General features: G+C 49.8%; 2 protein-coding genes and 1 long non-coding RNA gene across 26 annotated transcripts; 2 read left to right on the forward strand and 1 right to left on the reverse strand.

Moving 5' to 3' along the window:
• Window positions 1-17,397: 17,397 nt before the first annotated feature.
• Window positions 17,398-35,499, forward strand: LOC149915412 (uncharacterized). 19 transcript variants are annotated; one of them, XR_016458925.1, is made up of 6 exons: window positions 17,911-18,288; window positions 18,522-19,153; window positions 21,222-21,518; window positions 24,473-27,232; window positions 33,934-34,823; window positions 35,342-35,499. It is a non-coding gene; the product is annotated as an uncharacterized LOC149915412 (long non-coding RNA). The 19 variants fall into 19 exon arrangements; XR_016458927.1 differs by having other exon boundaries at window positions 33,934-34,069; XR_016458928.1 differs by lacking the exon at window positions 35,342-35,499 and adding an exon at window positions 20,063-20,176 and having other exon boundaries at window positions 33,934-35,062.
• Window positions 35,500-35,943: 444 nt separating this feature from the next.
• Window positions 35,944-43,271, reverse strand: LOC149915413 (uncharacterized). Of its 5 annotated transcripts, none has more exons than XR_016458923.1 (4): window positions 37,069-40,069; window positions 36,533-36,580; window positions 36,329-36,418; window positions 35,944-36,075 (listed from the first exon to the last, which is right to left on the reverse strand). XR_016458923.1 is itself a non-coding variant. In XM_090121486.1 (4 exons), the coding sequence occupies exon 1, from the start codon at window positions 43,217-43,219 to the stop codon at window positions 42,449-42,451; it is 771 nt and encodes a 256-aa protein (XP_089977612.1). In that variant the 5' UTR covers window positions 43,220-43,271; the 3' UTR covers window positions 35,944-36,075; window positions 36,329-36,418; window positions 36,533-36,580; window positions 41,763-42,448. The 5 variants fall into 5 exon arrangements, 4 of the variants coding, with proteins under 4 accessions (XP_089977612.1, XP_089977615.1, XP_089977613.1 ...); XM_090121486.1 differs by lacking the exon at window positions 37,069-40,069 and adding an exon at window positions 41,763-43,271; XM_090121489.1 differs by having other exon boundaries at window positions 37,088-40,069.
• Window positions 43,272-43,444: 173 nt separating this feature from the next.
• LOC149915414 (zinc finger CCCH domain-containing protein 11A-like) lies at window positions 43,445-52,746 on the forward strand. 2 transcript variants are annotated; one of them, XR_016458920.1, is made up of 10 exons: window positions 43,445-44,332; window positions 44,801-49,092; window positions 49,670-49,860; window positions 50,149-50,272; window positions 50,697-50,759; window positions 51,006-51,092; window positions 51,384-51,698; window positions 51,799-51,848; window positions 52,029-52,102; window positions 52,560-52,599. XR_016458920.1 is itself a non-coding variant. In XM_090121482.1 (9 exons), the coding sequence occupies exons 3-9, from the start codon at window positions 49,807-49,809 to the stop codon at window positions 52,614-52,616; spliced, it is 774 nt and encodes a 257-aa protein (XP_089977608.1). In that variant the 5' UTR covers window positions 43,465-44,332; window positions 44,801-49,092; window positions 49,670-49,806; the 3' UTR covers window positions 52,617-52,746. The 2 variants fall into 2 exon arrangements, 1 of the variants encoding a protein (XP_089977608.1); XM_090121482.1 differs by lacking the exon at window positions 51,799-51,848 and having other exon boundaries at window positions 43,465-44,332; window positions 52,560-52,746.
• The last annotated feature ends 16,165 nt before the right edge of the window (window positions 52,747-68,911 follow it).

Below are 68,911 nucleotides of genomic sequence, written 5' to 3' on the forward strand. Positions count from 1 at the left end.
CTGCGCGCGCCGCCGGTCCCGTCCTCGGCCGGCCTGCCCTCGCGCGTCTTACGGAGCTCGGCGCGGTGAGGCGTACCGAGCCGCTCTCCTCACCCGTAGCGACGCGCCGCGGAGAGCGGAAGCGTCGTTTCTGCGTCGGGTATTGGAAAGGGCGGTTGATCTGAAGAAGCGCGCTGTGGCGCATCCTTAGAAACAGCTGATGTGAAAAGTAGAAGTTCCGTGCGCACATTAGTAACGTGTTTTAGAAACGCAGTTACCGAGTTACGTGAGAAATCCTTTCTCACAAAGCTGCGGTAGGCTCTAGATGTCCTAAGCGATGTGGGTGTAGTGTTCTGAGCTGGGAAACCCGCTGTGAGGTGGTTCGTTAGGCCAGCAGAAGTGAAACACATTGAACACGCTTTCAAGGAGCCAGGGCCTTTGCACGAAGCAGAGCTGTCCCACTCTGTGGGAACCTCAGGGTGCCGCAGGCGGGCTCCAAGACACTCCCCTCTGTCCTCCTTCCCAGCTTATCTCTGTGCGAGGACAGAGGGATGACCAGAACAGTGACCAGTGTAAAGGGCACAAATGCTAGGGGTAATTAAACAACTAAGAGCTTATGTTTCTGTGCTATCTTGGTGCCTGCCTGTCACGTCCCAACTCCTCACGGAGTGAGACAGTCCGGCCTTGTGTAGAGGCCCTGGCTTCTCTGATGTTTGCTACATCTGTTTTTCTCTTGCTGGCAGTTTCTTATCTAACAGAACAACTCTACAGTATGTTTTCTAATCCCTAACACACTATACTCGCATTGTTTGGACCATTTAACAACTATTCAGTTTTGCAAGAAAGAATTAATCACATAATTCAGTAATAATGTTTTAAAACATACCGCTAACATATACGGTATTTTACTTCTTAGATCACTATTTCTAAGGATAAGTTACAGAATACAAATGCATGATGTTCTACTTCTTCAAACCAGCTGCTCTTATTAATGTCAAATGCAGAAACAACATTCCATTTCCACAATTCCCCCCTCTTTTTCTTTCAAAGTGTTGATTTCTGCAATTCCCTTTTTTTTCTTTTTTCTTTTTTTCTTTTTTTAAAGGTACGATTCTAAAAACTTCTTCATTTTCTTCATTCTCCATTTCGTCTAATATCATCATTTTATCCGAGTGCGGTGGTGGTTCCACTGCTGTTTGCTTAGGCAGCGCAGTTTCTGTTAATCGCTGCACCAATCCCCCCACGCAGGGGATAATACAGCAACCGACGGCCGTCAGGACTCCTGCTGCCACAGTCAAAGAAGTAAATAAGGACACAATCATCCCTTTCCATTTGCCAAACCAGGACTCCAAACACCCAGTGAGGGAATTACCTATTCCTGAGTTTTCTGCTAATTCACTGGCAAGAGTAGTAAGCCCCCGTAATGCTCTAGTTATTGTGCTAGCTGGGGCTGTGTTATTTGCGATAAAGGTACAGCATTGGGTGCCCAACATCACACACACACACCCTTTTTCAGCTAATATCATGTCTAGGGCGATCCTATTCTCCCAGGCCATCCTGCTTGTAGCATCCAATTGTTCTGCAATTCCCTTTATTGCCTCCTTTGTATAGTTTATAAATCTCTGCTGATTGTAATAGATGTAGTTTATACAATCTACATTTTTGTTAATTGTCACCCACCAGAATAGAGATTCAAATCCTGCAGCAATTGATTTCTAGCCTTAAATTCATCAGGGACACCTCTGGGCACCCCAATTGAGTCTTTATATATTGTATCATCATCAAATGGGGCCCCTAGGCTCCTTCTGTTCCTTTTGCGAATGTGTGATAGATCCTTCTCAAATGCCAGAGTGAACGGTATAGCCAGTTGAACAAGTGCACAGGTACCTCCCCAATGAGATGGGAGAGTGGACCGTAAGATCTTCCCACCGCAATGCCACCAGAGATCCGCTCTGGGGATTCCCAGCCTTGAATAGTTCCCCGCCAAATCCTTCGTAACATCCAAGGTTCCACTGCACAGTGAGAAATTCCCTATAGGCCTGATAGCCCTCACACCCTGCCTTGAGAGACAAGCTGTATGGCCATAGAGAATGCAGGAGGGATTTTGTCATCTATCTCTGATATCCGGGGAAACAACAGGGAGAGTGATTTTCAGGCTTCATTTTCCCAGGCTGTTTTCTCCTGGTACAGGGCAACCATACATTGCATCCCTTGGGAATCCTTGGTCCACCCCGGAGGAAGGGGTACTACCTGAGCTACATGCCATCCCAATGCACAAGCATTGTTGGAGCTCGGCGGGAGACAAACACACGACCACAGAATTGATCAGAAAGTCTCAACTTTAATCAGAAGGTTGCGTGCATTTATGTTGGCACTAATGAAGCTCATACACATTGCAAAGCCCGAGCTCCTGATAGGCTCTTCAGCTACTTGTTGCCCCAGCCCTTCTTTGTACTTTTTGTGATTAGACCATGCCATTCATCTTTCTTATTTCTACATTCTCCTACCTTCCTACACATCCTGTTAGTTTGCTCAAGGACTCTCTCCTCGTTAGCCTTGTTTACATCCTGTTACATTGCTCAAGGACTCTCGTCTCATTAGCCGAATACTGTCTGTGTGGCCTTTCTCAGCCAGCCAGGTCTCAATCACGCTCTCCACACCCACATTGTTCAGAACATTGAAAATCTACTGCAGTTTTGTGAGGAAGAATTTGTTAGGTAATTCAGTAATTATGTTTCTAAAACATGCCGCTAACATATACAGTATTTTACTTCTTAGATCAACAAGGATAAGTTACAGAATACAAATGCATTATGTTCTACTTCTTCAAACCAATTGCTACTTTTTAATATCAAATGCAGAACCAACATTCCCTTCCCTTCCCTTCCTTTCCCTTCTCCCCTTTTTTTCCCTTCTTCCCTTTTTTCCCCCTTTTTCCATTTCCCTCCCCCCTCTCCCTCCCTCTCTCCTTCCCTCCCTTCCTCCCTTTCTTCCCATTCCTCCCTCCCTCGCTCCCTCCCTATCAGCCTGGCTCTCACGCTGTTGTCCAGATGCCCGTCTTCCTTTTCCCACACCTCCATGCTCTGCCCACATCCCCCTGTTTGGCTGCATCTCCCTGCGGATGTCCCACCCCACAGCCCCACTCACAGCCGCCATCCCCGGAGCTCTGCCCTCCCCCAGTCGCTCCCCCACCTCCCCAGGAGATCCCTGAGGGCTCTCCGTTCCCCCCCCACCCTTCTTCGCCCCCCGCTGCCCCTCGAGCCCCACTCGGGCTTCAGGCCGTGCGTGCAGGCCGCGCTGCCACGGCGACAGCGCGCCCTCCCTCCTTGCGGCGCGGGAAGCCGTCCCCGCGGCGACAGCGCATGCGCGGCGGCGTCTCCATAGCGACAGCGCCCCGGCGCGGCCGTTGCTCGAGCGACGCGCCGTCCCCGCTCCCCGCGGAGTGACGTCATCACGCGGCGACGCGAGGACGCGGCCACGCGGAAGCGGAGCGGGGCCCCGCGCTGCTCCAGCGCCGCGGCGCAGCCCCGGGACTCCGAGCGCCGCCTCAGCTTCTGCGAGTGGGTGTTCGGGAGCGGCGGGGGCACCGGGGCTGGGGCCGTCCTGTCTTGGCCTCGTGGGTCCTCTGCTGCTCAGGGCCTCTGCTCGGCGGCGGGAGATGCCCTGTGCCCCCCGCCCTTCCCCCCCACCCACGGTGTTTCACTGCCTTCCCCCCACCCCCCCCCCCACCCCCGCCGCGGGTCGCCCACAACCTCCCGAGTCCCTCAGTCTGACCGCTGGGCTTACGCTCTCCCCCCCCGTTCCCCGCCTCCACTTCCCCCATTCTCATCGCTGGAGTCATTTTCCACCCGTCCCCTCAGTTCCTCCGTCACTGTCTGCCCCTGTTCCCCATTCTGACCCCCAGGCTTCCGTGTCTGTCTCTCACTGATCCCTTGTGTCCCCATACTCTCCCCCGACCCCCCCAAATCTTCCCATTTTCTCCCCTAGATTCATCCCCCTCCCCCGTCCGTTCTATCTGACCCCCAGAATTCCCTGTCCCCTCAAGTTCCCCTGCTCCAATTCCCCCATTCACATCATAGAATCTCCTACCATTCCCCAGTCCCCTCTGTTTGCACCCCCGCAGGGTCCCCTGTCTTCCCTTCCTCCCCCTGCTTCTGACCCCATTTTCTGACCCCTACAGTCCCCTGTACCCCCATGCCCTCCTCCCTGCCCTCTGGAGTGCATTCCCCTATGTTGACCCCAATTTCCCCCAACTGGACCCCCTTTACGTCCCATAGAAGCCCCCCCACGACCTCCAGTTCTCCCTTCCCACCCCTCCCTCCACCCCCAGAACCCCTTTCCACTCATGTGGTCTGCCTCTCCTCTTTACCCCCCCCCCAACTAGCACTCTCTCCTCCCAGACCCCCTTTACACCCCACAGAAGCTCCACACAACTCTCCAGTTTCCCTCTTCCACCTCTCCCTCCATCCCCAGCCTCACTAGCTCATTTCTCCCCCTCCCACCCCCCGCTGAACCCTCCTTATCCTCCCTTGGAATCATGCAGAAGGATCTGCAGGAGAAGTCCTAGAGAGGTTTGGGTGCATCCAGGGGGTTCAGGACTCAACCCGAAGAGTCTGGAGATGTCGCAGGTGGGTTTTGGGTGTCCAGAGAGTCCCCAGGTTGATCCCGTGGGCCCCTGGAAGGATCTGTGAGCTCCTACTATGTGTCCAGGAGCACTGAGAAGTCCCTGGGCTGATCTGAAGATGGTCCCAGTTGAGTCTGGTACGGTCCAGAGAGTCCTCATGAGGGTCTGAGTGATCCTGGAGTCATCCAGAAGGTCTGGGGATGTCCCAGAGAGGATTTGGCGGGTCTGGGGAGTTCTCATGTTGATCCATGGGGTCCGTGGGTTCATCCAGAAGGGTCTGGAGATGTCCCAGAAGGACCCCTGTAGGGTCCAGGGGGTCCCACGTGTGCCCAGGACATCCTCGGAGGCATTCAGAAGCAGCTTGAGGACTTCCCAGGGGAAGTGAGGACACCGCATCATGGTGTCACATCCCCAAACTTGGGGACACTCCCAGAGCGTGAAGTTGGGGACAGCCCTATGTCATCCCCACAGTGGCACACCCAAAAGCTGCGAACAAACCTGTGTCACCCCAATGGTGTCCCACCCCGAAGTTGAGGACACCCCTACAGTGTCACGCCATGAAGCTGGGGACACCTCTCTGTCACTCGAACGGTGTCACACCCCAGCGTTGGGGCACCCCCACAGAGTCAAACCCCAGGGCCCCATCCAATCTAACCTTGAGCACCTCCAGGGATGCACGGGGCATCCACAAGCTCTCTGGGCAGCTGTTCCAGCACCTCACTACTCTCATAGGAAAGAACTTCCCCCGGACATCCAACCTAAATCTTCCCTGCCTCAACTTCAAACCATTTCCCCTTGTCCTGCTGTTATCTCCCCTTTCAAAGAGTGGACTCCTCCTGTTTGTAGGCTCCCTTTAGGTACTGAAAGGCTGCAATGAGCTCACCTTGCAGCCTTCTTTTCTCCAGGCTGAACAAGCCCAGCTCCCTCAGCCTGTCTTTGCAGCCCCCTGATCATCTTTGTGGCTCTCCTCTGGACCCTCTCCAACAGCTCTGTGTCTTTCTTGTCCTGGGGGCTTCAGGCCTGCACACAGTACTGCAGATGGGGCCTCGCAAGTGCAGAGTAGAGAGGGACAATCACCTCCCTGTCCCTGCTGGCCACCCCTCTTCTGATGGAGCCCAGGATCCCATTTGCTTTCCGAGCTGCAGGAGCAAGCAGCACTTGATGTGGGATTTGGATGTGGGATTGGGATTGAGATTAAGAATGGCACTGGGTTACGGACGTGGGATTGGGAGGTGGGACTGGGATATGGGATCGGGATTGGGATGTGGCTCGGGGTTGAGATTAAGATGTGGGATTGGGATGTGGGATATAGGATTAGTGATACGGGATTGGGATTGGAGATTGAGATTACGATGTGGGATGTAAAGAAATGTGCTCTGTTCACAGATGGATTGTGTCCTGTTGTGGGGAAGCGTTGCAGACAGAAAGCTGCTGTGTGGAGCCCCACATGACGAGCTGCAGAGGCCGCTGAAGGAAAAGGAGAATCAAGGCAATGTGCAGAGGTAAAGGCTGTTCAGCTGGCCTCAGATGCTGCTGAACGGGAGAGGTGGCCAGTGCTCCATCTTTACACGACTCATGGATGGTGGCAAGCGCCTTATGGGGGTGGTTCCAGCAGTGGGAAGAAAACAACTGGCGGCCCAAATAGGGCTAAATCTATTTGGGTTGCTGAGCTGTGGAAAGACATTGCTGCCCAAACAAAGAATACGGGTGTAAAGGTGTGCCATGGCGATGCTCATGTGCTCAGCAGTCGGGCCAATGAAGGACAACAAAACAACCGTCAGGAAGATCAAGCTGCCAAAATTGAGGCTTCGTTTATTTTCCCTTGCTTTGCTTTGGTTTGCTCTTTTGTTCTTCCTTTTCACCTCTGCTTCACATTGCTTTGCATTGCTTTCTAGTTTTCTTTCTTTGCTTTGCTTTACTTTCTACTCTGCTTGTTCCCGCTTCTTCCCTTTGCTTTTGTTTTATCTTTTTTTTTAGTTTTTTAAATTTACTTTATGTTCTGTTGAGTCCTTTTTCCTTTTCTGACTCGTTTAACTCAAGCCTGTTCCCGTGCTTTCCTTCTGTGCTTGGCGCTGTTGCAGTTCTGTCTCAATGTCACGAGTACCTTTGCATTCCTTTGCACTGCTTTTTAGTTTTCTTTCTTTGCTTTGTTTTCCTTTCAGCTTTGCTGGTTCTCTTTCCTTTGCTTTTTTATTTTTTTCTCACTGTTTTTTCATTTACTCTTTTTAGCTTTAGTTAGGTTTTTTTTTTCTTTCCCTTTCTCTGTTTGAATGCTTTACTTTGCCATGATATTGCATTCTATGGTTTTGATTTTTCTTTGCATGTCTTTTTTTTTTTCTGTGCTTTTCTTCTGCTCTTTTTTTATTGCTTTATTTTTCTTTGTTTTTTAACCAAACATTTGTTTTGTTTGTTTCTTTTGTATTGTTTTGCTTTGGATGTTGTTGCTTTGCTTTGCTTTTTTTTCTCTTATATTTTTACTAAAACATTTTAACATTTCTTTTATGTTGATTTGGATGTTGTTGGTTTTCTTTGCTTTTTTTTCCCGTTATTTTTCCTTACTGCGTTTTTCTCTTTGCTTTCCACTGTTTTCTTCATTTTGTCATTTTTTTTTCTTTGCATTTCTTTCTTCCCATTATTGTTCTTTTTCTATGAGAATTCCTTTTCATCTTCCTTCTTTTCAAAAGATTTTTCTGTGCTATCTTTCACTTTGATTACTTTTTACTTTCTGTTCCTTTTTTTTGTTTTTCCATTCCCTTGGTTTCCTCTTTTGATTTTCATTCCAAATTTGCTCATTGTTTTTTAGTTTTCTTTCTTTGCTTTGCTTTCCTTGGCTTTCTTGTTTGCTCCTTCTCTTTTTTTTCCTTTGCTCTGATTTTTTTTTTTTTAATATATATATTTTTAACCTTGATTAAATTTTTTAGATTTCTTCCTTTCCTTCTTTCTCCCCTTCCTTGTCCCCATGCCTGCCTGCTTCCTCTTACATTGCCTTTACTTACCTGACATTAGTCCTCTGGATTCTTCATTTTTATCTTTCTTTCTTCTGTTGGTTGGTGTGGGTTCTTTTTGTTTCCGTTCCTTGTCTCTTTTTCCGCTGGGTCGCATTGGTTTGCTCTCGTTTGTTCACTTGATTTCGTTTTCTTTACTGCTTTTTTGCTTAGGTTTCCAACGTTTATTTTCATTTTTATTTTCATTTTTATTTTCATTTTTATTTTCATTTTTATTTTCATTTTTATTTTCATTTTTATTTTTATTTTTATTTTTATTTTCCTTTGGTTTGCTTTCCGTTTTGTTGTTCTTTCTTTTCCTTGGCTTTTTGGTTTTCTTGTTTTGCTTTGCTTTTCCTACTTTCTACTTTGCTTCTTCCCTTTTATTCTCTTTGCTCCCCTTTTTAATGTATTTGGCTTTTTTTTTTTTTTTTGCGTTCTCATTTAGCTGTTGTTTGCTGGCATTTTTTTTTCCCCGTCTTTGTCTGTATAAATCCTTTCATTTGCCATTGTATATTGTTGTCTTTGCTTTTTTTTTGTTTTTCCCTTTTTGGGTTTGCTTTGGATATTTTTGTTTCTTTTTTAGTTGTTGGATTTTTCTTTTTTATTATTGTTTTTCCTTTTTATCTTTTTTTCTCTTTACTGTGTCATTTTTGCCCATTTCTTTTTGCATTTCTTTTTTTTATGCTTAGTTCTTTTTTTTCCTGTTTGTTTTTTCATTTTGTTTTTTTTTTTTCTTCATTTTGTGTGTGTGTTGTATGGTAATTTTTGTATTGTGTGTTTTATTGTAACTTTTGTATTTGTGGTGTGCATTGTTGGTATTTGTATTCTGTTTTTTTTTTTTGTTTTTGGTTTTTGATTTGTGATTTGTGCTCATTCTGGTTTCTTATTTTCTGTATTTGTGGTTTTTGTTTCGTTCCTTTTTGCTTTTTTGTTTCTATTTTATGCTTGTTTATTTTTTGCTTTTTCCTTTTTTCGTTTTTACATCTTTTTGGTTTTTTGTGCTTGTGTGTTTTTTGTGCTTTTGTTTTTTGCTTTTCTGTTTTTTATGATTAATTTTTGCTTTTCTTTTTAATTTTTTTCTGTTTATGTGTGGTTTTTGTTTTATGCTTGTGTGTTTTTGTTGCAATTTTTGTATGTTTGGTGTTTAGTTTGGGGTTTTTTTAATTTATGTTGGTTTTGCTTTTTATTTTCTTGGGTTTTTTTGTTTTTGTGTGTGTTTTTCTTTTTGTGCTTTTGTTGTTGTTGTTGTTGTTTTTTTTAATATATCATTGTGTGTGTGTGTGTGTGTTTTCATTTTTTGTCCTTTTGTTCTTTTACATGTTTTGCCTGATTTGTCTCTTTTTGTATTCTGGGTTTTTTTTGAACCGTTATTTGTTCTTTTTTTTTTAGGTTTTCTGTTTTCTTCCCTTCTTCTTTTTTCTTTGCCTTTTTATTTAGTTTTTACTTTTCTGTTTTGGTTTGCTTTCTTTTGTTGTTGCTTAGTTTTCTTACCTGTTGTTTTTTTTCCTTTGCTTTCCACTGTTCTCTTCACTTGGGTTGGATTTTCATGGCAGTTTCTTCCTTTCCATTTCTTTTCTCTTTTTCCTGAATATTCCTTTTCATTTTATTCTTTTTTCCATTGCTTTGCTCTCCTTTGCTCTTGGTTTTCCTTCCTACCTTTCCTTTGCATGGCCTTTCATTCTGCTTGCTTTACTTAGTTCTCTTTTATTCCCTTTCTTTTTCTTTTCTGTTTCTTTTTCCGTTTACTTCCTCTTGCATTAGTTTGCTTATTTTTTTTTGTTTGAATCCTTTGCTTTGCCATGATACAGCATTGTATGTCTTTGCCTTTTCTTTCCATTCCCTTTCGTAGTTTTGCTTTGATTTTTCTTAGTCTTTTTTTTCTCCTGCCTGTTTTTCTTTCGTTTTGTTAGTTATTATTTATTTTCTGTTGGGTATTTTGTTCCCTTGGATGTCATAGGCTTTGTTTGCTTTTTTTTCCACTTAGTTTTCCTACTGCTTTCTACTTTGCTGCTTCTCTTTTATTCCTGTTTGTTTTCTTTTTTCTTTTTCCTTTTTTTTCCCATGTACTCTCCTTAAATTTGTTAGCTTTTTTATTGTCTCAAGTGTTTCCTTGAATTCTTTGCTTTGCCATATTCTTGCAGTCTATGCCTTAGCTTTTTGTTTGTCCTTTTTTCCCTTGGTTTACTTTGCTACTTTTCTTTTCCTTTTCACATTTGTTTACTGCTCCTTTGGCTTTGCTTTCTGCTGTTTCTTTTCCTTTGTTGTTGATTCTTTTTCTTTCCAGACCATGCCTTTGCATTATTTTTTTCTGTTCTAGAAGTATTGCTTTTCTTTTCTCCTCTTTTCAATGTAGTTTTTTTTGCATTCCATGAGCTCCTCTTTTTTTTTTTCTCATTACATTCTTCCTCCTTCCTTGTCCCCGTGCCTGCCTGCTTCCTCTTACATTGCCTTTACTTACCTGACATTAGTCCTCTGGATTCTTCATTTTTATCTTTCCTTTGCTGACTTGTTTAACTCAAGCCAGCTCCCTCTGCTTTCCTCCTCTGCTTGGTGCTTCCTCAATGGCTCAGCTGGCTTCCCGCCTCCTGGGTGTCCTTGCCTCATGCCTCGACATGGACTGGAGGCTTTCATCAGATGGCCGGCACATCCGTGCCCGGTAGCTACCCTTACCTCCTCCTCGGCATGACCACGAGCGCCTTCCCTTCCTCCAGAGAGATGGTTTGTCCTCATTAGCAGCTGCGGACTCCTGCACGGGCGCTAGCTGAGAAAGTGCATCTCTGGTGGAGGTCGCAGCATGCCCAGTAGCTACCCTTTCCTCCTCCCAGGCACGGATGGTTTGCTTCTGGCTGCACCACAGTCTCTTGTCATCTTTGCCCTGCCATCCAATTGAGGAGCAGATTTCTTTGCTCTTCTGTTGGTTGGTGTGGGTTCTTTTTGTTTCCGTTTCTTGTCTCTTTTTCCGCTGGGTCGCATTGGTTTGCTCTCGTTTGTTCACTTGATTTCGTTTTCTTTACTGCTTCTTTGCTTAGGTTTCCAAAGTTTATTTCATTTTTATTTTTATTTTTATTTTTACTTTTATTTTTATTTTTATTTTATTTTTTCCTTTGGTTTGCTTTCCGTTTTGTTGTTCTTTCTTTTCCTTGGCTTTTTGGTTTTCTTGTTTTGCTTTGCTTTTCCTACTTTCTACTTTGCTTCTTCCCTTTTATTCTCTTTGCTCCCCTTTTTAATGTATTTGGCTTTTTTTTTTTTTTTTTTTGCGTTCTCATTTAGCTGTTGTTTGCTGGCATTTTTTTTTCCCCGTCTTTGTCTGTATAAATCCTTTTATTCGCCATTGTATATTGTTGTCTTTGCTTTTTTTTGGTTTTTCCCTTTTTGGGTTTGCTTTGGATATTTTTGTTTCTTTTTTTGTTGTTGGATTTTTCTTTTTTATTATTGTTTTTCCTTTTTATCTTTTTTTCTCTTTACTGTGTCATTTTTGCCCATTTCTTTTTGCATTTCTTTTTTTTATGCTTAGTTCTTTTTTTTCCTGTTTGTTTTTTCATTTTGTTTTTTTTTTTTCTTCATTTTGTGTGTGTGTTGTATGGTAATTTTTGTATTGTGTGTTTTATTGTAACTTTTGTATTTGTGGTGTGCATTGTTGGTATTTGTATTCTGTTTTTTTTTTTTGTTTTTGGTTTTTGATTTGTGATTTGTGCTCATTCTGGTTTCTTATTTTCTGTATTTGTGGTTTTTGTTTCGTTCCTTTTTGCTTTTTTGTTTCTATTTTATGCTTGTTTATTTTTTGCTTTTTTCTTTTTTCGTTTTTACATCTTTTTGGTTTTTTGTGCTTGTGTGTTTTTTGTGCTTTTGTTTTTTGCTTTTCTGTTTTTTATGATTAATTTTTTTGCTTTTCTTTTTAATTTTTTTCTGTTTATGTGTGGTTTTTGTTTTATGCTTGTGTGTTTTTGTTGCAATTTTTGTATGTTTGGTGTTTAGTTTCGGGTTTTTTTAATTTATGTTGGTTTTGCTTTTTATTTTCTTGGGTTTTTTTGTTTTTGTGTGTGTTTTTCTTTTTGTGCTTTTGTTGTTGTTGTTTTTTTTTTTTTTTTAATATCTCATTGTGTGTGTGTGTGTGTGTTTTCATTTTTTGTCCTTTTATTCTTTTACATGTTTTGCCTGATTTGTCTCTTTTTGTATTCTGGGTTTTTTTTGAACCGTTGTTTGTTCTTTTTTTTTTTTAGGTTTTCTGTTTTCTTCCCTTCTTCTTTTTTCTTTGCCTTTTTATTTAGTTTTTACTTTTCTGTTTTGGTTTGCTTTCTTTTGTTGTTGCTTAGTTTTCTTACCTGTTGTTTTTTTTCCTTTGCTTTCCACTGTTCTCTTCACTTGGGTTGGATTTTCATGGCAGTTTCTTCCTTTCCATTTCTTTTCTCTTTTTCCTGAATATTCCTTTTCATTTTATTCTTTTTTCCATTGCTTTGCTCTCCTTTGCTCTTGGTTTTCCTTCCTACCTTTCCTTTGCATGGCCTTTCATTCTGCTTGCTTTACTTAGTTCTCTTTTATTCCCTTTCTTTTTCTTTTCTGTTTCTTTTTCCGTTTACTTCCTCTTGCATTAGTTTGCTTATTTTTTTTTGTTTGAATCCTTTGCTTTGCCATGATACAGCATTGTATGTCTTTGCCTTTTCTTTCCATTCCCTTTCGTAGTTTTGCTTTGATTTTTCTTAGTCTTTTTTTTCTCCTGCCTGTTTTTCTTTCGTTTTGTTAGTTATTATTTATTTTCTGTTGGGTATTTTGTTCCCTTGGATGTCATAGGCTTTGTTTGCTTTTTTTTCCCTCAGTTTTTCCTACTGCTTTCCAATGTTTTCTCTACTTTTGTTGATTTCTTCCTTGCAGTTTCTTTCTTTCCATCGTTTTTTTTCCTATGAATATTGCTACGAATTTCTGTGGATCTGGTAACTCTTATACATGCCAGAAATGTGTCACCCTTAACACTTATCACTAACACAAAATGGCAACCACTAGCCACATCCAAAAAAGGTAGATCTTGTGCCTAATGCAAAAGGGTATCCCTGAATCCTAAACCCCAATCCAAACCTCGAAGGGCAACCATTAAACCAAACCAAAAATGGGTACCCATCACTCTTACCGCTTCTCCAACACGGTAACCCTTTACCCTTCCGTAACGGCACAACCCCGAACCCAAACTGATAACAAGCCTAACCCCAGAGAGAAACCGGTAACACAAACCCCAAACCGTTTGCCTTAACGCTTCGCCCTCAGCCAAAAGGGTGACCTTTAAAGCTGACCCGAATGCAGAACACTTGACACGTAACCCTGAAGCAGAACCCCATCTGGGAAGCCCTAAGCCGAAAGCCGAACCCAAGAGGGTAACTCAGCACTCACCAATCACACAAACGGTAACACTTCGCCACAACCCAGAGCGGGATGAGGCTGAGCTTCTCTGCTGCCGGGGCTGCTCTGAGGCACAGGGCACGGCGAGCGGCTGCGGGCAGCGCAGCTCACAGAGGAGGTGCCTGCACCCAGCTGCCTTGGGCAGGGCCCTCCGTCCTCATGGAAACGCACTGTGACAGCATAAAGGCTCCAGGGGCCCGGCTGATGTCATCTGTGCTGTGACGTGCTCTGTGCTGGTGCTCTGCCTGGCCTGGAGCCAATGCCTCCAGCTTGTAGTTTCATGGTGTCTTAGTGTTTCTTGTGTGTTATTTTCTGTTTGCTTTTTGTTTTTTCTTTTTCTTTTTTTTTTTTTTTGTCAGTTGTCATCTCTGCTTTGCCATGACATTAAATCCTGTTTCTTTGGTGTTCTGTTGGTTGTGTTTCTTTATATTTTGGGATATGGATATGGGATCAATTTGGGATAGGATACGGGGGTATGGACTTGGGATTAGATGTGCACATGGAATGAATATGGTCTGGGATATGGATAGAGGATGAGATACGGGATGGGAAAAGGGGAGATGGTTATGGGATGGGCTGTAGATATGGGATGGATTTGGGATATGGGTATGGGATGGAGATGAGGGTCTGTATATGTGTTATACATATACATATGTATAAAACATATATATATATATATATTGCCCCCACCCCATGGGAACAGTGTGGTCTGTGGTGGGGGACACACAGAAGGGGCCCCCCAGCTTTGGAATGTGACACCATGGGGGGATGTGGGGGCGCCCCCAGCTGTGGGACTGTCCCCAACTCTGGGGTGTGACACTGTCAAGGTGACATAAAAGTGTCCCCAACTTTGGGGTTCAACACTGTGGCAGTGTCCCCAGTGCTGGGGTGTGACACCATTGGAGTGACAGAGAGGTGTCCCCAACTACATGGTGTGACACTGTGGGGGTGTCCTCAACTTTGGGGTGTGACACCATTGGGGTGACACAGATTTGTTCGCAGCTTTGGGGTGTGACACTGTGGGGATGACATAGGGGAGTCCCCAACTTCAGGGCGTCACACTCTGGAGGCATCCCCAACTTTGGGGATGTGACACCGTGATGCGGTGTCCCCACTTCCCCTGGAAAGTCTTCAAGCTGCTCATGGTGTCCCCAACTTCGACAGAATGTCCCCAGGGGGGTCCTTTTGTCCCCTCTGCGTGAGGATGACACCCAATGACAATGACACCCCGTCAGAGCTGTTCCACACTGATGTCACCCCTAGTCCCCTCTGGTGGTGGCACAGAGTTCACCCCTGTGTGCATCCCTGTCCTCGTGACAGACGATGGTGACAGCTCCAGAGGGCGCCGGTGTCACTGGGTCCGGCTGTAGGCAGGCCTGGAGGGGTGACAAAGGACAGTGTGAGACTCAGTGACAGCACGGTGACTGTGTGGGGCCACCTGTGCCTGCCCCCATGTGGTGGTCAGAGCACAGGGAATGCTGTCACCCGAGAGATGGTGACACACAAGTGATGGTGATACAAAAGTGATGGTGACAAAAGTGACAGCCAGTGATGGGGACACTGTGCCACAGCTGTTCCACACTGAGGTCACATGCAGTCACCTTTTTAACAGTGTCACCAGAGTGATGGTAACACCCAATGACAGAGACAACAGTGACACCCAATGATGGTGACACCCCAAGGACAGTGACACTCAGTGGTACCCAGCAATGGTGACAACAGAGACACCCAAAAGCAGTGACACCCAATGATAGCGACACCTGAAGACAGTCACAATGGTGACACCCAGTGATGGTGACAGCTGTTGACGGTGAGACCCAATGACACCTGGAGGCACCCAATGACGGTGACATTCAAAGATGGTGATAACGGTGACACCCAAGTGATGCCGACACCCAATGACACCCAATGACGGTGACAGCAGTCACCCTGTGCCCCTCTGGGTCATCTCCAGACCCTTCCAGTAGACAACAGGTCCCTTGGAACCCACCTAAGGACCCCCCAGACCCTACAAGTCCTCTCAGGAACATCCTCAGATCCTTCTGAATCCCTCTGAGGATGTCCTGGACACACCTGGGACTCCCTGGACCCCACAGGATCCTTCTGGGACATCTCCAGACCCTTCTGGATGAATCCACAGACCCCATGGATCAACATGAGGACTCCCCGGACCCGCCAAGTCCTCTCTGGAACATCCCCAAACCATTCTGGATGACTCCAGGACCATTCAGACCCTCATGAGGACTCCCTGCACCGTACCAGACTCTACTGGGACATCTTCAGATCAGACCAGTGTCTCACTCCGATTTATAGGAGGGAGAGGAGGTTCTTTTAATATCTGTATACCCGGCGTGAGATTAAGAAACAACGGTTCAAATGTTGGTCCGACCAGTTTATTACAGATCTTAATTAGGGAGATGGGGAAGGGGAGGACGGACGCTATTATGAATTAGGGTAATGGGGAAGGAAAGGAGGGCGATAGAAAAGGTAGGAAAGAAGAAGCAAGGAGTCTTTATAGGAAGAAAGAGGGACATAGTCACCACCATGGATCCAGCGTGGTTCGTAGTTCAGCCTTTGATCTTCAGTAGTGGTGGGTCATCAGGCATTGTTGTTGATGGCGACGACGACAACGGTGACCATGGTGATGATGGCCCTTTTTCAATGCTTTCAAAGTGGTCGAGTCAGCTGTCTTTGGAGTGACAGCTCAAATCCAAAGTGGTTGAGTCAGCTCTCCTTGGAGTGGCAGTTTCTGGCTCTGGGATCTCAGCAGAAATTCCTTTGTTCCCACCTTCTGGGCCTTGCCAGCAGATAAGAGGGAGCAGGGATGCCCATCTGCATCCTGTTTTTCACAGGACACGATGGTATCGTTCCCCAATTTTCCCATACAAGGTTGGAGCTATTTAGTCACAGGCCAGATCTTCCGCCAGTAAGCACTTCTGAGCACTCTCTTCCAGAGGTAAGCAACTCTGGAGGAAGGGGCTTTCAAATGTTCCCAGAGGGATGTCAATTGTCACACGGTAGCACCCATCTCTTGCCTCCTCAACAAATCAATCAGAGTCTTATCACAAGAAATACCTCAGGAAGCAAGCTTTGAGCCAAAAAACAAAGAAAGATTCTCACAACCAGAGACTTCTCAGTGCTCCTGGACTCCTAGTGGGAGCTTACAGATCTTTCCAGGGGCCCATGGGATCAACCTGGGGACTCTCTGGATGCCCCAGTACCACTCTGGGATAACTCCAGACCCTTCTGGATGAGTCTGGAACCCCCTGGATGCCCCCAGACCTCTCCAGGACTTCTCCTGCAGATCCTTTTGCATGATTCCAACAGGGGATAAGGGGGGTTCAGCAGGGGGTGGGAGGGGGGGAAATGAGCTAGTGAGGCTTCTGTGGGGTGGAAAGGGGGTCTGGGGATGGAGGGAGAGGTGGAAGAGGGAAACTGGAGAGTTGTGTGGAGCTTCTGTGGGGTGTAAAGGGGGTCTGGGAGGAGAGAGTGCTAGTTGGGGGGGGGGTAAAGAGGAGAGGCAGACCACATGAGTGGAAAGGGGTTCTGGGGGTGGAGGGAGGGGTGGGAAGGGAGAACTGGAGGTCGTGGGGGGGCTTCTATGGGACGTAAAGGGGGTCCAGTTGGGGGAAATTGGGGTCAACATAGGGGAATGCACTCCAGAGGGCAGGGAGGAGGGCATGGGGGTACAGGGGACTGTAGGGGTCAGAAAATGGGGTCAGAAGCAGGGGGAGGAAGGGAAGACAGGGGACCCTGCGGGGGTGCAAACAGAGGGGACTGGGGAATGGTAGGAGATTCTATGATGTGAATGGGGGAATTGGAGCAGGGGAACTTGAGGGGACAGGGAATTCTGGGGGTCAGATAGAACGGACGGGGGAGGGGGATGAATCTAGGGGAGAAAATGGGAAGATTTGGGGGGGTCGGGGGAGAGTATGGGGACACAAGGGATCAGTGAGAGACAGACACGGAAGCCTGGGGGTCAGAATGGGGAACAGGGGCAGACAGTGACGGAGGAACTGAGGGGACGGGTGGAAAATGACTCCAGCGATGAGAATGGGGGAAGTGGAGGCGGGGAACGGGGGGGGAGAGTGTAAGCCCAGCGGTCAGACTGAGGGACTCGGGAGGTTGTGGGCGACCCGCGGCGGGGGTGGGGGGGGGGGTGGGGGGAAGGCAGTGAAACACCGTGGGTGGGGGGGAAGGGCGGGGGGCACAGGGCATCTCCCGCCGCCGAGCAGAGGCCCTGAGCAGCAGAGGACCCACGAGGCCAAGACAGGACGGCCCCAGCCCCGGTGCCCCCGCCGCTCCCGAACACCCACTCGCAGAAGCTGAGGCGGCGCTCGGAGTCCCGGGGCTGCGCCGCGGCGCTGGAGCAGCGCGGGGCCCCGCTCCGCTTCCGCGTGGCCGCGTCCTCGCGTCGCCGCGTGATGACGTCACTCCGCGGGGAGCGGGGACGGCGCGTCGCTCGAGCAACGGCCGCGCCGGGGCGCTGTCGCTATGGAGACGCCGCCGCGCATGCGCTGTCGCCGCGGGGACGGCTTCCCGCGCCGCAAGGAGGGAGGGCGCGCTGTCGCCGTGGCAGCGCGGCCTGCACGCACGGCCTGAAGCCCGAGTGGGGCTCGAGGGGCAGCGGGGGGCGAAGAAGGGTGGGGGGGGAACGGAGAGCCCTCAGGGATCTCCTGGGGAGGTGGGGGAGCGACTGGGGGAGGGCAGAGCTCCGGGGATGGCGGCTGTGAGTGGGGCTGTGGGGTGGGACATCCGCAGGGAGATGCAGCCAAACAGGGGGATGTGGGCAGAGCATGGAGGTGTGGGAAAAGGAAGACGGGCATCTGGACAACAGCGTGAGAGCCAGGCTGATAGGGAGGGAGCAAGGGAGGGAGGAATGGGAAGAAAGGGAGGGAGGGAGGGAGGGAGGGAGGGAGGGAGGGAGGGAGGGAGGGAAATGGAAAAAGGGGAAAAAAAGGGGACAAGGGAAAAGAAGGAAAGGAAAGGAAGAAGGAGAGAGGGGAAGAGGGGCAGAAAGGAAGAAGAAAAGGGAAAAAGTCCAGAGCTTGGTCTGGGTGGTATTGCAATGTAGAAGGGCTTCAGGTATCTTGTTAGGTGCACAAGAAGGAGTTCATGCAGCAATAAATGATATTGTTGTGTTCATGTAGGTCACAGTGGTAGAATTGAAGCAGATGGAGATAAGATATGGCACCAAAGTGAAATACTGCACAACATAAGACGATGTGAGCTGAAACCAACGTGACTTCCTGGCTTCCCAAATTGCACTGGTTTAAGAAGTTATTTGTGGGGATGGTGTGTGTAATCGCTGTATGTATGCATCCTTCCTTGTAGTGTGATTGGACTGTGGAGATGTATCTCTAAGTATGAAAGGTCAAAGGTGGTGAGGATTAGGATGTGAACATCGTAATCCTCAAAGGAAAAGGGGGGATTGATGTGGGGTGCTCTGTTCAGCAGTAGGGATTAGCACATCAGTTTAAGAACCAGTGTATGAGTTTAGCAAAAGGAATCCATGAGTGATCGTTCTCAAACTTTCATTTCAGCTTTAGTGGGAGAACAGCCTCGTTCCTCCTCAATAACTTTCCACAAATGAATACTTCTACCTTTTGCCTCCATGACTGTGCCTCACGAGAAGCACCAGAGTCCCAGTAGAATACTTTTATCTTTTGCCTCAACACGCGCGAGGACATTTTCCTCAGGTCCCACGTACACTGCTAGGAAAAAGTGGCTCACTATGGCCTTATCAGCCGCTCCGCTCGGCAGCCAGTAACGTCTGAGTGCGAAAACACAATGTGCTGATGGAACTGCATGTTAAGCTCTGCAAATTGCCACAGCGCTGCGTTCCTGCCAGGGCTGCTGTCTGTGTGCAGGGATAGGATTAGGAAAGCCAAGGCACAGGTGGAGCTGAACTTGGTGTGGGATGTGAAAAATAACAAGAAGGGGTTCTACAGGTACGCAGGCAGAAGACAGGCCAAGGAGAGCGTTCCCCCTCTGATAAATGAGGACAGAGAACTGGCTTCCTCAGACATGGAAAAAGCTGAGCTGAGGTGCTCAATAAGTGTCTTGCTTCGGTCTTCATTGGTGGTCAGGCTCCTCCTCATGCCTGCCAGGACCTGAAGAGAGGAAAGTGGGACTAAAGAAGGCTTCTCTGAGAGCTGCCGCTGCACGTGCAGAGGTGAGTCCTTGGTGAACACAGACACGGCTCTTGTTCTTCTCAGCGCCTCCGTCTGTCAGAAGTGAAAGAGATTGCAGAGTCCCAAGGGAAATGGTGTCCTGTTACTACACTCACTTTGTTTCTTTCCAGTCCTCACACCTTCTTCTACTGTCGTCTTCTGCAGTTCCTTCTTCACTGTCCTCTCTCCTCTTTCTTCATGTGATCTTCTTTTACTGTTCTCTTCATAGCACGATCTGCTCTTCTTTACTGCTCTTTTCGTTTTCTGCTCTTCTGTACTCACTTCTCTTCTGCTCTTCTCATTTGCCACTTTCCTCTCTTACCGTCTCTTGTACTTCTGCCAGACTTCCTTTCTCGCTTTTCCTCTTCAGCTTCTCTCCAACTTCTGCTTTTGTCTTCTCTGTATACGCTCTGTATACGCTAATACCTCTTTTGCTTTTCTCCTTGTCTGCTTGTTTTTCTTACCTACATCCTTTTTCTTCTTCTCTGCTCTTCTTTCTTTCTTGTCTGTTTTCCTTCTGCTCTTATCCTTCTCAGCGTCTCTTCCCTTTATTCTCTCCGCTACTGCTCATCTCTTTTGCTGTCTTGCCTGTATCCTATTGTGCTTTTCATCTTCTGCGCTTCTTCCTTACCGGTATCCTTAATTTTATCCTCTCTTCTGTTCTTTTTCTCTTCTTCTCCGTGTCCAATGCCTGCATCGCAACTCTGTCAGAATTAGTTTTGGGGTGGAAAAAGGTACCCAGATACATAGGTTTGTACAGTGGAACCTCTTACACTTTGCCTGAAAGGTGATCCAAAGGAGCCCTCAGGAACCAAGACCACAAAGGAGCTGCTTTTGAATGGAGAATTTTCCAGAGTTCCTTCCAGTCGTTGCTCAGAGGAACTGAGGTTTTTATCCTTGTATCTCTGCAGAAAAGCAGGGTGGAGGGAACACATATGGTGAGGTGCTCGGGTGAAATTGCCCTCCTTGCACAAACAGCCTGTTTGTGTCCATGTGATGCACGGTGAAGAGAAGCCTGCTGTTCTGTGAGTAAGCCTGCCAAAAGGGAGTTCTGGCCTTTTTGGCAAGTCTCTGAGGTGAGGTCTTTAGACAGGCTGGTTGTTTTGCAGGGGAAATGCCATTTCAGCTGTTTGTTGCCACGCTTGGTTGGTGCTTGTATGAAAAACATTCATCATCTAGACAAGCAGTGCTCTAGCACCAGGGAAGGGAAAAACCTCATGTACATCCAGTCTTCTCCATGAGCCTTATGTTGCCTTTCCACAGAGTCTCTAAATGCCTGTGGAAATCACGGGGGGGTGGGGGGGGCAAGGGGATGGGGAAGAGATGAGGGGCAGTTTGTGCGCATCCTGTGCCCACGGAGCAGGTATTACCTACAAAGAGCTAGGAACCCTTCACGGCATCCTGGACTTGTTTACTTTCCTTGTTTGAGCGTGATGGTTTTGTAGGTACTTTGTGCATTTTAAGTAACTGTCAACTCTGCTGAGACAACAGGCGTCCTAGAGAGAGCCTCGCCGTTCCCTTTTTGTTCGGGCTGTTTTATTCCCTCCTGAGATTAAAAGGGACTGTGGTCTTGCTTAGCAAAGGGAAGCGTGTGCATGCTTCCAAAGCAAAGGCAGGTAGGTGCGTGCTTGCTTAGCAAAGGCAGGTAGAGGCATGTGATGCGAAGGCAGATGGTTGCTTGTGAAGCCATGTCAGGTGGTGTGTGCGCTTCAGTGCTGGTGGGTCAGAGTTGAAGATGCACGAGCTGTGTGACAGCTCTGAGAGTGGGATGGCCAAGGAAGAAGCCTATGGTCCTAGCCCCCTGGGGAGAGAGTGAGATCACTAAAGGGAGGGAGGATTCTTAGACTCTGAGGGGTCTAGAAAGGGAGCTGAAAGGTTTGGGGCTCCCTTGCTGTGCTCTGCGCAGGCTGTGGCAGTGCTGGGGTTTATTTTGGAGTCAGTCTGAAAACAAAATGAGACAAGGGGGTTTTCTGTGCAGTTTGAAGCCCTGCAACTCTGCTGCCGGGGCTGCAGCCCAGGGTAGGCACCCTGTCCCCACAACTGCTGACCACGTTCTTTCCTTCTCTGCAGTGACCACGTCCAGCCCTACGAAGACACTTTACATCATGTCGGACACCAAAGTGTCTGCGCTGACCACGTCTGTGATGGGTGAGGCTACCTCAGTCCCTCTCAAACTGCCAGGCATCCAACCTTCCTCCTCCGCCAGCTCTCCTCCTAGCCCTGTCACCTTTGCCACCTCCCCATGTTGTGTCGTGTCATGGAGATCTGTGGTGCTGGGGCAGGCCTGAACTCCCCTCCCTGACAGCAGACGCGTTTCTGAAATCTCTGCTCATTTCCTCATCCTGCTGGCTCATTCTGTATTTACAGGTTTGTGTCCTTTACTTTTCTTGGGTAATTTAGGACTGGTTTAAAGCAGCTGTATTTGCTATTGCCTTTGTCTGCAGTTACCCTTGTGGGTGATGGTGATGGGATATACCCTTTTGGGTTAGGTTTTTATGGAAGGGGAAATGGTGGAATCACCATCCCCAGAGGTGTTCAAGGAGTGTTTAGGTGTTGTACCGAGGGATGTGATTTAGTGGGAAATGTTGGACTAGATGATCTTAGATGCTGTTTCCAACCGTGGTGATCCTATGATCCTAAGGTTTACACTTGTGGATTGTGATGAAGTGTTAGTGTTTAGTGCTAGAGCTAAGTGCTGAGGGTAACCCTTTGGGGTTAGGGTTTCATGTTACTGTTTTCTGTTAGGTTTAAAGGTTAAGGCTTAACACTTGATGTTAGTGATGGTGGGGGTGTGCCCACCTGGTTGGGGGTTTATGGCTTGTCCTTTTTGTTAGGGACAACAGCAGCACTTTTGAGATGGGAATGAGGGTTAAGCGTTAGCATTTTGGATTAGGGCTGAGGAGTATCTTTTGGGGTGAGTGTTAAGGATTAGCCTTTTAGGTTAAGGTAAAGGGTTAAGGGTTGTCCTGTGGAGTTAATGCTAAGGGATGCTGTAGTGTAAATGCTGAGACATGGCTTGAAACCTGATTTTTCACCTGGTAGAAAGGCAGGGCCAACCCAGAGCATGCAATGTTCCAGAATGACAGAAGGGGTGGAGCCAGGATCCACCCCTTCCCAGCCCTCATTGAAGGGTTGGCAGTGTAGGCAAAGGAGATCCCTGCCTACCTGAATCCTTCTGAAGATAAGCAGCTTCTTGCCTTGATTTCTGTGCCCACGGCTGTTGCCTTTGAGCAAATTCTCCCTTGCTGCAGCCTTGGACCTTGCTCCTCTGCTGTCATGGCATGAGGCCTGGCCTCATGGGGCGCAACCCTGCTGACTGATAGATGTGTTGGTTTGGTTGGGGGTGGATGCCGTAGCTAATGGCAAAACCATTTCCTTAGTGCAACTAAGGAGGTAAGTGAGAAAACAAGAGAGTCTTGAGAGGAAAGAGTGACTGATGGCAGCGCTGTACTGGAAGCAATAGAGAGGCTGACAGTGGCTGTCGGTGGCAGTAGAGCGATCCGAGTCTGTGTCTAAATGGTTCTTAGAGCTGTGTCTGTTCCTTGGAGAGGCCAAACAGTGTGGAGGTACTTGTACTCACAGTTGTTTGACTTAGGAATGAAGTGTTTCTCAGCTCATGCACCTGACAGCGTTGTGTTTGCTTGTGCAGCTTTGCTTTGTGCATTGTAGAGCTGTCAGACAGATGTGGATTCATTTGCCACTCACTCAGCAGGAATGAGACTAGTAATACTTTCTGTAAATGCATTTCAGTTGAAAAAATGAGTTTGTTTTGGCTGTAGAAATGGTGTATTGGAGGGATTTTGGTGGATGTGGGCTAACAGGATAAGGATTCTATTGGCAACTGCTTTCTGTGACATGGAAAGGCTGTACTTTATTTTAGGGATGGAGCATGGGATTCTATTGACTCTTATTGAGAAAGGGGGAAATGGAAAGCCTCTGTGGGTAAGAATGTTTTGTGAGCTGTATTTTGGGTACTTTCATCTAAATAGGACTGTGTGAAAGGGTGTGTGTGATGGAGGAGAGAGAAAAGTGCCTCGTGTTGACTGTAAGGAAGGCATAACGTTAGAGCAGTGGAAAGGCAAATTTAAGAAACTGTGCTTGAAAACTTGAAGTTAGTGGCTGGCTGTGCTAAAATCTTCTTCCAAAGAGTTGCTCTTCAAGTATTTCCTGCTTTCTCTCTGTGAGAAACTGACGCCAGTGGCCTTCCACTGCAGCATGGCCGTGCGGAAAGGCTGGGGAAGAAGACAGAGCTGGAGAAAGCACCAAAGAGAGGTACAGATACATAACAGGCATCTGGACTTGATGCACTGTCTTTCTGCCCAGGCTTTCTGTTTCTTCATTGCTGGGACAGTTCTCTGCAGTTTGCATCCCAGCTTTCTCCCAAGTCCTGGCTGCACAAAAATGCAAGCATTCAGAGGAAAAGGAAAAAGCAGAGGAGTGGGCTTCTGAGAAAAGAGTTGAGGGGGAGCGTGAGGAGCTTGAGGCAGAGTTTCAGAAAAGTGGTGCTTTCACTTAGGATTGCTCTGAGATTTCCTTGCCCTGGGTTATGATTGAGTGTAGCTATTGGTTTCTTGGTTCCTGTGTATGCATTGTTGGTAGACAGATTAGTGTGTGGAAAACACAGCTGAGAATCCGGGACATGGTAATGTACCAAATGGACTGAACTACTGGAAGGATTGTGGGAATGAGAAGAGAACCTGGATTTCTCTTGCACAACAAGCCTGTATCAGTTGTGTCTCCTTTCACTGAGCTGAACGCATGGTGTGTGTGAAGTCTTCTGATGGGAAACCCACGGTCCCACAAAGTGGGCGTGGAAACGAAATGGAGCTGAGGTGCATCTGTGTGCTGAGTCATACTGCTGAGGACAGAGAGGAGCCCCAGCTGAAAAAGCAGCTTTGGTAAGAATAGTGGTGAAAGTAGGAGTGGGTATGGAAGGTTTAGACTGCTCTTGGAGGAAAGGTGAAAGTTTCAAATGTTCTGCAGATTCAGTATGCCTTTGTGTGCCACATCTGCCTGCCCTGTCAGCACTATGTCAGGCTTTTTTTCCTTTCCTTTTTAAGGTAGGAAAAACAGTTTCTGGCTAGGAGAAGAAGAAATGCAAGTCTTCCCTGCATTGCTCCTTGGGCAGTGGGTGCTGATGAGCAGTCCTTGTATGAGAATAATGTATTGTCATTTGATCTGTCTTTCCATTCCTTCAGCAACTGGGGTGTTGATGCAGCTGCACGTATCTCCTGTTTTGTCCTGCTTTGTGTAAAAGAATAGTATAGTATGCAATCTCTGTGTGAAATTTTCTTAAAGTATTTTACTTTATTTGCCCCTAGGAAGCAATGGCTTGGAAATGATGGCAGTGTCACCCAGCAGCCCACACAGTGACCTGATGTCTCATTGCTTGCGTCTGTTAACAACCACCACGATGAGAAAACAACGTTTGCATGGATTCTGTGCTGACTGTGTCAGTACAGCCCTTAGGAGTGGTGTGGACATGGCATGGCAGGGAGAAGGGAATTCCCTTCTGATGGGAAAGTGCCCGAGGAGTGTTGACATCCCGTGTGTTGGTGCCCCATGCCCACCCCATGCCCCACGCACTTCTGAATGAGCAGCACAGCTTTTGTGTCATTCAGCCACCTGTGGCAGAGCAGATCAGGCTTTCTGCAGGCGTCAGCAATCATCCCATTGCTTTCTGCCTTATAAGGAGTTGAAAACCTTTTCATTTTGGAATCCTACTTCCAAGCTTAACCACCTCCAGTGAAGCAGATGTCATTTTTCTTGTATCCTTCAATTCTGAGTCCATATTCTCCCAAAAGCAAAAGAGTTTGGAGGTAACCACCAATAGTTAAGTGAGTGATTTCAGTATGTATTTCTGATCGTGACAATTACTTCAGTTTAGAGGTCACAGTTAATGTACTGTGCCTGTTTTAATTCTGACCAAGGTTGTAGTTGTAGCTGACTTCCCAAGGCTGCAGTACGTGGTGGTGACACAGCCGTGGGCTTCTGCATTTGCATTAATCCCACATTTCCTTGCAGGTCAGCTTGTGCTGGAAGTGGACGGTATCAGAGTGTGAGTGAAGGTCAGTGCAGGAGCAGCTGTTGATGGGAGTCCAGGCTAATGAACTCTGGAGCATCTCCCAGTACGGTACCGGAGGAGGCAGGAATGATGTTAAGGAGCTCCTCAGCAGGAAGGTGGCTCATCCAAATGCTTGCTGACAGTTTGAAAGCCCAGACCCTTCCAGCCTCCACCTCAGAGGCAACATCTCCTTTGTCCGATCATGCAGCACCTGAGCAAGAGGGGGACCTGAGCTGGCTACACAAGAGTCATCTTAACTTCTTTGTTATTTTACTTCAGATAACTCCATTGGGTGACCCTGCTGTTGGTTTCTTAAAATTTGGATAACGTCTGATGGAGGCCCAGAAGTGTTGTGGGCACTCACAGAGGTCACAACTGTTGCTAGGGTGGGAGCGTTTGTCCCACAGCTGGTGAGCAGAGCTGGTGCTGCACGCAGAGACTGGGCTCTGGGCCTTCCTTGAGAGAGATCGCCCTGTGAGAACCCGTCAGAAGCACTGCTGCAGCACGTGCATGAGCTGGGCACAGCTCAGGCTGAGCAGGCCGAGTGGGTGAACTGGGTTTGGTGCTGGGTGGTTGCTGGGAGGTGTCTCAGAAGAAAAGCTGGGCTGGGGTGGGCCCGCTGTGTCAGCCCTTGTCCCAGCTGGTGGTGAGAGCAGGGTGGAGGCTGATGGGTGCTGCCCACTGTCACTGCTGCTCTTACCATGTGGCACAGCAGTGCTCTGGTGTGTGAGCTGGGAGGGAGGAGGACAGCCACTGTGCCTGGCTAAGGCAGAGCTGAGGTCTGTTGATCACGTGGATCGTACCAGTGCAGCTATTGCGGCTGCAGTAGGGGTGGAAGACAAAGGGAGTTTTCTTCATGACAGCAACACCATCCACTTGCTTCAAGGTGTGTAAATGTTGAGGAGATGGAGAACACTTGCTGTCAGAAATCATGGCAGCTGTACAGAATCTAGTTGTATTTTGGGGATGGTTCTTGTAACCAGTTGATTTTAAGACACTGTCCTACTCAAGAGTCTAAAGTGCGTGATAGAAGAAAGCTGGGAAAATGCTTCTCCTTACTATTTTTCACTTGCAGATTCTTTCTTTAGGGATTCTTTCCAAAAGGAGATTTTGGGGATTGAGGCAGTTGAAGAAAGAGTGAAGCCAGGGGGCAGTCCCTGTGGAGAGGACCCCAGGAACTGAGCTTCCCCACCACTGTCTCAATGAGAAGACAGACGCAGTTCCCATTCCTGCTCTGCATATGGAAAAGTATGGCTGGATTTATTTGTTTGGGTTTTCTTCCTTTCTCTCATTTTGAAGGGGAAAAGCTGGAGCAGGGGGAGCACTACTGGTCCTTTGTTGCCTCCATAACCGGTTGGATTCTGCATGTGCTGCAACAGGACAGCATTGCCAGGCTCCTTAACCTGCTGGGGCAGGGTGGGAGCAAAGAGCGTGAACTGCCCTCCTGCCAGCTGCACCTAGTTATGGTTTGTCAGGTCCCTGCTGCCCTGAATTTCACCTGAAAGGTTTGTTCTAGCTGCTTGCAGTAGTAAAATTTAGGGAAGAAATGGAAGTCAAGAGCTAAGGCTCTGCACAATAACTTTGCGTGGATTGAACTGTGGCACCTGAAGACTGTTTCCTGAATAATGCTGGCATTTTGCAGGTGTGTTGGTTTAACCCACTGAACTGATGTCTGTGAGCGCCAGTCTTCTCCACCTGAATAGTAAGAAAGCTGGGATATGCCCAGAAATTGCAGCAGTTGCTGTGAATACTCTCCCAAATGTTTGTTTCCTTTAGTGGTAGCTAATGACTCAGCACTGTGATATCCTGTCTCTGGCACGATCTGGAACGCTGCATCTCTTTGCAGATGTTGGGTGCCCATTTCCATGGACCCTCCTTTCTTTCTCTCCTCAGAAGCAGCACAGTGCGGTTCCCTGCGTTAGGGAGCAGCAGCCAGCAGGCTGCCAGAATGCCAGCTGGGCCTTGCAGCGCGCAAAGGGACGTGTTGGGGATGGACCATCCTTAGCACCATGCAAAAGTGAGTGTCTTCAGTCCTCTGTCATGAAGTATGGAAGAATGCATTTTAAGTATTACTTCTGAGCGGGTGCAGGACTGTAGGGATGTCAGGTAACCATGGTGGAAGCACTGGGGAGGCCAACAGCGGCAGCTGATGGCAGCAGTGTGACAGAAGGCCGTGTATAAGTGGTGGTGCTCAGAGCTGAGTGCATTCCTGAGAAAGGCACTCTTGAATTTATGGCGTTTTCTTTCACCTAGTGATATGTAGAAAGTTAGTGAAGAAAGGAACAACAAGAACAAAAATACCCTACTGCAAGGGCAACTGCATTTGGATATTTACAGCATGCTAGAGCGTTATGTGAGAACCAAGAACTCCGTGACCTGTAGGATGCAATGTCTTCTGAGAGATTATTGGAGGACTTTGTGGACGGAGATGTGTTTAGCTCACTCTGCATCATCTACACTGCCTAAGGAAGTTACACTGCAGTAAGAAAACCATGCTCTCTGAAAGCACAGTTTCCCATTGAGAAGAATTATTTGGCTGACCACCTTGGGGTCAAACTATAAAGTGGATTACAGGGCAAGTACAAGGGGCGAGACAAAAACGCCTAAGGCATGGTTTATTACTTCTCAAAGTAGAAATTAAGAAAGGGTTAGCTGAACTTCTCCCTGGAAATGCCTGTTAGTTTTGCTGGAATCCTTAGTGACTAATTCAGACAGACATCTGTGCTGCAAATGTCTGTAACTGTATGGATGAAGTTTATGATCTGCACGTCCTGTAAAGCTATAGCTACATTGTCTTTGATTTTTACTTAAAAGATTGCAATGTCTTACCTATGCTATATGAATTGCAAAGCTTGCCTGCAAGCTGGATCATCCAGCAGCTTTCACACTCTCCCTTTGTGGAAATGTAATCAACTCATTCAATAGTGGGATCATGAATGAGTCCAATGAGAAGGCAGCATCAACAGTGAAAGTTTGACTATAAACTGAAATAATGAATTACCATGGTTGAAGCTGAACCAGTAGTCCAGTAATAGTTCTATGAAGTCTCAACACCTACCAGATACTTTCTAATGAATTTAAAAGATTCTTAATGCTAACTTCATACTGCATGAGTTGGTTCCTTTACACAGGTTGGTTCTTCCTTAACTTATTCCATACAGGTTTTAGTATCACTCTAGGGATTTTTTTGATAGAAAAGGACTTCTTGAAGGTTATCACTTGTACATTATGCTTTTACATAATGTACAGTGTGGATTTGTTCCTAAGAAAATTGCATGAACAAAACGAGGAACAAATAAACTTTCATTTATTTCTTTCAAATTTTTTTTTTTTAAATATGTATTTGCTGACCAACTTCCACACGGAGCTTTTGATCTCCTTGTTACAGCATGTAGATCATGGGATTAGTCAAGGGAAGACAACAGTATGGAAAAGAAAGGTTTCCCAATGGAAACCTTTGCCATTGGGACAGCCTCAGAGGGTAGGACATATATGTAGACAGCTGGGCCAAGCATGACAAAAACTACGATGATGTGGGAAATGCAGGTGGAGGTTATTTTGTTCTTTGTTTTGGTGTGTCTGGAGCTTCAGCAAGAGGATTATGTAAGAGATGAGGAGAAGTGCAAAGCACATGACAATGACAACTCCATTGTTGAGGAACATCAGAAGTTCCGCTGTGTAAGGTCAGCACAGGCCAAGTTCGCCAACTGACGCACATCACAGACAAAGTCGTCCAGGACGTTGGGGCCACAGAAGGGGAGCTTGATGGTGAGAGCAAATAGAATGATGCCATGAATGAAGCCACCGCCCCACGAAGCTCCAGCCAGGGCACAGCATACAGTCCTGTTCACAAGCATGGTGTAGTGGAGAGGCTTGCAAATAGCAACGTAACGGTCACAGGCTATGGCCAACAGCAGGAAAGCTGCTGCTGCTCCCAGGAAGTGAAGAAACAAAGGCTGGGTCAATCAGGCCTTGTAGGAGTTGATCTTAGGATTTGAGAAAAAGTCAGCCAGCATTTTGGGTGGGGTCATAGAACAGTAGCAGATATCCAAGAATGCCAGATTAGCCAGGAAAAAAATGCATGGGTGATCCCAGCTGGGAATCCCCCTGAATTGTGAGAATGATAAGGATGTTGCTTGGGAGAATTATGATGTAGAACAGGAGGAAGAAGAAGAAGGGAATTGACTGGACTTTGTGGGATTGAGACAATCCTAGCAGAATAAACTCTCTAACTACAGTTTTCATGCTCCATTTTGACTCTTGCAAGCCCTGAAAAACAGACAGCAATAAACACACAATGTCAATATGTTGCAATATTTAAGCAACTTAGGCTACGCTTAGGCTACTGAAAATGCACATCCTGTGACCATTACCTGGTTTTATGGAGGACCACATCCCTGTATGTAAAGGAACATCAGATTTATTGGGCCATACCATACGGCAGGCCGCCATTAACCATTTTATTATTGAATGGTTTTCATCATTATATTGATTACCTGCATATAATCTCTGTCTAAGAGCAGGATGGACGGTCATTGTGGCCAATTTGGCTATTTCCAGGCTATTCACCAGAACACTTTCTGCCCCAGAATCCCATAGTCTTAATAACCAAGCCGGCACACTTTCTCTAGGTTTCTGCCTGAATCGTTGGACTAAGTCCATCAGTTCTGTTGCCGTGTACGGTTGGGCTGTTACGTGCAAGTGGGTTTGAGCGGGGGGCCACTGATCAGGCGGCACCCCTGCTGGTCTGTCCTGTACCTTTTTTGTTTTTTGAGATATAACAGGACGGACTTCTAGTGCGTCCGTCAAAATTGGGGATTCAAGATCCGATTTAGATGGTTTATTTTCCTGATCAACACAGTCCGTTGATTCAGGAGCCTGGTCATTGTTTGTTGAAATACTACGAACTTGACCTATTGGAAGACGTAGAATTGGTTTTTTTTCCTGTTAATAGGCCAAGTTCCTGTTCTAACTTTTCAATACGATCTTTTAAAAGTTCATTTTCATTCACTGAAGTATTATTCCTTATTTTGGCATTGTTTAAAGCATTTAATAGTGGCCATGCCACTGTAGAAGCAGCTAATTGTCTTTCTCTAGTGACTAATATATCTTTGACTAGTCCCTGAAAGTAATCCACTAGGCGATATGGGGAAACGTTTCCCACAACACTTAGGGGACCCCATTTTTCAATGATAGTTGCCAATTCATAATAAGGGGATCCCGCAAATCCTGGGATCTGCCCTGGAATTATCTTATCTAGGGGGGTAGTGTTCTCCCCCTTGAACCATTTACAGAAATTCCAAAGAAAGGACATAGTGTAAGTTTCAGTATATTCGGCTTGCCTGCCTGGCTTGCCAAGTGTATAATCAATGAAAGTTATATAAAGGAATATTATATAATTTAATAATATTAAGATGTTATAGTAATGAAATAAACAAGAGAGTTAGGCACAGCGAGACAAAGAGAATAAATAGAAGGCTCACCCGTGTCGTGGGCTCGCTCAGGAAAGACCAGTGGAGTAGATCTTCCAAAGAGAGAGAGAGAGATCCTTCCCCACTGGTAGTCAGCTCTTGAATGGGTCTAGGAGAGTTGCAGCCAGGCTCCACCCCTTCCTGCAGCACAGGTGAATTCCTTTCACCTGTGCTCCCAGGGCTGCCTCATTGCTCGCCTCAGGTGACTAATCAGAGGTTCAGGCCGTGACTCAGCAGTTCCCATACACTGAAGTAATCTACCTGGACTTGTGCAAGGCTTTGATATGGTCTCACTCCACATCCTTATCTCTGATTTGGAGATACGTGGATTTGAAAAGTGGATTAGTAGCTGGCTGTATGATTGCAGCCTGAGGGTTGTGGTCAGCAGCTCTGTGTCCAGGTGGAGGCTAACAATAAGTGGTTATATTAAGGAATCCCTCAGGGTTCCATCTTGGGACTGCTGTTTTTAATATCTTTGTTGGTGATCAAATAAATTCTTCACTGTGGGGGCTGTCAGGCACAGGAAGAGGTCCCCCAGAAAGGTTTTGGATTGCCCCATCCTTTGAGGCATTCAGGGCCAGGGTGGATGTGGCTCTGGGCAACCTGATCTACTGCATGACAACCCTTCCCATGGCAGAGAGGTTGGAACTGTATGATCTTTAATATCTCTCCAACCTAAACCAGTCTATGATTCTCTGAATCTAACTCAGTTCAGTTGGTCAATCTGGGACCCAAATAAATATCTGTATAAACATGCCAAGGCACCCTAACAGCCTAACACAAGTGCACGTGGCTGGCACAGGATGGATCCCCTTCCACCCCAGTGCAAGGAGAAAGGATGAGGAAAAGCAGATAGGTTCTCAACGCCTTTTTTACATCTGTCTTTAATAGTCAGGCCCGTTATTCTCAGGGTACTCAGCCCCCTGAACTGGAAGACAGGGTGGGGAGCAGAATAAACCCTCCACAATTCAGAATAAAACAGCACGTGACCTGCTGCTCCACCCGGGCTGTCACACATCCGTGGGATTGGACTGGATCCACCTGAGGGTACTGAGGGAGTTGGTGGACGTGGCATCCTAGCAGCCCTAATCAATCAGGGAGTTCCCAGGTGACTGAATACTTGCTAATGTGGTGCCCATCTACGAGAAGGATCATCCTGATGTCCTCCTATGACTACATACCCACCTGGTGGATGAGATGCTGTGGGTGGAAGCTACCTGGACTGGAGCAAAGCCTCTGACACCGCCTCCTGTAGCATTCTCCTGGAGAAGCTGGCAGTCCATGGCTGGGATGGGTACACTCTTTGCTGAGTAAAAAACTGCTAGGAGGGCCAGGCCCAGAGAGATCCAGATGGAGTCCAGTTCTGAGAGGCGTTCCTCAGGGGTCGGCGCTGCAGCCTGTCCTGTTCAGTGTATTCACTGACGAGTCGGATGAGGGAATTGGGTGCACCCTCAGTAAGTTTGCAGATGACACCAAGTTAGGAGGAAGCGTCCCACAGACGGACTGAGATAGGCTGAATGACTGGGCTGACTGCAACTGCATGAGCTTTAAGAACGTCAAGAGCTGAGTGCTGCTTTTCGGCTACAGAAACCCCAGGCACCGTCACTACAGGCTTGGGGCAGAGCGGCTGTAAGGCTGCACGGACGAAAAGGGTCTGGGGTGCTGGTGACAGCCGGCAGTGCCCTCCAGTGGCCAAGGAGCCCAATGGCAGCCTGAAATGGGGCAGTCAGGAGCGGGGATGCGATCGTCGCTGTGATTTGCCAGTGGCCCCAGGGGATCTAAATTGCTAGCGGTTGTCCTTGTCCCATCAACTGCAGCCCAGCCCAGCCCAGCCGCTCCCTACAAGAAGACATGGCGGCCCTGGAGTGTATCCACAGAGGGGCACCAAAGCTAGGAGGGGTCTGGAGCGCAAGACTTAACGGGGAGTGGGAGAGGGAGCTGGGATGGTTCCGTGTGGAGAAGAGGAGGCTCAGGGCAGACCTTATCGCTCCGTCCAGCTACCTGGAGGGAGGTTACAGTGAGATGGGACCTCTTCTCCCAGGTAAATAGCAATAGGACTACGGGGAATGGCCTCACATTGCACCATGGGAGGTTCAGATTGGATAGTAAGAAAAGTTTCTCCCAGAAGGGGTGGCGAGGCATTGGCACAGGCTGCCCAGGGAAGCGGTGGAGTCTCTGGAGGTGCGTAAGGAAAGGGTAGCTGTGGTACTTCAGGACAGGGTTTGTTGGGCAGTGTTGGTGGCAGGTGGATGGTTAGACTGGATGAGCTTTCCAACCTTAATGATTCCGTGATTCTCCTCTCAGTACCTTACGTTCGCAGAAGTAGCACTAAATATACTGTGGATCTTTCTAAAGTGCAGAAGGTTACAGTGAGCTGTGTCTGTTCCATAATGTTCTTCCATTGGCTCTGGAGCATCGTTCTCCAATTGATGTGGATCCAGGGTGGATCCAGGGTGTCCCTTAAGGAGACCTGCATAGGCAGGAAGAGCAGTTGCTTAATCTGACACTGCATGGACAACGTGACTGCCCATCTCCCCAGCCCTGTCTGCTTAATGCCACCTGGCACTTGCCTTGCTTTTCCTTACATCAGACTTCTCTTCTAAAGTCTGCACTGAATGTTTCAGATCCTTTGTAGCAGCTGCCACCTGCTCTCCTCAGAGGACACGGGTGCAGAAGGGTTTCTCTTACGTTTAAACAAAGAACAGTAAGCGTAACAAAGCGTAACACAGGTTACCAAGAAATAGAACGTACTCCTCAGCTGTATGCCTCCACTGAAGTTCTCCTTCCCAAAAGATGACTGTACAAGAAATATGTCACGTACATAGGTAGGAAATGATAAATATTAATATGAAAGGCATATTAATTAAACAGTTAGCTGGCTAAGGACACAGTGAGACAAACTGCTAAGGAGGGACAAACATTAGCTCCCTGAAACTCAAAGAACTGCACTCATTAAAAGGGCTATAAATGATCAGAGATTAAGGGGAGAGGAAATTGGGATAACAATAGAAACTGCAAAGGTTGAGACAGGCAGCTGGAAAGGTGGCTTCCAACGTGGTCAGCCTAATCAGGGCAGGTGGAAATACCTGTAAAATGAGGGCAGTTACATGCACAGAATGAGAGAGAGTTGTCAGTGCAAGAACAGCGGAAGATTGGTATTTCTTTCCATACTGTGAATATCCATCCTGAAAGGTCACGTTTTCTCATGATAGAAATTCCACTTATTGTGTGCGTGTTTCACTGACAGGATTGAACCAGGGCAGCTCATGAGGAGGTGCTGAGTGTTTGAAAAACACTGAAGATGACTTCAGGTTTTCAAGCAGAGCTCCACCGTGTGACCACAAGCAGCCGGTGCCATCTCGAGAGGCCCTGGTGTTCCTGAGGTACCTGCCTGGGACTAACAGTTGTCAGAGAGAACCTGCAGGAGACCAGAGCCCTTTGGGACTGCAGATGGAGCCTGGAAGGAGAGCCCCAAGGGATCTGATTGCTAGCAGTTGTCTTTGTCCCTGTACTGCAGCCCAGCCCGGCACTAAATCCTCCCCCCCACAATAAGACAGTGGATCGCTGGGGATGATCCACAGTTGAAGTGGCCACTGGAATCCAAGAAACTCTTCCTGGTTCTTAGTAGATATCCAGATATCCGCGAAACGTCCTGGATTATCTGTGGCAAACTCAGACTGAAAGAGTCGAGTGCAGGTCACGCCAAGTAACTGTGGTAGAATCCATTATTTGGGGAGAACATCTCCTTCCAGCTAGGGAAGTTAAGTGGAACAGTGTGAAAAGATCCATCCGGCCAATCCTCTGAGTAAGGGAAAATCAAATGTATTGTGCTATAGTGGCAGAAGGCAAACATTATTGGACTGTGCCTCAATTTACTAAAAGCTGTCTAATCCACTTAACCCATGAGCAAAAACAAATGGTCTAAGCGGAGTGAAGGACACTGATTTGTGACGTAACATGAGGAAGACAGTAGATTGCTGATGTAAGAACTGTCATGCTTGTGCCCTGACCAGTGCTGATTATGCTGGAGTAAAAGCCTCAGGCCAGCACCAGTGTACCGAAGGCCCAGGGGAATGACTGCAGATTGACTTTGCAGGACTCCAGCCCACGACAGCTCAGAGCAACAAATGCATCTTGGTATTAGTTCCTTTTTGCAACGGGGCAGTAGCCATTTATCCCTTCACAAATGCCAGTGCTGAGAAACCAAAGGCTCTACAATATCGTTCATATAACTCTATGTGTAGAGAAAATGGCTTTGATCCAAAAAGCTAATAGTATAGACAGATAACAGAGAAGGCAGAATACCAGAAGGCATGCCACAACAGCAAAACGACACATCAGTGACAATGAGCTTGTCTTTCTCTGTTTATTTCAAATGTGTTTTTTTCTCTCTTCTGCATTGATTGCCATATTGTAGAAAGGATTGAAGGGAATAAAAAGCTAAATATATTAGAATATATAGAATATATAGATAGATAGATAATATATAGATATAGATAGATAATATAGATAATATAGATAATATAGATAGATAATATAGATAATATATAGAATATATATATTAGTCAGGAAGAAAATGAATGTAAGCAACCTCAAAAACACTTCTTTATTTTTTGCATAAGCTTGACTTAGTAAAAGGTGCTCCTTTTCTGTAGGTATGAAACAACGGATACACCAGGAAATTTTGGCTGACCTCCCCAGATCACAGCCTTTAAAGGGATCATTAATTGCAATGGAGAAAGATTTTGGTGGGCTACATCAAGGGGAAAATGAAAAAGCTTTGTTAGGATTATAAAGCACCAGGACTACAGCACCCTCTTATGGCTTCAATTCAAATGCACTGGGTGCCCTGCCACTGGCTGGGAGGGCGGGTAGAAGGCAAGGCCAAGTGAGGAGGAATTGAAGGAAGAATGGAGGGAGGGATGGAGGGAAGAAGAGATGGAGGGAGAGGGAAGCAGAGGGCAGGGGCTGCAGCTGCCCCACAGGGAGAGTGCAGGAGGGACAGAATGCATCCAAACGGCACCAAAAGGAGTCAGAAATTGTGCTGAGGGCTCCAGAGGACACTGGGTGCTACCTCTGGTGGGCTGTCCCCCCCAGCGTCACTCAGTGCCATCTCCTCGACTTCAGTACTGTGTTCAACCCACTGGATATCACAGAATCGTGGAATAATGGAGTTACTGCAGGGATAATGGGTACACATGGACAAAAGGACAAAGGGACTGATGGATGCAAGAATAGAGGGACACACAGACGCAGGAGCTTTGCTGGCGGTGTTTATTGGTGTTTCTTTATGGGAAAACAGACTGTGTTCTTTCAAAGATCTGGTGGCGATATGCAGGGATGATCAAGTCCTTATGGAACATGGTGGGGACAGCACCAGTGTTTCATCCTGAAAGTCAAAGTGCAGGCGGTGACCTTATGGTCACTTTATTTGGTCTGTATGGCACCAGAACCCTTTGTGTTCTTTGGGTGACCTTATGGGGTCCTTATGGTACCACGACGATCACCTGCACCTTACAGGGATGGCACTGTTCTTCTTGGATCCTTTTTGATCTCCTCCACACCTCCCAGTCCAGAGGGATTTGGGGTCCCCCCACAGCCCAGGACCCTGCAGGATACAGGGGTCCCCCAGTGTCACTCACCTTGATAGGAAGATTCACAACCACGGGATCTGGGAGCGCCAGCAGAGGGGGAAGGGAATGGGAGTTCCGCTTTCCTCGTAGCAACTTAAGCTGCAGTGGGAGAAATGATGAGATCCCAGTGGGCACCAGAACCTCCTCAAAAACCACTGAGGACCTGGGGCTCCCCAAATGGGAGGCACCTCCTGAGGGCACCGTAGTACTCACTCCTAAATCAAAAGCTCCGCTTGCTCCCACCTCGAAGTCATCCAGGAGCTGAGGAAGGAGGATGAGGGACAGTTTGGGTTGGAGTTAATAGGAAAGCATATGGCAGCGGGTGATGCCTTCGCAACAACCCCATATGGCCTCCCCTTGGTCTTAAAGGGAAAATCCCTACTGGTTCCCACAGACCCAATTGCTTCCACATGTCATCTGGAGTCCCTGGAATGTGGGGATCGGCTGGGGGTGGAGACCAGAAGGTGGAGATCCAAAGAAGGAAACAAGGGGACCCAAGAAGGGGGGCCGAGAGGATCCAAGGAGAGGGGACAGAGGGGACCTAAAGAGGAAACCCAAAGAGAAGAAACCAAGAAGACCCAAAGAAAGGGAATCAATAGGACTCACAAAGAGGAAACCAAGTGAACCCAGGGACCCAAAGAGAAGGAACCAAAGGAACCCAAAGCGAGCAAACCAAGGGGACAGAGGGGACCCAAAGAGCAGGAAGCAAGGGAACCCAAGGAGAAAGTGGTTGCGAGCCAGCCCGTTACCAAGAACCCGTCTGCACACCCTAGCCTGTGCCTGGAGGCACATGGAGGCGAGGAGCAGGAGCACGATGACAGTAACTGCTTTCATCTTCCACTGTACGCTGGGAGCTGGGTGAGGCTGCAAGAAGCCAGGACTGCATTTATTCTCTTGGGACCCCCCTCACGTTCCCAAATGCCCCTGGGCTTGGCAGAGTCCCCTGGCACAGGCTGAGCCTGGCATGCAGCCAGCCCCTACCTTGGCTCCAGGGCATGGGAAGGAGCCAGGGATCAGGGGAAGGGCACTAAGTGCTGGGAACCCAATGGCACCAAGCCCCAAAGGGGGGAATCCTAATATCATGCCCGAATCCCAGAGTCCTATTGTCCTAGAATCCCGGAAGAACTAAGTTGGAGAAGACCTCTAAGAACATCAAGCCCAACCAAGGATGTGCCATGCCATTGTCCCCACACCTACTCCCCAGCACCACAAGCCCGGGGCCCAGCAGGGTGACATGATGCAGATATGGTGACATGTCACAGGCTGTGGGTTTAGCGGTGGAATTGGCAGCACTGAGTTAATGGTTGGATGACCTGAGAGGTCTTTTCCAAGTTAAAAGAAGCCATGATTCCATGCTCAGCTGCTGGCTGAGCAGCCTGAGAACCTCGGACCCCATCACACTTTACGTTTCAGCATTGTACAGTCACAAAGAACTCAGGATTCCTTTTTAGATATCATCAAACCAGCAAAGAGGGTTTTCCTGAGTGGAACCTTTAATGTGAAGTTACTACCAAGTATCACCCACCTGCTTTGCCTTTATCTTAAAAACAGTCTTCACCTCACCTAAGTGTGATGTCAGTCTGTATTTAAATACAGCAAATAACACAGCACTGATAAGCTCCCTGACAAACGCTGCAGAGCAGAAGCAGCCCAAAGGAAACTCTTCCAGCTGACTGCTCTCTGGGCAATTTCCAAAGCAGACATTCAAGTGATCTTTTCAGAGCACAGCAGCTCTCTTATCTATGGGAAACGTCCCACAAGGCCGTGACCAGCTATCCATTCTGCCAGACATAACACTTAAAATTAGCACACCGCTTTTCCTTGAGGAACCGTTGAGCCATTTACAGTTCTGAGCCATTTATCAGTGTTTTATTATTTCTTTTCATCTGGATAAAACAAGAGTCACTTTCTTTGAAGCCATGACAGGAGGCTGGACCATCACGGGAACAAAACCAGTAGGACACCTTTTGTTCTGCTGAAACTCAGGCACACAGCCCAGTGACTCCAAACCCCAACACAAATTTTTGATTGCCTGGCTGCGTGTCCTAAGGACAAATTGTCCTCATGGACAGAGGCAGCACTACTGCCGTTTCAGATTCACGATGCAGATTTCTGGATGTAACGTGGTGACTCCTGATGTTGGTTATGAGCAGAAAATACATGACGTGTCTCCTGATGAGACTGTAGGGGTCTTGTCACACCCAAGTGACTCCTTGACTTTATAGTTCTACGATACTGTGATTCTGTGATTCTGTGGTTCCATGATTTGTTCATTCTATGAGTCTAAGACCCCACGATTCTGAGATTTCAAAGATCTAAAAGTCATGGTCTTTGGGTTTTGCAGCAGTAAATGACAAGGAAACCCAGCTGCCACTGCCAGATTTTTATTCACTCCCGATCTCCTGCTTGGCAACAAGGGCGCTGAGTGGACACTGCCAGGGACGCGTGTCTTTGTTGTCCTGTATTCTGATGTCCCTGTCACCCACCTGCTTCTATGTGTCCCCCTGTCCTCATGTCAACACGATGTCCCCGTGTCACCATGATGTCCCCACTGTCCATGTCCCCATTGGCCTCTCACTTCTCAGTGTCCCCAGATGTCATGTTCCTAGGGCCCCAAGGGATCGGTCTCTCACCTTGGTGCCTCACAGGACTTAAGAGGACTCTGGCATACCTACTTGGACAAATCCTTGATATAGGGACCATCTCCAGGTGGTCCTGGAAGACAGAAGGCAAGTACCAGATGCTTGATTTGGTGGCTTGGGGCTCGGTGCCATTGGGTTCCCAGCACTCAGTGCCTGTCCCCTGATCCACGGCTCCTTCCCATGCCCTGGGGCCGAAGTACGAGCTGGCTGCAGACCAGGCTCAGCCTGTGCCAGGGGACTCTGCCAAGCCCAGGGGCATTTGGGAAGTTATTCAAGAGTTAAATAACTACGGCTGAAAAAAGGACCTGGGCTCATGGTCCTTTTTTCAAGCTGAGCCTTGCTGCCAACTCCTCTTCTCAAGTCCCCTCATCTCGCCTCACCTCCTGTCTTGTCTTGCCTTTTGTTTCGCCCCTTCTGGTGCCCCCTTCTGTCCTCCCCTCATCACATCTCACCTTTCATCTTGCCCTATCTGGTGTCCCCTTCTGGAATCCCTATCTGGTGTCATCTCATCTCACTTCTTATTGACCCCCTTCTGTTGTCCCATTCTGGCACCCCCTTCTCCCATCCCCTTCTCATCCCCCTTTGTCTCCTCTAGCCTTTTGTCTTACCTCTTTTGGATTCTCCTTCTGGCATCCCCTCATCTCACCTCACCTCTTTTGCCATCCTCTTCTGGCCTCCCCTTACCTCGTCTAGCTTCTTGTCTTGCCCCTTCTGGCTTTTTTTGTATTCCAGCAATACCAGAAGACATTCATTTTGTATTTTTTGTCACTGATGACACACTCCCTGGTGGTTCTCTCAGTCAGAAGGCAGCATCCAGAGATGCTGGAGGAATACGCTCTGAGGCACGTGATTTGATGTCCAGGAGCTGACCTTGATGCCCCTTGTCTCGTCTGAAGCTTCTCTCCTCCTACCCTGTGGGTTCTGTGATCCAGCAGGGATCATGCAGGGACACACACACAGCAGCAGTGGGAACCCAGAGTCCTTTCAGAGGAGATCCAATTCTGTCATGGCCTACTAACGGGGCAAAAAAGGTGACTCTCACATCCAGCGTGTTCTGATGGTAATAATGAAACTTAATGGTGCACGATTCCATGACTTGCACAAGGGGCAACGGGAAGGGAAGGGAAGAGAAAGAAACTGGTGGGAGATGCCACAAGGTAATGGAAGAGAAAGGAGACCAGGAGGAGACACCCCATGGGAAGGGAAAGGATGGAAATGGGAGAGATGACATAAGGGAAGGGAAGGCATGGGAAGGCAACTGTGGGGAAATGCCGTATAGGAAGGGAGGGCGACAGGGGAAATTGTGTAAGGGAAGAGAAGGGAATGGGATTGGGACTGGGAGAATTTGCCACATGGGAAGGGAAGAGAAGGAAACCAGGGTGAGACATTACAAGGGAAGGGGACCAGGGGGAAAGGCTGGAACGAAAGGGAAGGGGACCGGTATGAGATGCCGCAAGGGAAGAGAAGGGAAGGAAACCGGGGTGATGATGCAAGGGAAGGGAAGGAGACCAGAGGGAGATGCGGGAAGGGAAGGGGACTGGGGGGAAACGCCGCAAGGGAGGGGAAGGGAAGGAAACTGGTGGGAGATGCTGCAAGGTAACGGCAGGGGACGGGAATGGGGCAGGGGAGAGACACCGCAAGGGAGCTGAAGGGAAGGGGAACGAGAAGAGAGCCGGCGGCGCCGGCGCTGACCAATGAGAGGGAGGCCGGTGGCGGGGCGGCGCCGGCGCTGACCAATGAGAGGCCGGGCCTTCGCCGTCGCCCCGCGCCGATGGCGGCCGGCTCAGCCTGCGTGCCGCCGTTCCCCACGGCTGAAGCGGCGGCCGGGCGAGGCTCAGAGCTGGCGGGCCTCTACCCGGAGGGACCGCGTGCAGCACGGCAGGTTCGGCTGCTCAGTGTGCGAGGCCGGGAAAGCTCGCGGGCTGCGGCTCCAGGGCGGGCAGAGGAAGTCACAGCGCCGGTGCTGCTGGAACCCGCGTGCTGTCATGCTGCATTTCCACGAGGACGGCGGGCCCTCCCCGAGGAGCCGAGGGCGGCTTTGCTGCTGTGTTCGTTACCCGATGAAGCCCGACGCAGAGGGGCTGGGCAGACAGTCTTGCTAAAGAGGCCCGTGCTAGAGCAGGATTGACAGCACGACTCCTTTCGTTCCCCTTGAGCCCTGGCCAGGCTGCGGGGAGAAAGCCACGAGGAGAAAGAGGGCAGCGGCTGTCCCCCCGCACCGCTCCGTACGTTGGTTTATTCCGTGCGAGAAAGGCTGGAGCTGCTTGCAGCGGCTCTGGACGCCTCACCGTGGGATGGATGCATTGCTGTGCAACTTGCCCATGGCTGGGAGAGGTTCTCCAGATCCTCATTGCAAACGAAGCTCCGCAGTGACTGCGGGTCTGGGTGATGGTAAAGTACTGGGGCAGTTGGTGAGGCACCTGAGCTCACGTGGCAATGAGGGATCGGGAGGGGGAGGGGGCAGGCAGGTGAACCCCGGGGGTCAGAACGGGGGAGGCACAGACAGGAGGGGTGGAAGAGGACTACAGTGATCAGAATGGAGGAACTGAAAGGGGGAAAAAGGGGAGGGGAGGCGCAACCCCGGGGGTCACACAGAGCAACGGGGGAGGTTGTGGGCGACCAGTGGCAGGGGGAGGGGAGGAGGGCAGTGAAATACACGGGGTGGGGGAGGCGGGGAAACACAGGGCAGCTGCCCCCGCCGAGCGGAAGCCCCGAGCGCCACAGAGACCCCGCGGGGCCAACGCAGAGCGGCACGTGGCCCCCAGCCCCCTTAACCCCGGGGCCCCCCCCGGAACACCCACCTGTAGAAGCTGAGGCGGCGCTCGGAGCCCCGGGGTGTCCCGCCCCACTTCCGCCTCCTCCTCAGTCGCGGGGCTGATGACGTCACTCAGCGGGGACGGCGCGGCGCCACAGCGACGGAGCGGCGCACGCGCTGAGGCGCTGTCGCCATGGGGACGCCATCACGCATGCGCTGTCGTCACGAGGATGGCTTCACGCGCTGCAATGAGGGAGGGCGCACCGTCGCCACGGCATCAGATGGAAAACGGCGCTTGGAGACTGCAGCTGCGGGGCAGCAGCTCAGCACAGCGCTGCCGATGACTGGAGCCGAACGAGGAGCGAAGGCGCTGGCCGGACTCCGTGCCGGGCTCGAACGCGCCTCGATCCGCGCGATCGCTCCCTCTCTTCCGGGGCTGCTCGGCTCAGCCAGGAGCCGCTCCCGGACACCGGGCGGGTCCCGCCTCTCGCGGTCAGCCGCCGCTTCTCGCAGCCCGGCAGCGCCTCGCCGCAACGACGGAGGACGGCTCGGTTCCTCCTCCGAGGGCAGCCGGATTCTGACGGGGGACGGACGGGATGGTGCCCCCGCGCCGCCTTCCCCTGACCGCCCGGCGTCCCTGAGGCACGGGGAGGGCGGCGGCGGGGACGCGGGGCGGCGGACCGCCGCTTTCCCCGCGCGGAGCCCCGCGGCTCCTCCATCCCGCCGTCGCCATCAGCATCTCCATGGCGGCGGCCCCGCGTCCGCAGCCGCCATTGGCGGAGAGCCCGCGCTCGGCCCCGCCTCCTCCGCTCTGCCATTGGTCGGTGCGCCGAACGGGGCGGGCGCTCCGCGCGGGGTCCTTTCTGTCCGCGGGCGCGCCGTCATTGCGACATCACCGCGCGCATCCCCGTGGCCCCGGCCCCGCTGCCCTCGCGATGCCTGCCGTCGTGCGCCCGCTCCGCTTCCGGGCCCCGGCTGCGGCTGCGGGAGGAGAAGGGCGGGGATGTGGGGGACCTCAGCGGGGCCGGGCCCGCGCCGCCCCGCCCCGCTCCGTGCGGGCCTTCCGGGAGAGCAGCGAGCGCGGGCTGGCGGCCGCCGGCAGGTGGGGGAGCGGGGCGTCCGGGCGGGCGGCGCGGCCCGGCGGTGGCGTGGGGAACCCGCTGGAGACGAGCGGCTCCGGGGCACCTTGACGTTCCGCTCCAGGCGGTCGCGGTGCCGGCCCGAGGCCGGCGCTGTGCGGGGCGGGGCTGAGCGCAGGGCGATCGCCTCCTGCTCCTGCTGCCTTCGCTGCTGCCGGTAAAGCGGGCTTCTCGGCCGCCTGCACAAGGCGCGCTGCTGGCTCGCGTTCAGCCGAGCGTCGGCCCGCAGCTCCAGAGCCTTTTCCTCCACGCGGCCTTCCGGCCGCTCTGCCCCAAGCCTGCAGCGGTGCCTGGGCTTGTTGTGAACAAAGTGCGGGACCCGGCATTGAGTGGTGTTGAACCTCGTGCCGTTGGCATCAGCCATCGATCGGCCTGTCTGTAGCCCTTTGCAGGGTCCTTAGGCAGATTATAGGAGGATGCCGTAGCTGAGGGGCGATGGGAGACAGGGAGGGGAGCATCCTGCCCTGCCACTGGCAGCCCGGGGACCACGTGCTGTGGGTGCCGGCACGAAGCTCCTCCATCCGTCAGCACGGGAGCTGCGGTTCTGGCTGCAGCGGCAGGAACTCAGCGCAGCCCTGCAGAGAGCGGTCCGGCAGCACAAGAAGAAGATGACGGCCGTGGAGTGCGAGAGCCTCAGCAGCGTCTGCAGCCCGCGAGGAGCTGAGCGGGGCTGGGAAGAGGAAGCTGTGGGAGTCCTGGGGGGGACGCGCAATGACAGCATCAGTGGCAGAATCATCTGCTTCCTCCTCCGCTCCTGATACCGTGCGCTGGTTTTCTTTGAGAAGCCAGTGCAGAACCAGACTCCACTGTCACATCTGTGGGGTTCCACAGAACACACAGACATGGGGTAAGTTTAGGTTGGATATCAGGACAAACTTCTCTACAGGAAGGTTCTTAAGCACTGGAATGGGCTGCCCAGGGAGTTGGTTGAGTCACCATCCCCAAACGTGTTTAAAAACCGTTTGGATGTGGTGCTCCGGGACATGATTTAGAGGAGGGTTGTTAGAGTTGGGGTACTTCAGGTTGTGGTTGGACTCGATGCTCTTGAAGGTCTTTTCCAACGTGAACGATTCTGTGATTCTACAGGGACACAGTGTGTTGGATTGCTGTTTGTTGCAGAACACCAGCACAGGGCAGGACTGGGGACTGGGAAGATCACAGAAGATCACAGAAAAACCAAGGTTAGAGAAGACCTACAAGATCATCCAGTCCAATCATCCACCTATCACCAATAGTTCTCACTAAACCATATCCCTCAACACAAAATCCGAATGTTCCTTGAACAACTCCAGGGTTGGTGACTCTACCACCTCCCTGGGCAGCCCATTCCACTGCCTGACCACTCTTTGAGAGAAGTAGTATTTCCTAACGTCCAGCCTAAATCTCCCCTGGTGCAGCTTGAAGCATTCCCTCTAGTTCTGTCACCAGTTACACGAGAGAAGAGGCCGAAGCCCAGCTCACTACAGCCTCCCTTCAGGTAGTTATAGAGAGCAATATGGTCTGCCCTGAGCCTCCTCTTCTCCACAATGAACACTCCCAGCTCCTTCAGCCCCCACCCATCAGGCCTGTGCTCCAGACCCCTCACCAGCTGTGTTGCCCTTCTTGGAACACGCTTTGGGGGCATCCTCCGGTGGGTTCAGATGGTCCTGTAGTCTTCTGGAAGGGTCTGGAAATGTTCCTGAAGTGTCTTGGGGTGTCTAGTGGATCCTGGACTCATCCAGAAGGGTCTAGAGATGTCCCAGAGGGTTTGTTGGGGTGACCAGAGGGTGCCCAGGGTTTCCTGGAGTGTTCCAGAGTTCTCGAATGGGGATTTTGAGGACAACCTCACATAGTGACATGTTCTTATGCTGCTTTGTCCCCATGGGATCGTCCCCAAAAATATCTGTTTCCATTAAAATAAATACTATGTCAATTTTGTTGTATTTTTTTCGCCACTTCCTTTCAGAAATGGATGGTTCTCGCTAAATCTCCGTGCAAAGCTCCACAGAAACAACTCCCCACAGGCCACCAGGTGACACCAGGACAACCGTCAGCAGTGTCGGCACCGGGACAACCACCTGTCCCCGAAGTTCTCACTGTCACTGTAACCGTGGAACCTGGGGCCATACCAACCCGTCTACCTCGAGAACCCCATCAGCGTCCTACAGCTCCTGGAGCCTGGTGACGCTGTCACCCTGGCTGTCCATGACTGTCCCAAGCTGTCCCCCCTGCCTTGGTGGCACAACTGCAGCATGGTGACATCCTCATTGAAGAGGTGACGAGGAGGATTACAGGGAGGGAGCGGGGGACAGTTGGGGGACACATGGGGTGTGACATGGGGTTGGTGGTATCATCGTTGGTGGTACTATCATTGGGTGTCACCTTCACTGGATGCCATTGGGTGTCACTGAGTGTCACTGTCTTCAGGTGACACCATGACACAAGGTGACCTCGATGTGGAACAGCCATGACGCAGTGTCCCCATCCCTGGCTGTCACTGTTGTTATCGTCATCTGGTGTCACCATCACTTGTGTGTCACCATGTCTTGGATGACACTATTCCCTGTACACTGAGCACCACACAGAGGGTGGGACTCGACTGTCATCCGGCCCCGCAAGCCCTGCGTTGTCACCATGCTGTCACTGAGCCTCTTGCTGTCCTTTGTCACCCCTCCAGGTCTGCCTACAGTTGGCCTCTTGTGAGGTTCAGATATGCTATGTGGATCAGGCTTTGTTTTTAAAGTCCTCGGTGGCTGCTTGCTTTGTACTGCTGGCTGTTGTTTTGATAGGAGCAAGAGAAGTCTTGTGTGCTAAGAAGAACCTGGTGGTGGAGGGGAAAAAAGTCCTCAGGGTTTGGATGCTTCCGTGTGTTACGAGTGATGGTGATACCACTGCTCGATCAGTTTGAGTGCATGAAACAAGTCTGCAATCTTTTATTAATGGAGTAATGTGAAAGGAGTCCTATGGATTTGAGAGTTGACTTTAAGTCTGTGGGCATTTTCCAGGAGCTGGGGTAAGGGATGAGGCAAGGAAAGTTGTGGTAAGAGGATGAGGTGTAGGAATAAGAACAGCTTCCATTGATATCAACTCCCGCGGTTACTTTTTGACTTGGAATGCATGCTTTTTTTAATAAAGAACAAACTCATTGTGCAGCTTTTGAATGAATTCATTCACACCTGTTACTGTTTGGTGTTCTTCTCTACATGGAACTGCAATTGAAATGGAGACTCCTGGTCTGATTGCCAGCCCCCTCCCGCATGCTCAGATCAGCCAAGTTTGCAAGGCCTGGCTCTTGGTGCCCAGTTGTGCCCAAGGTCAGAGAGTTGGCTCTTCTCGGCTTTGAGATGTGTTTTCCAGTTGCATGTTGTGTTATTTCTGTTGCGTTGACCTCTTGAGCTACAGCCCCAACTGGGGATCCAAGTAAACTAACACAGCAGGAATGGTTGAGGTATATGTGAACTTGGATTGGAAATGCAATGCCAAGGACTGCACAAATGTGGGACAGTTCTGTCAGTGTAAGGAAAGGCATCTGCTGGCTGAGTGCTTTGCTGGGTAGGCATCACCCTGCTGAAGAGTAGGCAGCTGTTGTCTTTGCAGAAGCCACATCCATGGGGATTGGAAAGCTTTTTCTGCCTTCCAGCTCTTGGCTGTTGATCTGAGAGCGGAGGTTCTTGCCTGGAAAGAACCACCAGCAGAAAGGATCCCATGCATGGCTTCTGAGCCCTTTCAGATAAACCAGCTGGATTAACGTGGCCTGTGACCTTGGTTTGGAGTTAAGCCAGCAGGCTTTGCCCAAAGCAGAATGACCTGTGGGCACAGCGTCCAGCAGGTAGAAGTGACCAACAGCTGGAGACAGCAGCAGCTTGAGCAGCGCTCTTGAGGGAAATCCTCACTGGGAACAAAGGCCCAGAAGAAGAGAGTAGCTTGTCCCTGTGTTCACATAGTAAGGTTTTCCTTTCTCACCTGACTGTTACCTCTCAGGTGGTGCCTACAGCTGTGTGATGTGCTCTGCAGGAATTGCTAATGTTTTGCATTTAACCTTGTCTTTCATCTTCTTTTAAAGCTTAGAGGCAACCTTAATTTCTACAGTCCTGAGCTTTGTGCCACAAGAGCTCTCCAGTTTCTACCTGTGATGTGAGACTGTATTGTGTCTACTCTATGTCAGGCTCTTCTTCTCTTTTCATTTTAAGCTAGGAAAATTCATTTCTGGGCCAGGAGAAGAAGAAATGCAACAATCTTCCCTGCACTGCTCAGTTTGCCTGAGTTGCCAAGTGCTCCTCATTTTTCTTGTATCCTTCAATTCCAAGTTCATATTTTCCCAAAAACAAAAGAATTCAAAAGTAACCACCTACAGTTAAGTAAGCGATTTCAGTATTTATTTCTGATTGTGGCAATTACTTCAGTTCAGAAGTCATGCTTAATTTACGGTGCCTGTTTTAATTTTAACAAAGTTTGCAGTTGCAGCTGACTTCCCAAGGCTGCAGCACATGGTGGTGGCACAGCCTTGGGCTTCTGCATTTGTGCTAATCCTCTGTCTTGCAGGTCAGCTGGTGCTAGAAGTGGACGGCATCCCAGTGTGAATGAAGGTTTGTGTAGGAGCAGCTGCTGATGGGAGGAAGGAAGTGCAGGCTAATGGACTCTGAAGCATCTCCCAGTACGGTACCAGGGGAGGCAGTAGTGATGTTGGGGGGCAGTTGCAGAAGAACACGAGGAGCTCCTCAGCAGGAAGCTACAAACCCTGCAGAAAGCTGCAGGAGACTCAGAGCACGTGTGGATGCCCAGGAGGAAATGGAGGCCCAGTATTTGAGCAGCGCCTGGCCATGGAGTGCTTTCCAGTCCAAATGCTTAAAGCCACAGTCCAGTTAGAGAGGCTGACACACGTCCTGGGGCCTAAAGATGCTGCTAGAGAAGCCAGGACTGGCCCTGAGGCCTAAAAACAGAGCCAGAGAGACTGGCAGTGGCCACAGGACCTGAAGCCACAGCCAGAGTGGCCAGCACCAACTCTGGGGCATAAAGCCACAGCCCCAGCCAGAGAGGCTGGCACAAGTCCTGGGGTATAAAGCCACAGCCAGAGAGGTCTGCGCTGGCCCTGAAGTCTGAAGCCCCAGCCAGAGAGCCCAGCACCAGCCCTGGGCCATAATGCCACAGTTATAGCCACAGAGGCCAGCACCAGACCAGATGGGGCTTAAAGCCACATCTACAGCCGAACAGGCTGGCACCAGCTGTGGAGCCTAAAGCCAAATCCTGAAAGGTCGGCACCAGCCCCTGCGCCTGAAGCACAGCCAGAGAAGCCGGAACCAGGCCAAGGGCCTAAAGACAAAGCCACAGCTGGAGAGGCCTGCACTGGCCCCAGGTCCTAAAGCCACAACCACAGCCAGAGAGGCTGGCACCACTGCTGTGGCCTAAAGCCGAAGCTGGAGAAGCCGGCACTGTCCCCAGGACTTCAATCCACAGCCTGAAAGGCTGACACCGGCTCCAGGGCCTAAAGCCAGGCACAAGAGGCCAGCACCAGCTTCGGGTCTAAACCACAGCCACAAAGGCCTACGCCGGCCCCGGGGCCTGAAGGTGCAGCCACAGCCCGAGAGGCCGGAACCAGGCCAAGGGCCTAAAGCCACATCTGCAGCCCGAGAGGCCGGCACCAGCCCTGGGGCCCAAAGCCAGAGGCACAGGCCAGCTCCGGCCCCAGGGCACACAGATGTGCCTTCCTATTGGTTTCTACTGATTCCTATAGGACTCCATTGACCACTCTGAGGCCATACTGGTCCTTACTGGTTTTTACTTAGCCATACTGGACTTTTCTGGTCTATACTGGTGTGCACTCCTCCCAGTTCCTACTAGTTCCTCTGGGACTCTACTGACCACAACGAGGCCATATTGAGTTTTTATTGGGCTGCATAAGAGTCATGTTCACTTCTCTGTTGCTTTACTTCAATTAACCCCCATTCAGTTAACCCCATTCACCCCACTGGGTGACCCTGGTGTTGATTTCCTAAAATTTGGATCTAGGAGGTGACCACTCCCTTTGCTTATGATGAAAGCACAGAAGTGATGCAGGCACTCTCTGAGGTCACAATGGTTGCTGGGGTGGGAGCGTTTGTGCCACAGCTGGTGAGCAGAGCTGGTGCTCTCGTGAGCGTGCTGCACACGGAGACTGAGCTCTGTGCTTTTCTTGAGAGAGATCACCCTGTGAGAGCCCATTGGAAGCACCACTGCGGTGTGTGTGAGCTGGGCACAGCACAGACTGAGCAGGCTGACCAGGTGAGCTGGGTTTGGTGCTGGGTGGTTGCCAGTGGTGTCTCAGCAGAAAAGCTGGACTGGGGAGGAGTTCTCAGCTCCAGCGCTGCCCTTCTGAATGGCTGTTTCCAGAGGAAACATGTTCTTCTTGAGATTCCATCCCATGTTCCGGTGAGGATGACGAAATGTCATTCCTCCCCTGGAAAATTGCTGCCAGGCCCCCACCTTCATGTCAGACCTAAAAAAGGAAGCAGAGTGCAGACTTCATAGAGTGCAACTTGTGTCTCACTGCTCCATGGATTGCTTGGTGTGCCATACCCAGCAGGTGTTTCAGCAAACCGCGCTGAAGTCACGGCAGAGAGCCGGGTGCTCAGCTGGGCACATGGACGGTCAGCACACCTGTGGGGGAAAAGGGGACCTGGGGGCACTTGCTGACAGAAGCCATGGCAGTCAGACACAAGCTGCAGCTAGTGATGGGCAATTCTTGCAGACAGCTGAGGTCCATGCATTGCCCTCCTCAAGAGACTACATTGCGTAGCAGAAGAAAGCTGGGAAAATGCTTCTTCCTCATGATTTTTCACTTGCTGATACTTTCTGTAAGGGTTCCTGTCCAAAAGGAGAACTCGGAGATCAAGGCAGTTGAAGAACGAGTGAAGCCAGCTCCTTCTAAGAGCGAAGGAGGTTCCTGTGGAGAGAACCCTCAGACCTTGCAAGTCTTCCTCTGACACTTCAGCCATCATGGCTCAGCAAGGAGATGACCGTGGTTCTAATTCCTGCTCTGTGAGAGGAAAGGTATGGCTGGGTTTCCTTTGCTTGATGTTTCTTTCTTTTTCCCATGTTTAAGGGAAGGGGTGGAGCAGGAGGAGCCCTACTGGTCCTTTGTCACCTCAAAAACCACTTGGATTTTGCGCTCCCTGCTGACAGTCTGGGCTAATGACGTGGACATGGCTTAGGCTGTATTTTCCCTTAGTGATAATTAATCTCTCAGCACTCTGATAATCTATCTCTGGCACAATCTGGAACCTCTCTGCAAACCTTGGCTGCCCGTTCCCACTGACGTTTCTTCCTTTCTCTCCCCAGAAGCAGCGCAGCGCGCTTCCCCGTGTTTGGGAGCAGCAGCCAGCAGGCTGCCGGAGATCCAACCGCATCTTGCAGCGCGCAGAGGGACGCGATGGGAACAGAGCGTCCTTACTGCCACGCAAAAGTGAGTTTCTTGAGGCCTCTGTTATGAAGGATGGAGGAATGAATTTTGAGTATTACTTCTGAGTGGGTGCAGTGCTGCAGGGGATGTCAAATAAGCCACTGTGGAAGTGTTGGAGAGACCGACAGCGGCAGTTGGTGGCAGCAGTGAGGCAGAAGTCTGCATATAAATGCTTAGAGTCGAGTGAATTCCTTTTAGAGCCACAAAATGTGTCTCAACTTTTGCACCTGATAGTGTTTTGTTTGGTGATGCACCTCTGCTCTGTCAAATGTAGAGCTGTCAGGGAGGCTGGGGTTCTTCTGCTGTCATCTGAGCAAGAATGAGACTTTTGGTTTTTTGTTGTTTTGGGGATGGATTTGGTCTGACAGGACAATACTTCTACAGGCTACTGGTTTCTGTTAAATCAGCAAATTGTATTTTGTTGTAGGGACGGAGCCTGCGCGTCTGTGGAATGGTGCTGGGCAAGGGGGGAAGCGGAAAGCCTCCGCAGGTAAGCAGCTCTTGTGAGCTGTGGTGTGCGTACCTGCCTCTAAATAGGGCTGCATGCAGGGCTGTGTGTGATGGAGAGGAAAGGACACTGCAGATCTGTGTTGACTGCAGAAATGGCACAGTGTTGAATCAGCAGAAAGGCAAATGGAAGAAACTATGCTTGAAGACCAGAAATTTGTGTCTGACTGTGCTAAAGTCTTCCTCCAAAGAGATGTTCTTCATGTCTTTCTTGTTTCCTTTCTGTCAGAAGCTGATGCCAGTGGCCTTCCTCTGAAGCGCAGCCTTGCAGAAAGGCAGGGGGAAGCTACAGACCATGACATGGCACCCAAGAGAGGTACAGACGCACAACAGGCATCTGGGTTTGGTGCACTGTCTTTCTAACTAGGCTTTCTGTCTGTTCTTCCTGGGACTGTTCTCACTGCGTGTTGCTTGGGGTCTTAATCCCCGGGACTTATAGTTACCTTTCCTGTGCTGATTTGAAATACAAACCCACAGTTCATCCACGATCCTAAGATCCGTGACTGTGAACACTGCAGATGAGATGTGCTAGCATTGTGACCCATTTTGCAGACCGAAAGTAGTATTGGACTCTTGTTATATCTTCTTGCTTCTTCTTTCTTGCCAGAGATAGGTGCTGAGCCCAATGGAAAGATCTACACGAAAGCGGTGCAGGAAGTCCTTTCTGAGAGAGCTCATCTCCAGGCTGGAGGGCTTCCTACAACAGCAGGTCCCAGCTCAGGGAGAAGACCTTCCCCTGCAGCGTGCCCCCGCTCTGTCTCCAAGTCCCTGGCTGGATGTAAACGCAAGGGCTTGGAAGAAGAGCAGCAAACAGCAGCGCAGTTGCCTGCTACCAAAAGAGCGAGGGGTCAGAGCGGAGACAGCGTGCCGGCTCCAGCAGCACAGCCTGGGCCTGCTGCAGCACGGAGCTCCAAGCTAAGAGGTAAGAAGGTGCTGTGGTACCCACCCTGTAGGGTAGGTGCTGCCCTTATCAAGCACACTGAAGTTGCATAGGGTTTGCTTTGCTTTTTCCTTCTCTGCAGAGGGGAAAAGAGTTGAAGCCTACAAAGTCCAAAGGCAGTGAGGTGCCACAGTATGTAACCCCGACTCCATTAACTCCATGGTAGTCTTCTGCACCTTTCCACTGGAAATGTCATTCACTGAGAGGCTTCCAATTTCCTTTGTCTTTTTTCTGCCATCTGTTTTTATGGTACCCATGTTTCTGCAGTTTTGCTGCTGACAGAACGAATTCAGTTTTATTCTTGCTTTATAGCAAGAAGACAACGAAAAGAGAGAAGAGTGGAATTGAAGAAGGCTTCTCTGAGAGCTGCCGCTGCACGTGCAGAGGTGAGTCCTTGGTGAGCACAGACACGGCTCTTGTTGTTCTCAGTGCCTCTGCCTGTCAGACATGAAGGATATTGCAGAATCCCAAGGCAAGCAATGTAATAGAAAAACACCCAGCTGTATGTTTAAGGAAATCACACTGTCAGTGACAGCTGCCTAGGGGAGCTTGGATGCCTTCCTCTGGCTTGAGAAGGACACTGTTGGTAACGGCTGGAGGGTTTTTCTGTGATAAAGAGCCTTGCCATGTCGGGCACTGCGACCTTTGGGACCTCGTTCCCCCAGCAGAGCATGAATCTTACCATAGACAGCGTGTTATGGGAAGGAATGTCAGTGACCTGAATGGCAGGAACGTGCTGGGCTGCATGGGGCCGTTCTGGAAGGTTTACTGATCAGACTTTCTTAATGAGATCGCCCTAGATTGTTTCTGTCCTATCTCTATACTTGCCTTATTTCTTTCCAGTCATCCGCAATGAACACCCTTGTGGAGATGATGCAGAAGCTGCAGCTGAAGGACTGAGAGGAAGAGCATCAGAAGGCAGCGGCTGCAGCACGCAGAGTTACAGGGCAGCGTTCTGAGTGCCACCCAACTTGGCACTCCATGTTTGGTTGTAGTCAATAAAAAATAGTCACAATTAGAGATTAACAAAGAGCGCACGGCCTGATTTGTCCAGTGGCATTCCATGAGCTGCTGCACTACTGCTGGTCCAGAGTAGAAACTATGCAGCTTCGGACCACCAAGCTGCCATCCTGGCATTGTTCTTCTTGGAGGCAGTGGAACTTGGAGGTTCTCCTGCTGTTGCTGACACCTGACGTTGCCTAGGGAGGACTTGGCCACTGCACTCTGCTCCACCCCCTGTGCCACACACACACGAGTGCAGCCCACCACCCTTCCACCTGCCATGCAAACGCACCATCCCATCTTGCACACTTCAGCCACATGGCTTTCCTCCTCCTCCCCCCACCAGATCCCATTCCTGCTTCCCCTTCCCCACCCCGCCCCCCCATTGCTTTGGCCCCAGTAGCGTGCCACCCCCCGCAGCCCTCCAGTTTGCATGAGGCTTTGCTTCCTTCGTGCACAACCCCTCCATTGCTGTGCCCCTTGTTGCAGCCTTCTTTTGCAGCACCATTTAGCGATTTCACAGAATCACAGAATTGCCAGGGTTGGAAGGGACCTCAAGGATCATGAATCTCCAACCCCCTTGCCACACGCAGGGCCACCAACCATTCCACCTAATGCTAGACCAGACTGCCCAGGGCCCCATCCAATCTGGCTTTGAACACCTCCAGGGACGGGGCATCCACAACCTCTCTGGGAAGCCTGTTCCAGTACCTCACCACTCTCTCCGTAAAGAATTTCCCCCTGACGTCCAACCTAAATCTCCCTTCCCTCAGCTTAAAACCATTTCCCCTTGTCCTGCTGTCACTCACCCTTTCAAAGAGTTGATTCCCCTCCTCTTTGTAGGCTCCCTTTAGGTACTGAAAGGCTGCAATGAGGTCACCCCGCAGCCTTCTTTTCTCCAGGCTGAACAAGCCCAGCTCTTTCAGCCTGTCCTCGTAGGGGAGGTGCTCCAGTCCCCTGATCATCTTCGTGGCCCTCCTCTGGACCCTCTCCAACAGCTCCCTGTCTTTCTTGTACTGGGGGCTCCAGACCTGGACGCAGTATTCCAGATGGGGCCTCACAAGAGCAGAGTAGAGGGGAACAATCACCTCTCTGTCCCTGCTGGCCACCCCTCTTCTGATGGAGCCCAAGATCCCATTTGCCTTCCGAGCCGCAAGGGCACACTGCTGGCTCATGTTAAGTTTTTCATCTATCAAGACCCCCAGGTCCTTCTCCACAGGGCTGCTCTCAAGGACCTCTCCTTCCAATCTGTAGGGATGCTTGGGATTCCTCCGGCCCAAGTGCAAAACTCTGCACTTTGCCGAGTTGAACCTCATCAGGTTCACCCGGGCCCACCTTTCTAGCCTCTCGAGGTCCCTCTGAATGGCATCCCGTCCTTCAACCGTGTCAACCACACCACTCAGCTTGGTGTCGTCAGCAAACTTGCTGAGGGTGCACTCGATTCCGTCATCGATGTCATTGATAAAGATGTTAAAGAGCACCGGTCCCAAGACAGACCCCTGGGGGACGCCGCTCGTTACTGGCCTCCACCTGGACATGGAGCCATTGATGGCCACCCTCTGTCTGCGGCCTTTCAACCAGTTTCTTATCCATCGAGTGGTCCACCCATCAAATCCACATCCCTCCGGTTTGGAGAGAAGGATGTGGTGGGGGACCATGTCAAAGGCCTTGCTCAAGTCCAGGTAAATGACATTGGTCGCCTTTCCCTTGTCCACCGATGCCGTCACTCCATCATAAAAGGCCACCAGATTGGTCAAGCATGACCTTCCTCTGGTGAAGCCGTGCTGGCTGTCTCGGATCACACGCCCTTTCCTCATGTGATCAAGCATGTCATCTAGGATGATCTGTTCCATCATCTTCCCAGGCACAGAGGTGAGACTCACCGGCCTGTAGTTCCTGGGGTCCTCCTTGCTCCCTTTCTTGTAAATGGGAGTGACGTGACCCTTCCTCCAGTCATCTGGGACCACACCAGACAGCCACGACTTCTCAAATATGATGGAGAGCGGCTCGGCAACCACCTCAGCCAGCTCCTTCAGAACCCTGGGATGCACGCCATCCGGCCCCATAGACTTGTACACATTCAATCTCATGAGGCGGTCTCGGACCTGCTCTGTCCTCACAGCGGGGGGGGATTTACCACCCCAGTCCCCACCCAGAGGTGTAGGGATGCAGGGCTCAGGGACGGAAGGAGTACTGGAGTCCTGGCTGCAAGTGAAGACCGAGGCAAAGAACTCATTCAGTACCTCGGCCTTCTCTTCGTCCATTGAAACCAGTTCTCCTTTTACATTTACCAAAGGAGGTACACTCACTTTGGCCTGTCTCTTCTGGCTAATGTACCTATAGAAAGTCTTCCTGTTGTTTTTCATGTCCCTCGCCAAGTTCAGTTCCACCTGCGCCTTGGCTTTCCTGATCCCACATCTGCAAGTCCGGACAACATCCCTGTATTCTTCCCAGGTGGCACGCCCTTGTTTCCAGAGTTTGTACACACCTTTCTTCGCCCTCAGCTCCCTCAGCAGGTCCTTACTGAGCCACGCCGGCATCCTCCCTCCTCTGCCCGCTTTCTTGTTCAGTGGGACAGAGAGTTCTTGCGCTCTTAGGAAGGCGTCCTTGAAGAGTAACCAGCTCTCTTCAGCATTTTTGTTTTTAAAGAGAGCATCCCAGGGGATCTCGGCCAACAGTCTATTGAACAGCTTAAAGTTTGCTCTCCCAAAGTTCAGGGTCCTGATGCCACTCTTCACCAGGCCCACAGTTCTCGAGATCACAAACTCAACCAGAGTGTGGTCATTGCAACCCAGGCTGCCTCCAACCTTAACACCATTAATTATTTCCTCCACATTGGTGAGCAGCAGGTCCAGCAGCGCTTCACCTCTGGTCGGTCTGTCCAACACCTGGACCAGAAAGTTATCATCAACACATTCCAGGAGCCTCCTGACCTCTTGCAACTCGCCATGTGATCTATCCAGGAAATATCCGGATGGTTGAAGTCCCCCATCAGGACAAGAGCCCGTGAGCACGAAGCCTCCCGCATCTGAAGAAAGAAAGCCTCGTCAACAGTCTCCCCTTGATCAGGTGGCCTATAGTATACTCCTATCACCAGCTGGCCTTTGTTAGACCCATTCCTAATTCTAACCCACAGGCTCTCAACCTGATCATGACTGTTTCTCAGAGGAAGCTCCTCACAGTCTATCCACTCTTTGACATAGAGGGCTACTCCCCCACCCTTCCTACCTAGCCTCTCTCTTCTAAAGAGCTGATAGCCCTCAATGGTGGTATTCCAGTTATGGGAACCATCCCACCACGTTTCCGTGATAGCAACAAGGTCGTAATTTTCTAAGCACATCACGGTTTCCAACTCATCCTGCTTGTTTCCCAGGCTGCGTGCATTAGTATAAAGGCACTTCAGCTCGGCTTTCCGTCGCACCGCCTTTATAGATGGTCTAGGTTCCCCTAGAACAGCAGCATCCCCAACACCCCCCTGCCCCAGTCCATCCCTTCGTACTTGACTGTCGTCGCCCAGCAGGTTCGGTACGAGCCCTGGAATGACCCGCTCAAGCTCGACATCCCTGATTTTGCTCCCTTCCCCCTTCATACCTAGTTTAAAGACCTGTCAATGAGTCCTGCTAGTTCCTCAGCTAAGATCCTCCTCCCCCTCAGAGACAGACTACTTTCATTTGCTGCCATCATGCCAGGTGCTGAGTAAGTTTCCCCATGGTCGAAAAACCCAAAATCCCTGGATTTGCACCAACTTTTGAGCCATTTATTTATGAGGTGTGTTTTTTGGTATCTCTCGGTATCCTGCCCTGCTACTGAAGGTATGGAAGAAAACACCACCTGCACACTCGCTCCCTCGACTACCCACCCCAGTCCCCTGAAGTCTTTCTTGATAGCTCTGAGACTTCTCTCTGCAACTTTGTCACTGCCAGCCTGGATTATCAATAATGGGTAATAATCAGAAGGGCGAATCAGACCAGGAAGTCTCCTAGAAATGTCTCTGACCCGTGCCCCAGGGAGGCAGCACACCTCCCTGCGGGTAGGGTCAGGCCGACATATAGGACCTTCCGTTCCTCTCAGCAGGGAGTCTCCTACAACAACCACCCTTCTGTCCTTCCGGGCAGAGGCAGTCTTGAGGCGTGGGGCCAAGTGCTTTTCCCAAGGCAACCTCACAGGTTGACCTCCCCCTACATCCCCACTCACCTCTCCCTCGAGTTCCAGGGCCTCAAACCTATTACTCAGAGGCACCTGGGGAGCCGAGGATGGTCGGGATGGGGGACGCCTACTTTGTCGAGCCGGTATATGTTTCCACTCCTCCCCCTTTCTTGAATTGTTCATAGGAGGAGGAGAGGACAGGAGGCTCACTGCAGCACCGTCAGCCCGCCGGCTCCCCTCACCCATGTGCCGCTTCCCCTCTCCCACCTGTTTACGAGGCAGGGGGGGTGACGTGCTCCACATGATGCCTCAGTTATGCGCCCAGATCTCAGGGCCGATAGGGACTGGCACCACCAGTCAATCTCCTTCTCACACTCTTTTATGGTCCTCAGCCTCTCTACCTCCTCTTTCAGGTCAACCACAAGGCTGAGTAAGTCATGCAGTTGGTCACATCTTATACATCTACCACTGTCATCACCCAGCACTGCAAAGGCCGGGCTCTGGCACTCATGACAGCCAGCGACCTGTGTACTAGCATCTCGCGTTGGGGCCTCAGTCTGAGTCTCCACACTCTTTTTGGCCGCAGTCTTTTTTCTGCGGGAGCATGGGACTTCCGCCTGGGACTCCACAATTCTTGTGCTATTAGCCTTCCTCCGGGGTGCAGGCATTGCCAACCAGCAGGCACACCAACACTATTAGATAGCCTTAACGGGGTGTGCCTGATCAGGCCCGCCCTGCTGCCGGTAGTGCTGGCACTGCCCCGCACCGCTGCCGGGTCGTTAACAGGAGCCCCGCACTTATCACTCACCCTGGCAATGACAACCGTCCCTGCTGGGGAGTTCCGTGCAGGAGTGGCTTACTGAATCTCCTCAACAGATAAGCCCAGGTGTTTCCCACACACCTTCTCTGGTGGGCAGCGACGCGTCGCTCCCCGAGGCTTTTTAAAGCAAGAAGGGGTGGGTGCGGAACCGTTGCCCTGGCAACGCCCCCGCCGCGACGTCCGCTCTCGCGAGAACTGCCCGGCCGAGAGCTGCCCGGCTACTCTGCTCTCTCCGGGATCCCTGAGTGAGGGAAGCGACCGAAACCCCCTTGTACCTCGCCATCAGTCGCTGCGCTTCTGGCTGGACCAGCTCCGAAGCGGCGATCCTCGGCAATCAAGGCAAGGGCAAGATGTGGTCTTTTGAGTGCTGCTCTCTTTCCACTTCCATGCTTTCCTTTTGTACCTCTACACTCCTGGCAGCCCTCGGGTCTCACATGAATTGAGAGCAGTCCTGTTGTCTCCACAGTGGCATCCAGTGGCACCCAGTAGCAATGAGGTAGCAGGCAGGAACAGGCAATATGTACCAGTGTGTCAGTGTTTGTCTCGCTGCTGCCAGCACCATAAGACAAGGGGCTGCTTGTCACAGACTAGGAACACGACACAGGGTTCTTGTGCAAAAATTCCCCTTTATTTTCCCATGCAAGGCTTTTATAGTCTAACACGTGTATTCAGGACATTTCCACTAAAAATCCATTGGCTAGAAGGCAAGCAAGTTTCAAAACAGATCTTCATAACAGCAGCAAGTGTATCTTACGCTTAGATACTGTAAGAAACATGCTCAAGGTCAACAATTTCTAATCAGGCAAAGATCTCTGTGAAGAGCAGTTTGTTCATTATTGCAATAATGGGCGCACAGCTCCTATTGACCAGGGAGAAATTGTACAACTAGTCAGCAAAATCCATCCCGTTATGTACCCTGGGTCTGACACAAGTAAAGCCTCTCCTGGCACTCATTGGTTGAACATCTCAGGCTCACAATCTTCTAACACTATGGCTACATTACACTTCCATAGCTACATTACACTTCCATAGCTACGTTTACACTTCCACACAATGTCTGCTACCAATCCATTGTCTATGGGAATATTCTGGACTTTTTATTGTGATAGAAGGACAATATTTTCACTTGTTCTGTCTCTTCTTTACCTTAGTGCGTGTACCAATTCTTCCTAGGTTGAAACGCCCCAGTCTCAACTTGACTCTGTTCAGGAGTTTTCTTTGTAAAAGGTTTCTTATCCTATGCTATATACAGAAAATACTGAAACTTCCACCGCAAAAAAAACCAATCTGCCTCTCACAGGCCCATGGCCATTCTGGGCCCTTCTGGACACAAATGAAAGAGGATTGTATTTGCACCATGGTAAAACATAGTATCATTATTATGATTATTAATATCATTATTCAACCTGCTGGGTCATCCTGAAATCTAGGTCCGTCTGTCCACATGTGGGTAATTCAAGTCTCCTGTAGACACAAAAGGAAAGAAAATGCACTCAGTCACATTTGATTGCAAGCATTAAAAAGGTGACATCTATCAGGTGCTTATTCAGGATAACTTTACCAAACACTTTCTTGCTTCTCACACTTAGCGATTTTTGGGTATAGATAGTACCACTGATATTGCTCCAATCTGAGGCATTTTCAGCAGTACAGGTTGTTGCAAAATCCCATAGGATCTTTTCCTGGCTTGGTATGAACTTCTAGGATGGTTGTATTCACAGATAGACAAATGGCTTTCATGTTGAGGCAGCCACCCCTACTTCATCTATTAGTTAATTGGTTGGCAGCATTATACAATTGCAAACACCACCCAGATTCAAGTATTTCTGAAAGAAACTTAACCAACTAGTTGGTGTGTTCAGCGATGCCCTTAGCCTGAGAATAGCAGGGAGTGTGGCATACCCAACAAACCCCTTCCTACTTGGCCCAGTCTTAGAATTGTAGAATCATAGAATCCTTAGAGTTGGAAGGGACCTCTGAAGGTCATCTAGCCCAACTCCCCTGCAGTGCACAAGGTCACCACAGCTCCATCAGGCTGCCCAGGGCCTGATCCAGCCTCACTTGGAAAATCTCCAGGGGCAGGGCATCAACCACATCAGTGGTCCATGTCTGCCTGTGCCTCACCACCCTCACTGTAAAATACTTCTTCCTTATATCTAACCTAAATCTACCCTCTTTGAGTTTGAAGCCATTTCCCTTTGCCCTTGCCACAGAAGCTACTAAGGATTCTGTCCCCTTCTTTCCTGTAGCTCCCCTTTAGATACTGACAGGCTGCTCTCAGGTTGCCTTGCAGCCTTCTCTTCTACAGGCTGCACAGCCTCACCTCTCTGCCTGTCCTCGTAAGAGAGGTGTTCCATTCTGTGGATCAGTTTTGTGGCCCTTCTTTGTATGTGCTGCAACAGCTCCATGTCTCCCCTGTACTGAGGACTCCACATCTGGATGCAGTACTCCAGGTAAATTCTCAGCAGCACACAGTAGAGGTGCAGGATCACCTATCTTACCCTGCTGGCCATGCTTCTTCTGAAGCAACCCAGAGTACGGCTGGCTTTCTGGGCTGTGAGGGCACATTGCTGGCTCACGTCCAGCTTCCCATCCATGGTCGTGTCAACCACACCTCACAGCTTGGGATTTCATGATTGACAAAAAAAAAAAAAAAAGGATAGCACAAATGGCGTTGGAACTGTGCAGAGTGTCACTCGCCCCACGCTTCAAGGTAACAGCTATGTACCATCCTGTGGTTTTACCTGCGTGACCATGGAGAGTGTATGAGGATGTGGGATGGCAAAACCCACCTCAGCCCTACAGGCATGGGTATGTGAAGTGCAAAGGAAAACAATCACAAGAAAGGCTCCTTCCAGGAAAATGGCAGCTCCACTTTCCAGTGAGCCTGATGGACTGATCTTATCTCTGAGGTTGTCAGTGCGCCTTCTGGTTTCTACACACAAAAGATGAGTTATGAATACATAAATCAGAACTCGAGGAGCCCTGCCTGCGGCTAGGTAGAGGAAAGGGGCAATTGGGTTTATTGGACTGCATGGATTCAATGGCCTGGCACATCAGGGCCACGGAAATAGGAGGCTCCAGCTGACACTGGTGCACAGTGTACTCTAATGCCATCAAGTTATAAAGGAACAAAACCGATTTGTATTTCAGGAGTGACAGGGGAACACAAGAGTTAACTCTGCTAGAGGCCAAAGTGAGCCTAACTAAATGAGTGGCAAAAGAATGTTTATGATTACCATTGTGACTGGCCCAGAGGCTCTGTGCATCCCTGCTCCAGATTGCTTTGGGAGATAGCACTTCAAGGACCCAAAAAGAGTATTGGTGGGCTTTCAGTACAGCTGCCTTGGAGATGGAGGGCATTAAACAGCTGTATAGCTTGTCTGGTCTCTCAGAGGACCCTTCTGTTGCAGGATTGCTAAGAGCAGAAAAACAGCAGGTGCCGATCGCTGCTGAAATGGCATATTGACGTCAATATTGCATCAACAGGGACTCCCTGTTTCTCATTCATCATCTGATTCACCACCTGCAGAATCAAGGAGTAATCAGCAAGATTCACTCACCCATTTGGTCGTCTAGACTCACTAATGTCCTATTTGGCCCAATAGTCTAATGGGGAATAGAGGATGAGAGGACTATCATGGCCGGAATGAAGTCACGCCCTTGCTAAGCACTGCTGTGCCAGGCATGCTAGAATTCCAGTATGAACTGGAGTCAAAGGCAGCCAAGTGATATGTCACAATGACAATGGCAGTGCATTTTTCTCCACCCGTCTGGCAGTAGAGTGCAGGCCATATTTGGCTTTTAGTCAGAGGGGCAATATGGAACAGTATTTAGGCATGTGTGTTATACTCAGCCACCCTGAATATGGCTAGGCAATGAAGGATGTACATGAGACAGAGACCATTTTACCCCCAGGGCAGCTGGGGAATACAGCTTGGGCTGAAGAGAGAGAGAGACGTAGTTCTCCTTATGGCACATGAATCCATTTTCTCAGCTCTGTATTTCTGGGTGCTGTTTTGCACAAAATGAGTAGAGAAGAGGTTCAATTGACTCCACATAGGTATCTTTCACTTAACTTATAGAGATTTCCCACCAAAAGAATATCTCCAGATTCAGAACGAGGTACCTCAGTCAACTCATCTGAGTAATTTTCTTCTGCTTGGGCACCTGTGATCCCTGCCTGTCACTGCCCAGGTGTCCTGTCTGTGTTGGGACAAGGGAAGGTGGCTTTTCCACTTAACTCTGTCTCTGACAGGAGCAGTGACACTGCTGGGAAGGAAAGTGTTCTCCCACACAGAGGAAAGGAACATCAAGGACTCCTTCAGTATTTTTCCACATATCATCCTGTGGAGCCCTAGGGACATCTGCAGGGAGCCCACAGGGATGGAGAAAGGGATCCCTTATGCCTCTGCTGCTGAGCTGGGCTGGGCTTCTGGGACACAGGGAGCTCATACAGCTGCTGGTACAGGAGCAGCTTCTCTGCACAGTGCAGGACTTTGAAGACATGACCTGTAGGTGACAATGAGGAGACAGAAGGGAGAGAAATGCAACACGCTGTGTAGAAGGGAGAAGGCTGAGTTCACGGAAGGATCAATGCTCGCAGACCTTAACACAGTAAGTCTACATTGGCAGGGCAAAGTACACAAGACCATGCAATCTCTCCTGGTCCTGTTAGACCAGCATATCAGTCAGGAGGCACTCCATGCTTCTTTATTGCAGAGCAGGACCTGCCCAGCTGAGGGCTTCGGTGCTGCAGCATCAGAGCACAGCCCTGAGGTCTGCGTGTCCCAGGACGGCTGCAGGCTGTGCAGCCGGGGCTGCAGCCGGGTGCCCAGGGCTGTCCTGCAGAGCAGGTCCCTGCTGTGCCCCAGGGGCTGTGTGCCGGGGCAGGGACTCTGCCGCCTGCCAGGCTCAGCACTCCACACTCAGCACTCAGCACTCAGCACTCAGCACTCAGCACTCAGCGTGCCCGGGGAGCTGCCCAGGGCGCTGTGGGGAGACGTGGGGGGGAAGGAGCCCCCGGCAGGGCAGGGCAGGGCAGGAGCCTTCTGCTGCCACAGCTGCTGCCTGAGGTAGGGGCTCTTGACACTTCTGTGGAGACTTTCCATGTATCCATCTTTCACATAAGGACCTTGCGGAGTATGAGTTTTATTTTTCACCTAAATGAAAGCACAAATGTGTTTGAATTAATCACTGAGGCTCTTGCATCAAGAAGGAGATATTTGAAGCAGCTCCTGTAAGGAACAGCTTCAGAATGTAAATATGGGCACAGACAGATAGGGAACTTTTGAAGTAAGGCTCTGCAATGCGGTTTTGGACTGTGCTGCTTGGGAGGTGTGTGTGCAGCTGGGTAAGGAGCAGGCTTCCTGGAGTGCCCCCTGTAACCGCACTGCTGATGGGGGATGTTAAGCTCCAGTTCTGCTACAGATCCTGTCCTAGGGGAGTTGTCTTAAGACCATGTTGCCCCTCCCCTTAACACTTCTGACGATTGGTGCAGTGAGATTTTTTCTGATTAAGGAATGAGCTTGTTCTCCGCAGGAGACATCAGCTCGAGGCTACCACTGTGGCGGTGCCCTGGAAAGCTGCCGCAAGCCCCAAGATGGGCACAGCTCCTGTGTTCCCATCCTCCAGTCTGAGAGCCTTTGCTCCTATGATGTGAATCAGAAGCCTCACCATCTCCCTTTCCTCCTCCCCCACAGAGCTGAGCTGAGAGACAGCAGTTTGGCACTGGCCCTCTGCACAGCCCGGGCTCTTCTCCAGAGCAACCTGTGTGTGCAGCCATCCTCCAGCTGAGCAAGGGGCAGCACGGGGCAGGTAGGAACAAGCCTGATGGACAGAGCAGCTTGACTCTTCTCTTAGTGACAGTGAGGGGGTTTTACATCTGTGCACTGACATGCTTACACCTGGAAAGCAAACTGATTTAACAATTTCACAATTTATTTTGTGGGGAATCCTAATCCAAAAACAGGTGTGAAGTTTAATCATTTGGAGACTGCACACAACAAAGGTTTTTCATCCTATTACTCATATAGAATTTGAAGAATCTGCATTCTGCAAATTGATTTGAAGTCAGGTTTTTCCCGTATCAAAATCACAAAATGTGAAGAGGTTTCGTTCAGTGCTGATCTCATGAGCATCTCTCTCTCCCTTTCCCAGCATATCAGCATGAGCTCTGTGATTCTAACTCTATGGACCCATCTCTGAAGGATAGAAAAGTAGGATAAGAAGAATCCCATCTCATTTTCTTACGCAGACTGATGGACAATGTGCCAATTTCATGACTCGTGATAAACAGAGCCACTGGAGAGAAACTGAATAATTCAAAGCAGGGATCCAGGTGCAGAAAACATCCCCTTCAAATCTAGAAGACTCTGGTGGAAACCTCCAGGTCCCGAGAGATTTAGAAAAGAGTGACTCTTCTGAAGACTTTTTCCACAATCTTCATGTCTTATCCTTGCACAGAACTACATCCCAAGAGGCAGCAGATGCCGAACAGCAGCTCCATCAGTGAGTTCCTCCTGCTGGCGTTGGCATACACACAGCAGCTGCAGCTCCTGCACTTCTGACTCTTGCTGGGCATCTACCTGGCTGCCCTCCTGGGCAACGGCCTCATCAGCACAGCCGTAGCCTGCCACCACCACCTGCACACCCCCATGTACTTCTTCCTCCTCAACCTCACCCTCCTTGACCTGGGCTGCATCTCCACCACTCTCCCCAAAGCCATGGCCAATGCCCTCTGGGACACCAGACACATCTCCTATGCTGGATGTGCTACACAGACCTTTATGTTTGTCTTTCTGATATCGGCAGAATACTTCATTCTCACCATCATGTCCTATGACCGCTACGTTGCCATCTGCAAGCCCCTGCACTACGGGACCTTGATGGACAGCAGAGCTTGTGCCACCTTGACAGCAGCTACCTGGGGCACTGGGGTTCTCTATTCCCTGCTGCACACTGCCAATACATTTTCCCTGCCTCTTTGCCAAGGCAGTGCCATCAATCAGTTCTTCTGTGAAATCCCCCAGATTCTCAAGCTCTCCTGCTCAGAATCAGACATCCTCAGGGAAACTGGGATTCTTGCTTTTATTTTTTCTGTAGTCCTTGAATGTTTTGTTTTTATTGTTGTGTCATATGCACAGATCTTCAGAGTTGTGCTGAGGATGCCCTCTGAGCAGGGACGGCACAAAGCCTTCTCCATGTGCCTCCCTCACCTGGCTGTTGTCACCTTGTTTGTCAGCACTGTGATTTTTGCCTACCTAAAGCCCTCTTCTATTTCCTCCCAATCCCTTGACCTGATGGTTTCATTTCTGTACTCAGTGTTACCTCCCACTGTGAATCCCTTCATCTACAGAATGAGGAACCAGGAGTTCAAGGACGCTTTGCGGACTCTTAGAAGAATCCCACAGTAGCTCAGAAACTATTATAACAATATTTTGTTATTTTTCTTTGTTGCTATTTCTTAAAACTTGGATTTTGAATTTAAGCCTCCCACTTGTTAGTTGTTTATTTTGACCCAGTCATCTCATGTACCTACAGAGGTAGGGTTCCTCTGTAGATAAACACTATAACTGAGCCAGAAGAAGTTCATTTCTTCCAGCAGCCATTTCTCTCCTTCTGCTCTGGACCTGGTGGAACAAAGTTGTTATGCAGGAGGATTTCAGGGACCAGAAGCCCAGCTGCCAAATGGAACAGCAGCCCTGGTGTCCCTGGGTGATGCTCCTCACTGCCTGGTTGTCTCCCGCTATCTGTGCCCACTGAGCTGGGGCTGCTTCTTTGCTGGGGCCATGGCGATGGGCAGGGGCAGGAGGTGGTCTTTTGAGTGCTGGTCTTTCCACTCCCATGCTTTCCTACACTCCTGTACCCATGCTGTACCTCTACACTCCTGGTAGCCCTCGGGTCTCATGTCATTTCACAACAGTCCTGTTGCATCTCACAGTGGCAGTCCTGTGGTTGCAGAGTTGCTCTTTTCTTTTTTATTTGCTGGCGTTCTCCACAGACTGAAGGACACAGGCTGAGAGGCCCAGGTGATCTGGAAGTGATTGAGTGCTGAACCAAGAGCTCCTTTCTTGGTGGCATTTATTCTGGTATTATAAAACCATAGAATGTCTTGGGTTGAAAGGGGCCTTAACAATTCCTTCCTAACTACCCGTCAAGAGAAGGGTTGCCTCCCACTAGATCAGGTTGCCCAGGGCTGAATCCAGCCGGGCCTTGAGGACCTCCAGATTGCCCTCTTTCTCTGTACCAGTGCCTTCCCACTCCCTGAGTAACTACGTTCCTGCTATTGTATAATCCAAATGTCTTGTCTCTTGGTTTAAAATGTTGCCCCATTTTGTATCACGTTCTTCCTAAGCAAAAAGTTGGTCTCTCTCCTGTTTATAAGCTCTCTTTAATTATTTAAATGCTGCAGTGAGGCTTCTCTAGAACTCTCTCCAGACTGACCTCAACCTATCTTCACATGAGAGGTGCTCCAGCACTCTGGTGGTGCTGCTCTGGACCCACTCCAACAGTTTCACATCCTTCTTGTGCTGGCAACCTCAGAGCTGGATGCACTACTCCAGCTGGGGCATTACAAGGGCAGAGTAGAGGGGGACAATTCCTTCCCTCCACTGCTGGGCACTCCTATCTGATGCAGCCTGGAACACAGTTGACCTTCTGGGCTGCGAGAGCACATTGCTGACTCACGTCCAGCTTTTCACTCATCAGGATTCCCAAGTCCTTCTCTGCTGCTGTGTCAATTGCACCCTTCAGCTTGGTGTGATCACCAAACTTGCTAAGGGAACACTTGATCCCATTGTCTATGCCATTCATAAAGATGTTACAGATCACCTGTCCAAAGGACAACATTCGTCACAGGCCTCCATCTGGACATAGGGCTGTAGATTTGACTTGAATATCCAGGAGTGTGTCTACACATCTTTTGGTTACATCTTTTGATTTTGATTTTCATTGCAGGGAAAGAAATTCTCTGGGCAGCCAGTTCCAGTGATCAGCAGCCTCCAGTAAATAAATTCTTCCCTGGACTTGGACGAAATGTTATGTGTTTCATCTGGATCCATTTGCCCCTTGTCCTTTTGCTAGGCATCACTGAGAAGAGCCTGGCTCCCACTTCTTCTGGCCTCCCCTCAGATGTTTATATACACTGTCAAGGTACGTCTCCTTGGAGCTTCTCATCTCCAGGCTGGACATGCCCTGCTCTCATAGCCTCACCTGTTAGGAAGGTGAACCCAGTCCACTTTTTGAAGCTCTTTGTTGGTCCTGTTTCATTAAGCCAGTGCTCCGTGTGTACTGGTGAGTGAGTGATGTTAGCAGTGCTGAACAGAGAGGAACAATCCCCTGCCTTGATCTGCTGGCTATGTTAGCCCTACTGCTGCCCAGCAGCTTTCAACCTTCTTTGCAGAAACAGCACATTGCTAGCTCATGGTGAGCTCGTTGTCCACAAGGAGCCCAAGTTCCTTCTGACAAAGCTGCAGGGAAGATCACAGTCAATCAATCCCCCTCCTGCACTGATGCAGGGTGTTTGTTCTCCCTGTGTACTGAGTCTCCTGTTCCCATAAAATAAAGCCCTGTTGCTGATAACCGCTGCACAAACAATAGCTGACATGCAGGACCTGTCCAGTGCCCAAGCCACTCCTCCTTACCAGCAGGACTGAGAAGAATATGACACTGGTCACTGTGATGTTTGGAATCAAACTCTGTAACCCAAGTAAGATTACAAAGCAGGTCTGGTTTATTCAGCGGTGTGTGTACACTGGGTGCAAGGGGGATAGATCCACATAACTTGCACACCATCTGGAAAAATTGTGCTACAGATATAGGTCAAACTAATACATAATCAATTGTTTTCCCGGAATTTGCATGCGTACTCGTTACACCCTCAAGAGTTCATTAGCATGCAGACCCACCCCTGTTGTGCGCATGCGGTGGGTTGTGGGATGAAGATTTGTTGTCTTCCTCATGAAGGCTTCTGACCTTTCTTGCTGTAAACTTCTGACCTTTCGGGGGGAATCCCTCCAAAGTGGTTTCTTCTAGCTCTGTGGACATCTCATCACCTCCCTGACAAATGTCTCTGTGTTGTACTCAAACCTTATTGGTGTGGCTTCATCCCCCTCACTATCCCAGACCCAGTGTCTGCCATCCCTTATTTTTCTAACAAGCTCTACATTCTTACTTCTATAAACTATCTCTAACTATTGTCCCTTCATCCCCCCTTGTTCTCAGTCACTGTGAAGCTTTCTTACATTTTTATGTTCACTTATGGGGCCCTTCTCACCTTTCAGGACCTGCCCAGGAAATTCCATTCCTAGATGGATATTGTCACATCCCGACAGATGTGATCAACAAAATCTCCATGTTTCTGTCCATGTCTAAGAAAGAGACACAGTCTTTTCTGGGTGTAGTGGTTTTTTGGAGAATGCATGTTCCAGACTGTAGCCTCACTGTAAGCCCCCTGTAGCAGGTGACTCCGAAGAAGAATAATTTTGCATGGGGTCCTGAGCAGCAGCAGGCTTTTGAACAGATAAAAGAGAAGATTGTGGTAAATCCCCCCCCGCTGTGAGGACAGAGCAGGTCCGAGACCGCCTCATGAGACTGAATGTGTACAAGTCTATGGGGCCGGATGGCGTGCATCCCAGGGTTCTGAAGGAGCTGGCTGAGGTGGTTGCCGAGCCGCTCTCCATCATATTTGAGAAGTCGTGGCTGTCTGGTGTGGTCCCAGATGACTGGAGGAAGGGTCACGTCACTCCCATTTACAAGAAAGGGAGCAAGGAGGACCCCAGGAACTACAGGCCGGTGAGTCTCACCTCTGTGCCTGGGAAGATGATGGAACAGATCATCCTAGATGACATGCTTGATCACATGAGGAAAGGGCGTGTGATCCGAGACAGCCAGCACGGCTTCACCAGAGGAAGGTCATGCTTGACCAATCTGGTGGCCTTTTATGATGGAGTGACGGCATCGGTGGACAAGGGAAAGGCGACCAATGTCATTTACCTGGACTTGAGCAAGGCCTTTGACATGGTCCCCCACCACATCCTTCTCTCCAAACCGGAGGGATGTGGATTTGATGGGTGGACCACTCGATGGATAAGAAACTGGTTGAAAGGCCGCAGACAGAGGGTGGCCATCAATGGCTCCATGTCCAGGTGGAGGCCAGTAACGAGCGGCGTCCCCCAGGGGTCTGTCTTGGGACCGGTGCTCTTTAACATCTTTATCAATGACATCG

This window comes from Phasianus colchicus, chromosome 19 (genome assembly GCF_987193195.1).
Source record: "Phasianus colchicus chromosome 19, bPhaCol1.hap1.1, whole genome shotgun sequence".
In the NCBI taxonomy this organism is placed as follows: domain Eukaryota; kingdom Metazoa; phylum Chordata; class Aves; order Galliformes; family Phasianidae; genus Phasianus; species Phasianus colchicus.

Coding starts and splice junctions, on each gene's coding strand:
- LOC149915413 (XM_090121487.1), bottom strand. CDS start 43,219: ATGGCTGATGCCAACGGCACGAGGTTCAACACCACTCAATGCCGGGTC.
- LOC149915414 (XM_090121482.1), top strand. CDS start 49,807: ATGGCTCAGCAAGGAGATGACCGTGGTTCTAATTCCTGCTCTGTGAGA. Junction 50,273..50,696: donor GTCCTTACTGCCACGCAAAA/GTGAGTTTCTTG, acceptor ATTTTGTTGTAG/GGACGGAGCCTGCGCGTCTG. Junction 50,760..51,005: donor GAAGCGGAAAGCCTCCGCAG/GTAAGCAGCTCT, acceptor CCTTTCTGTCAG/AAGCTGATGCCAGTGGCCTT.